This window comes from Artemia sp. Qi Xiang Cuo, chromosome 4, assembly GCF_049724085.1.
Source record: "Artemia sp. Qi Xiang Cuo chromosome 4, ASM4972408v1, whole genome shotgun sequence".
Taxonomy (NCBI): Eukaryota; Metazoa; Arthropoda; class Branchiopoda; order Anostraca; family Artemiidae; genus Artemia; species Artemia sp. Qi Xiang Cuo.
In genome coordinates, this window is record NC_142797.1 from 67,919,875 (window position 1) to 67,991,963 (window position 72,089).

A 72,089-nucleotide genomic window follows, 5' to 3' on the forward strand; every position below is an offset into this window, starting at 1 on the left:
GTTATGCTTTGGGGGTATATAAGAAAGATGTTGGCACAATGTATTATTTATTAATTTTTTCCTTTAGAGCAGGGCACTTCGTATCGAAGAAGTTGTCGTAGAGACTTCGAAAAGCGCTCATTTAATTGGAAATTGGAGTGGCTTGTGCCTTTCTTAATAGTCAAAAGTGATTGGAAGGTGAGTAACACCCCTTCCACGCCCCCTACTTCCCAAAACACATCCAATCAATATTTTGAGATAGCCGTTTTGTTCAGCGTAGTTGACTTCCAGATAGAAATTATGTTTTTGAGGACAGTCCCCCTTAGGGCAAGCCCTTAGGGCCAGGATTGTAAGTTATGCCGTGGGGGAATATAAGTCTTTTTTTATAGAAGGTGTTGTGGTAGAAACTTTAAATAAGGCTCATTCGATTGGAAATTCAAAGGGCTACTGCCCTTTTAAATAGTCGAAAGTGATTAAAGGGCAACTAACCCGCCTCTCACGCCCACCTATTCCCCAAACACATATAATCAAAACTTTGAGATAGCCATTTTTTTAAACGTAGTTTTAAGTTCTGTGAATTAGGTCTTTGAGGATGAACCCCCCCCCCCCCCCCACAGCCCTCAGGTCAAGGGTTGTCAAATATGCCCAGGGGGCATATAAGGTTTTTATAGAACGCGTTGTCGTAGAAACTTCAAAAAGGGCTCATTCGATTGGAATTTGAAATGGCTAGTGCCCTTTTTAATCGTCGAAAGTAATTGGAAAGCACTAAAACCCCTTCCACGCCCACCATTTCCCCAAGCACATCCAATAAAGATTTTTAGATAGCCATTTTGTTCCACGCAGTTCAAAGTTCAAGAAATTATACCTTTGAGCACGACAATCCCCCACAGTCGTCAGGACAAGGGTATTAAGGAGTTATGCCCTGGGGTTTTATAAGGTTTTTATTGAAATCTTTGTTGTAGAAACTTGAAAAAGGGCTCTTTCGATTGGAAATTCAAAGGGCTAGTGCCCTTTTTAATAGTTGAAAGTGATTTGAAGGCAACTAACCCCCGTCTCACGCCTATCTTTTATCCAAACACATCCGATCAATATTTTAGATGACCAAAATCAAATAATATTAACATTTTGATTAACAAATATCAGTATAAGTATATTAAACTCACAATGCTCATTCCATTTGTACTTTTTTCAGTTAAGTGCAAATTATGTTCTGGCCTTGGGAAGGCTTAGGGGTTTTGAGCCCTACTCATGTTAGTTTCTGTTCGTTTTGAGTTTGATTTGGTTATTTATTGTAATTTCTATTCATTTTAGGTTTCATTTAGTTATGGATTCTGATTTGTGGTAGTTTCACGCTTGGTAGATTATTTGATTTTATTTTTGCTCATTTTTGGTTTAATGGAGTTCTTTACTTTTCTTTGAAAAACTTATTTTGTGGGAAAAGTGTTTTTAAATAATCATTAGAAATGGCCGTGACATCATCAAATTGTACATAAATGTACAATTTGTCCTTACCCAATTTCATTGGGTAACCATTACAAAATAAAATGTTCTTTAAATAAAATATTTCTAAATACTGAAACTCCCGCGAACAAATTCTGAAAGCGAAATTACAATACCTCTTTTCACTGAAACAGGGTAACACGAGGGAATATTCAGATATCTATCGCTGTGTGTAGGTTTTCTGTACATTGAGAAAATCAAATTGAAATCTCTTTTAATTGATAAGATGTCATAAAAAGGTAGCTTGCTATTTTCTTCAAACTCCACTGTATTTATATTTTTATCAAACGATTTAAATATTTACGGAAAAGGTCTAATGATTCAAAACCGTGTTTCAAAATACAAACTACGTCATCGACAAATCTGCCCCAGAAACAAGGGGAAAGTATAAAACTACGCATAGCGGAGGTTTTAATAAAATCTCACTAAATAGGACTTCAGGCATGTTATTTTCACAAAAGTTTAGACTTTTTCGATTGTTTTTATTTTTTTTTTAATATTTTCATTGTTTTACCCGCAACACATCAAAAATATTTGGACTAAAATCTAAATTTTGTAAGTTTTAATTTATCAGAACGGATCTTAGACCTTTTTCCCTTGGTATCATTGAACATTTCAAATAAAACTTGGAGCTACATCTCAACTAATTATTTTTAAAAATATAACATCCAATGTGGCCGGTCGGTATGTGTAAACAAGAAACAAGCAGTTTAAATTTATCAGGAGTTTCTGTACCAATGTTGCGAACTAGGATGATGCCACAAATGTTTCTGGAACCACATTGCATAAATTTGATTCTTTAATTTTAAATTATTTTACTAGGGCTTGATCCTGCTTATCCCTCATTCAGTCTTGAGGGGACTGATCGGCGTCTTGATATCCGCGATGCCGATTTCGTGGATGTGATACATACAAATTCAGGAACCCTTTTTCAGGGAGGCCTTTCATTTCCTGATCCTATTGGTCACGTTGATTTCTACCCCAATGGTGGTCGTCAGCAACCTGGCTGTCTTGACGAAGCAGGCGACATCATTGACATGATTTGTGAGTTTGTTTGGTTGCCCTACTATATCCCCATTTAGAAATATCGTCAAGTCTATTGGAAGGTTGATTTTTGTGAATTCAGTGAAATTTAGGCTATGATATTAAGTTTCGAAAATTATTACTTCTTTCCATACACGGACAAACTCAAAAGTGTGACTAAAGGACTTAGAAACCCACCACCCCCAGCCCTCTTCAAGTGAATATCAATAGCCGACTATACAAATATGCCAAATATTACGTAAATATTTTGTATTTTGAAAATGAAGTGATAAGCTTTTATTTTCCAACAAAATTTGCGCTAAAAATTGGAATTTACATCCTTAAAAATATTAGTTGCGTAATTCTTTAATTATTTTTGCTTTATAAATTCCTATAAATATATGATATGTGACATTCTTATAATTCTTATAGCGAGTTCAAATAAAATCAAAGTAAATCGTCACATTACAGCAAAAGATTTAGAATAGTAAGCCACTAAGACAGGTATGACACATCCTAAGTATGACTATGGTTCTATACATATGTCTTCCCAGCCGTTATTTTTACCATTAGATATCTCCTGGACATCCACGTATTTGTAAGTCCATATCGATCCCTAAATGGAAAGTTAAGTGAAGGATACAAATATAGGTCAAACAGTTCACGGTAACTGACTGTTAATAAAGAAGGGCATGTGCGAATACTAATTAAAAGTCTGAAAAACTTAAATTTGATAAATTTAAATGTATCAAAATATGAAAAAGGGGTAAAACACCCCTTAAAAGAGCATTCTTTATGACAATATTCCTGTCGTAATCTGCATCTCCAAACACCTCATTGCGGTGATTTCAAACTTCAAGGCACAAACTAGAATTTTCGCATTTTTTTCGGGAAGTTTTATAATTGATTTTATGTGTTAGTTTCTTGCTTTGATTTTTTCGATTGGTGATCATATTGAAGCATTGGTTGTAATTCCTTTAAATGGAAAACAACAATTGTTAGCGTCCAATATTGGGTAATGAAATGGATCGTGCGGTACGAAAGTGCCGATATTTGCCATTTTGTGAGGTACATAAAATTCTTCTGAAGAAAAGTGCCAAATTGCAGTCAAGTGAAAACCCAGAGAGAGCCAATCAATTTTGAATTACGTAGAGGCTATATACGTAGCCTAAAACTCTCAGTTCTTCGTACAGCAAATTTTATAATTTGCAAAACATAAAGTTTTTCCGAAATTTTTTCCTTTTTACGGACAAAGTTTCCATCTTCTTGTTTCCAAAATTATTTCCGAATATGGTCCCTTTTTTTGACAAAATTTTCATCCTTCTTGTTTTCAAATTTTTTCCAAAGTTTATTCCTTTTTTAGGGAAAAAGTTTCCATCTTTAGCTTTCCAAAATTTTTTCCAAAGTTTGTTCTTTTTTTGCGGACAACGTTCACATCTTCTGGCAAAAGATCGTTCCATTCAATACCTTGATAAGATTTAACCTCAATCCTGACCTAATTTGGAATAATTCTGGACTAAGCATGTAATTTGAATGCAAAAAAAATATTTAAGGAACATCTCAAGTATAAAATGTTTAATTTACAAATTTTGTTTAATGAAAATATGGCTCATCAGCCTCCCACTTGCTAAAGTGGCTAAAAAATAACACACTAGAGCAATGAAGATTCAAAACTTTTACTTACCTATTAAGTCAAGACTAGCATGATTTTACTTTGCCATAAAGAAAGAACAGCTATAGATGAGAAAAACAACAACAAAGAACAAAGAAAATTTAGAAATCTGATTAATAAACATGAGCAAAATTTACGGTTTACGAGATAATATTAGGTAGTTAGGGAATTCCTAGGGATAATTATGGAGCATATTGAAAATTACAAGGATTTTAGGCTAGTTTTCATGTAAGTAATGACAGCATAATGCTTTTAAAAGGACAGCACCCCCCTTCAAATCCCAGTCCCGACATTTGTTTTAAATTTCTTCAAGACACAGGTGTTAATTATGTCATAGGGAATGTTTTTTAACAATTCAGGTGTATATTACGTAATTGGAGTCGAGGGTGACAAAATCTTGCGTGACTTGTTGGATTTTACGATTTGCTTCCGTATTATTTCTGCATCGGAAGGATAAACATCTATACCTTATTTAAAAAAATGAAGATGAAATATTCCAAGAAGACGTGTGTACAACGTAAAGTTTTAGTAGCAATAAATACTGACAAAGAGAAATATTTGAATTACGAAACGAGTGCTAATTGCGATCTTATTGGAAAGGTATGCGTGCGTTGTCATGACAGTAAGGAGTTAAATTTCTTTGGAGTACCGAGAAAATTGAAGTGCTATAGATGTGGATATGCAAGATTAACATCTTCAGAGAAGTTAGTCTTGAAAGAGAACGCAAACATAAAACTTTTAGTTGATGACGAAGGTCAAGTTCCTACTGATGGTAAAATGTTACCCGTTGATAGATCCTATTAACATCCTCCTACTATTACCATTCAGCAAAAAGTAAAAGGAAGACAAATTTACCCCCGTAACGTCATGCAACATATCTTGTTTAGATGCCGAAACTGTTGCCGATGTAAAAATAATATGGTATTAGGCAAAGAAACTGCAAGTAATATAAAATGGCAACTAGAAGAAAGTATCTGCATGGAAATTAAGCATAAATTGATGAAAAAACCCCATGCAAGCGTTACTAGCACCAACGATTGGTTTCCCACGATTACATGCATTGAACCATAAATCAATATATAAAAAAGGAGTAAGTTTGATACTAGTGGGATCTAGTTTTAGTCTATAATCGGTAGTGAGAGTGTCCTGATTAAAAATGACTGGATTTGGGAACCAAAAAATCATACGGAATCTAGTGACTTTGGAAAAATGTTTGATTCTAGATGCTGATCTTATAGAGTTATGTCTTCAAAGGAAAATACTTTCCCAAAGAATGATTGACGATATAATGAAAAATGATTTAACCGTCTATGGATTATTTTATGAAACTTTGACGTCGTGGCCCAGATGTATTTACTTAAGTTATTGATATACTAATTGAAACAAAACAAAATTATATTGTGGTTTCGCTTTTAACAGCTACCTAGACGGCAATTTTGCAAAGCAACAAGAAATAAATCGAATAAGTATTGTGACGTCACTCGATTACTCCTCCTAGAAGACATTAATTTTATTGATCACTAGTCAGTTTCATTTTGGAAGTGAGAATGTCAACATAAAATGTTTTACAAATGTCCATTATGTTTGCACACATTGAACGGCTGGTCATCCTGTGAGAATTAGATTATTATTTATGGCTATAACCAAAAATGTAGACTATGCAATGGATGTAGGTTGCACAAAGGTTACACAGCGTAAATTAAAGACTGCAATTCCTGTCTTGACGAGATTTTGACTCTCGTACAAGAGGTTTCCCATGCTCCAAATGTCACTACGTTAAATGTCATCAATGGGAAAATACTTACCCTGGCATGATTGCAAGAAACTCTAAACGCGATTTCAGTTTTATTTCTAAGATACTGGTATTGTTATGGGTTTAAATTATTTTGAGAAGGAGAACTTGGTCAACACTTCAACTGCTGAAATACTAAGAGAGTTTGTTTTTCACGACTTCACTGTGAAGATACCGGCTACTATGATTATAAGCTTACTGACTTTTTTTTGGCTGTTACTGACCGTAATTCTTCATATGAGAATTTTATGTGTGATATTACTTCAAATAAGCAAATTGAAACATCTGAAATTTATAATATCAATCAGGATACTATAATTGACTTTACAAAGAGATGTAATAAAAATGAAGTTACATTATATTGTAGCAAACTTAACCCTGACTTTGCATGCCAAGATGAATACAAGTTAAATCCTTATTAGCTGCCACTACTTATCATTAACAATGGTTACCTATACGCAGATGAAGGTATCTAAAGGAAAAAGAGTTTTGTACACACACGTTTTAATAATAAACAAATTCACAAACATTTTTAAAGCATTTCACTTTTAGGGCACAGAAATTTATATTAGGACAGAGTATTTTCAACTAGAAAGTCGTTCAATCAAGGATTGCCACTATGAACGCTGAGAAATTCACAGTGAGTATATCCACAATCTCGAAAAATAAAATATGATAGTGCATGAAACCACAACTTTTGGTTGATAAATCTTGTACTTGCTTCCGATTTTTAATAATTGATTTTCCAATTTGCTCAAGAAAGTTTTTAATGTGAGGCGCGACCAAAGCATAAGGTAGTTCAAGAGGGTCAAAAATTCAATATTCTTCGCTGTTTGAAATATTTATTACCAATGTTCCCACTTTACAGTTGATGGACTACTTTTAAGGCTATAAGGGTATTCTTAACGCTTTGAATATGATCAAGAAAATCTGAGGGCATGCAATTGGATTTTTATTTAGACAAGTAAGGATAAAAATTGAATACATTAATTAATTTATTTATGTTCATGGTGCCAAATCTATTTGAACACTGCCATCTAGGATAATTTCTCAATATATTTCAAATTGAGTTAAGAAGATTAATGCTACACTCTCCTCCAATGGCTCGGCAAATGTTCACTCTAAACGTACTTTTCCCGTTCGGACAATAGTTATATCTTGAGTACGGACAAATACAATATAATGATGCCATTAAACTTTGAAAATATTTCTTTGATAATATCATTTTCAAATTACTGTGGATCTTGATCTAGGGATTATATTGTCAATTCATATATTGTCCTGTAGGATTTATAAAAGGATAAATTGTAGAGTAGAAGTCCATTTAATTTATGCAGAGAATTTGTCCATGATCCAATGGTACTAGCACTTTTTACAAAAGCCAAAGCAAGTTGTGAAGGAATTTAAACATTGATAAATGACAAATCGGTGTAGGAACGTGTACTCGTAAAAATATGTCTTCGAGTCATGATTGTATAAGGAACGAGCAATTTGATATTACTTCAACTAGCTCTTAATTTCTCAATTGCCAAAGGAACAGAACTTATAACTTGTTGTTTTCGTAAGTTAAGTATTGTCGGGGTAAGAGAGATGGTTACATCGGGTACAGTGCCAACTACTTTGCGAAAAATAAAATTAGACGGTGCAAGTTGTAACTTTAGTTCAATCTTAGCATTGGGAGGCAACCATTGAGGTATATTAATATCTCATGATTTATCTTCCCAACCAAGTGTAAATCTTTAGTTGTCACATCTCTAACTATATTGGTAGTGTCAGTGTCTGCTTTATATTCATATCCAATAGCAAAACCTCTCAATAGCTTATAGAAAATTAGAGTCATCAATATAAATTGTATGTAACTTGCATAATTTGAAAGATTGTTGCTTGTGCTCACCAATGTTCCATGTATATAGACACTGATTTGTCTTGACGAATTGTGTAGCACACAATTTTCATCGGATAACCCCTCGGTTGCAATTTGTTTTTCATTGTTAGATTTTTCAGGATCACGAGCAAATCTATAATTTTGGAAGTCAAATCTATGAAATATTCTTCACTGGCATAAATTTGAAAACGTATTTTTTCAGAGAACGGTTGTTGTGGATAATTGCTCAGAGCAACCATGTCTTACACTTATGTCAACATTTTCTGCATTGAAAAGATTTAGAGATTAATTGATTGAAGGATGAGATTCTTTATGTGGTAGATATGCCATTTCTAGGAAAAGAAATCCTTTTTCGATATAACAATTTTAATTTTGGTGTCTTTTCTTCTTCGACAAGAGCAATGTTTTACGCGTCCGGCCTTAATTGAGACTGATGAGTGACGAGATGTTTCTCACCCTTTTTAAACCTTTTCTGCTTAGTCACGGTTTCAATCAATCAACGAAGGATTGGTTGCAGAACCTGAGATTTTATGAAACACTTTCTATAAAATCCTTCCCAGACCCTCAATCATGTAGTGTTGACGACGCAAAACCTACGGCAACCGGTGAAATAAACTTTTTAGCCAGGGGTAGTGCAGAGTGAAACAACCTAGCCAACCAATTGCCAAGACGTGAACTGGACTTTGACGAACAACCCCTTTAATATTCCATTCTATGGCCCAATTGTCGTGGTCCAGGAGTAGCAACATGCAATCAATATCAGGACAAACAAAAGTATTTTATATATTAGCCATCTCAATGAATGGTTTGAAAATGACAGGTAATCCTAGCAAAACCTTTTGTTATTGCTAGGGGATCGCCCAATTCACTCTATCTGTTAACTAACAGAGCTCCAAATACGAAATCTTGACTGGATTATATTGAAGGTACTTTATATTGCAATGGTGAATGTGTTCGTGACTGGTTTTTCGGTCAAGAATACGTAAACGTCAGACATTGGTATTACCGATTCTCAATGTATCGACAATGGATGCGTAAATACAAATGTTTGATGAGAGGCCGGGTGCTTTATCCACACAGATATCATGATCCTTGGCACTGAAATATTTTGCTTTAATATGTTCTCTTTAAAACCGAGAACCTCACGTCAGTCCTCATCGAGGAAAATTCTTTCAGTCTCAAATGGAGTTGGTAATTTAAATTACCCTCAATTCTGTTGAATAGTTGAATTTGAAGCCACCCTATTTTCGACTAACAATTTTTGTTTTTGATAACTCGACACAGCTCATGCATATGGATGTCTTTCTCGTAGGGTATAGTAGCAAAAGGAGAAATCATCTGAGTCAAAATTTGCCACAAAACCCTCGTCAGAGAAGTCAAAGGGTCTTACTTTAGTCTCATATGTACGATCCTTTCCCAGTATATAATATGTATATTTAATAGTACTAGCAACAAGAGTAACTTCATACCGTCCCTCGAGTTTGATGGCGGGGGAAAGTTTTCTCCAAAAATAACTTGAAACTTGTCATCTTTCGTATCATGGAGACGATAAGTTAGGCCTACCTGTTTAGTGTTTAAGACTTTTGACACTTTAGAAAGTTCAGTGGACCACAAGTAATTCCCCTTTTTAAAAATGCTGCTTGTTTGATTGATTCGAGCTGTATCACAAAACATTAAATTCCTTCTTCACAAACTTTTCATTGGAATATTGTTTAAGAAATATGTAAAGTTTATTGTTACTGTGATGAACTTCTAGAGGACTATGATTGGACAATGATTGATGAGGACGTTGATAATAAATCTACATGATTTTATCTAAGTCTTCAATAAAAGCAACAGTATTTTGTAATGTACAATATCTCGAGATTAAAAGTCGAAATGTTCATATCAACTTTTCAGCCAATGCCGCCTTTATTATGACTGTGACAGAGCCTTGTATTATATCGCATTTCAATAGAACCTTCTTTAAATGTGTATTAACAAATTCACTACTTCGATTTGTTTGAATTTTTCTATAAGAATCTTGTTCCAAGATAAATTCAACGGCTCTAGGAATTTCATCGCCTCTCTTTGAACGCAGTGTAACTGCATATGCATAGCGAATAAAAACATTGATTACAATTAAAATTAACTTATATGGGTTATTGCAGCGTCTTTGAATCCTGTGTCGAGTCAAAAGATCTGCTTGTAATATGCCTTTAGATTTTCGGGAAAAAGGGGAAAAAGGCTTAAGTTTTTCGATAATGATTACCTCGAACTTTATGATCTCGATGAACAGTGTAGCAGGGTTCATTCTGTCAATACTGTGTCGCCAACTTATTATCAACTCCAGTGACTCCGGCAAGTTTGGTTGGGAGCCTAAACTTCCTCCTTCACCAATATTATCATAAACTTGTTTCGAAATTTGAGCCATTTTTAACGTAAACGTGGTTTGAAGTGTGTGATACCTTGTTTCATACAAATAGTTGAAACACTGAGTTTAAGACGCTTTCTTTTGATAGCCTTCAAATTATCACCCCCACTTGGCTTGCCTTCAGAAAACGACACATCGTTTGATATTTCTCCAAATTCTCTTAATCGTTTTAAAACTTGCTTATTAACCAATAAGACCTTTTGGAAAGTTTGATGACACTAAAATGCGGAAGATGGCTATCAAATGATTCCAGTCTTTTACGATTTGTAACCATATCATATACCAAATGAATTAAGTTGTAACTGTTGCCGTCGATGAAAACTTCACTCATTTTGTCATCAATTTGTACATGTTCATTTTGAGCGAGATTAGTCAAGAGTATTTTACTTTACTCACGATACGATTGAGGCATTAGGTCTACAACACTTGATAAACTTCAGACAAATCTTCTTCTTCATTTTTTTGCAGTGGTGGTATTGGGGGTGATGAATTTTGAGGTTTACTGCTCAAACAAATTTACTTTGAGCAGTCACAAATCCTGTGATTTTTGGCAGTAATAATGAAAAGAAAACTACCTCTCACTTGAACAAGCTGTTTTCTTTTAAAATCTTTTCCTTTCTTTTTGCAAGCTAGTGCACGTAAAAGTGAACGATGTTGCTTTTTCCGTTGCTTAACTACTTCTGGCAGTTGCAAATTGCCTTGAATTAAATTTAAACAAAGCTCAGATACGAGGTTAATGAATTCATTGTCAATGCCGTGTTTGAGTATAATTTTCCTAGGTTACGATTTTAAATTACCTAGGACGGAAAATAAATGTCTGTTTTCATGTAGCTTCTTAACCGTTATGATGGCAATTAATGACCTTTTTACTATTCACGAGTATATATATATGGTAATTCCATTGTCAAAAATATCCTTGACTATGCGTAACTCTTCGGGCGTTTTTTCATTAAGATCCAATAGAATGTAAAAATAGGGCTTATTAGTAGCTTGATTGTATGCCAAGAGTAAAACTTTTTGTTCACCGGGATATATTTCCTTGTTGAAAGCTGTAAGAGGACTTGAATCGTCAACAACCGTATAGATGACATAGTAGGTACGATTCAATGCAAGTTTTCTCATGTATTTGATCTGATGAAAGAGATAAGGAGAACAACAGTCACAAATTTTTTTTCACGATGGAACCGGACCATGAATAAATGTAACATTTCCTCAGACCATTCTTCAATTGATTTTGCAAAATCATCAATAATCAACACCGAGTTTGTTTCAATAATATTAAGCACTTTAAGTCCTTGTATAAATTTTATGTCTGATCCAATAGTCTTAATTTTATCATGGGAGTCTTGCCGCACACTATAACAATAGTGCATATTTTCAGGATTTTCTAAGAATATGTGGTTACGATTTTGCGTTATTTTTCTTAAGACTGTTGTTTGGCAGGAAATCAATTGTCCCCAAAGAAACAATCTGATTGGTATTTGAAATTGATACATCTTACCCCTCTTGCTGTCAAAATACAGCTGACCGCACCTAACCTTAGTCTATTGAATTAATACTAAAAAAATAAAATACATTGTTTCTTTAATATATAAATAAATGCGCTATAACTTTACTTAGAACATATTTACAGAGATATATTTACATAGGCACTGGAGATTAAAAACACAAGGACAATTAAAATGCACTTACAGAAGAGTCCCTCCTGGAGGGTTGGACGCGACCGGATCCCCCCGAGTACTTGGTGGCCACTGTAGTGGCCGCAAGGTCCGGTGTCTGCTGCGGCGGCACGTGGCATTGAGGATAAATTCTTAGTATAACATTGATCATTTTTTTAAACATCGATTCCACTTTGTGCAAAAACTAAAATATATAAACATAAGAAAAATAAAAACATGAAAAGACACTACATATAAAAACACTACTAATAGAACACTAGAAAACGCCTAAAAAACCCGCTGCTAGTCTGGAGACTGATCCGGACCCTCCTCCCACCAACTATTGAGCTTTCTCCAAAACGAATGTAATCTACAAATACGTTTCGATCTGAAGTAAGGTAATGACCGCGTGGTAGTACTCTCATGCCGTCCACGAGTACATATACTTTATTCAATATGGCTCACATGGCTTTTTTCCACTCAAACTGTATCGTTTTTAAATTTTACAAATGTATCGCCATGAAACACTCTTGGAACAAAATTATTCTCTACAGTGTCCTATAAACACTCATATCGAAATTTTCCTTTACATATTATGAAGGCATCCCTTTGGAGAATTTTTTTATATCCTCCTTGTGCGTTTTCACACAGAACAACTTCGGACCTGCAAGCAAACCCTGGGATATAAAGTCGCTCCCTATCTCGGATATTAAGAATAACTGCTTATTTGGGGCTTGGCGCTTCACTAGCTTCGGGTAAATGGACTCATCCCAGAAGGTATAGCTCTATCAAGAGCTAATGTTCTTACAATTTTCCAAATCCTCTAATGAATTTTCAGTTTCAAATTTTAACAATAACGAATCTCTGTCACAATAATAAACTCAAACTTGTCCCTCCCCCGGTCACTGTAGCTTAGACATATTGTAAAAAAATTTCCAAAATGATTATTTTGGATATTTCCAGGATGGCACTGCCAAGGTAATGTTTAATTTAATACGAGGCCATTTTTTCTATGCTTAAGGACCAAATTAGAGTCTATGATCGTGAATGATTTAAAATTCGGATCTGCAATTATTCGGGAGAATTCTTTTGGGTCGGTTACAACGTCAAAACAACTCCTATTGAGTACACTCTCGCAAATATTACCGAAGGCTGAATTTAATATGAGTTTAATGTTTCTTTTTCAACCTTCGTCTTTGCCCCAGATTTTTTACTGACAAAGCTGTCAATAAATGTCTTCATATAATGCTTCTGATTGAACTGGAGGGCTCCGTGTATGTGTTTGGACTTGAAACTGTTGGTCAGCATCTACCGAAAAAGAACGTGATGTACAACCATATTCTGTTTCAGATGAAGGTCGGCAATAAGCTTTTGTTTTGAAGGTGTTCAGTACATACCACCATACTCTACTAAAGATAAATTATAGGGACTCAATGAATCCCTAGGCACCTTTCTGTTTATGCACGGGAAATCAAAGTCCTTTACCGGGTCATGAGGTTCCACTGATATTTCACCATTAATTTCAAAAAACCATCCTTGTGGTCTAATCTCCTCAACAGTGGAAATTTTTCGGAGATTTGGGGAAGAAGGATTGCTTAGCCATTTTTAATTCCCAGACCTCAAAGAGAAGTGAGACATAGCCGAAGGATAAAGGGAGTTAATATCCAGGAAAACAAAATTTGACTTTTTACCGGTGTGTTGTCCAGTTGGATCAGTTTTCAGGATACGAACTCCGTGGAAAACGTACCAACCCCGCATGGATCCGTGGGTGGATATTTTTCCTCATATTTAGCCTCGAGGCGGAGTTTCAGAACTCATACGTGTATCTGCAATTACACTTTAATAAATTATACAGTTCAGCATCTGGAAAGTGCTTTATAAGGAGGGGAGAACTATTAAAATCGTCACCTTTTTTTATTTGAATGAGTTGACATAAGGATTTGGGAACAAAATTATAGGAATGTTAGAAAAAGAATTTGTTTCAATTACGTATTATTACTTTTATGTATTTTCCATGTGAATTCTAAGAGCAGCAACTTCTCAGATGATTCAGGTATGATGCTATAAGAAAAAGGCTCATCTACCCATGTGCCAATCTACAACACCGTCTTTCTACAAACGTGCCAACGCTGGTAATTTGTACTTCAAATCATAGTTGGAATTGTTCACGTAAACCGTGGAAAGAATTGCAGTTTAAAATTTACATTACAATATTTTGTTGCAACCCTCAAAACGTACTACCTCCCGATAAAACAGGATCACTTAATTGGTCATGATTGCGGACTTACATACCTCCAACACCCTCAACAAATTTTTTATTAGACACCCAACAAAGATCTTTATTTTTAATTGCCAACTTTTCCCCGGTGATAGAGTCATTGGATATTTTACGTTGCGCAAACTTGCAATTGGCCTATTAGCAGTTTTAATAAGTAGAACCATAGCTGCACCTATGTAAACTTCCCCACACAATGTCTCAAATACCTCCACCCAATTGCATGGTATTACTCGAGTCTCTTTGAGCGTGACCAAAAGAGACTGCAATGGCTTCGTGTTCCTTAACACGACTCGATTTTAATGGATAGCACACATACTTGAGTTGGGCTCAATAAATTATGCCACCTTGTCGCTCTGCAAGAGCAAATTGGAAAAGTCCCAATGGACTAGTATCCATGACGCTTACAGACCGCAAGTGGTGTTTTAATCTTAATTCGGTACGGAATCTTGAAAGAAACATTGGACAATAATTACAGGTCTCATCCCGCTTTTAAACTTCTCTTAAAATCCCACTAATAGGTGGGATAGGAAAAAAAAATTCCAGTTGAATCATGTTTTTTGTCAGGCTTGTAGAGAAGCTATACCCAGTGTTTCACTGATTTAATGGATGGAGCCCATACTGAATATATCACCTTCTTTTTATCTTTAAGTTCCCCCTCTTCATACCTTTTATTGTAATGCAGCACCAAAACCCCAATCTTTAAATGCTCGTTGGCCCTTTCAAAAACATCTATCCCCTTAAATGTTACAGAATATTGCCCCTTTAAACAGTTAAAATCGAGTTTAGGAAATTCTTCCCCCTCCCCGCCTCCATTAACTGCCAAATTGTAAAAATATGTCTTACTAGCATCCGCTCTCGATGGTTTATGGCCTGCCAAGAGTACTGAATACTTGAAGCACTCTAAGCCTATATCGAAACGAAAGTGTTGTACACCACCACAACCCTTTAATTCTCCATTATATTTTAAACTACTCTCCCCATCTCACCTCTTGAAACTAATTACTTTTTAAATTGAGTTAAATTCACGTCTAGATTTTCTATAAATATTGCTACTGAACCGCTCCCATTTTCAATATGACTTAGATAAGATAAGACTTATTGCTGAAAAACGGCTATCACAAGCTCAAAAGGGCCGAATTTGCACTTTAGCGTTAAATAAAGCGAAAAAAGAACAACAAAAACAAACAATCAAAAACAACAGGAAATTATAAAAAGGTTAATGTCAAATACGTAAAAATGTTAAAAACAAAAAAATCATAAAATTAGAAGGTCAATGTCAAGTCAGCAAAAATGCCAAAAAAAGAAAACTCGTAAAATTAACAAGGGGATAAAGTAAAATTAAAACAAAAAAAAGTTAGTTGGTGACTAACAAACACAAAATATAAAACCTCCAAATTTGAAAAATGGGCATTAAAATTAATAACTATGAGGTAAAGAGTGAGTGAGGGGGGGGGGGCAGCGGAGATTCACTGGTTGAAAATGTCAACTATGTAAGGGATAAAACTTCTTCTATATCATTCAGTGCAAACTCTTATTGGGGCAAAAAGGGGGATTTTTGTTGACACAGAACGCGGGACGTGGGGTCCAAGGGGTGAATATTGACCAGGGAAAAGGGGAGCTGTTCGAGGGTAATGAAGGGCATTGTCAGCAACACGCAAGGTAATTTTTGCTCTCCTTTCCTTAGAGGTGACAAGATTAGCTCTCAAAAGAAGGGAAATATAAGGTACTTTACCCTCATTGAAGATAATTCTTAGGCAACTTTTTTGGACTGCCTCTATTCTGTCGGACAAATCAATGGAAATGCCAGGATGCCAAACAGGACAGGCGTACTCAAAGGCTGGGTGTACAAATGAAAGGAAAATCCTCAAACAGTGCGATTTAGGGCATTGAAATTTTTTAAGGAGTTTAAGTAGGGAAAATTTGGCATTTGCAAATTTTAAAATGTCATTAATATGACAATCCCATTTTAAGTCGCTTGAGATGGTAAAACCCAGTAATTTCATTGTGGTAACAGACATTTAAGGGGGGATTGTACAGGAGAAAGAAGGGGGAGTTTTAAGGAAATTAATAGTAAGAACAGTGGACTTAAAGGGTTGAATTTTATGTCATCGGTAAGAGCTTCGGCTGATAACGATTCCAAGATGTCCATTGGGTTGCTTTTTGAATTTTTGGAACATGTCTCTAAGACAGTTAAATCATCAACGAATTTCCATCTATCTGGAAAATAAACACCAAGGTTGTTTATCATTGTAAGAATTAAAATTGCACCTAAGAGGGTTCCTTGGGGCACACCATAATAAATTTGGAGGGGATCAGAATATACATTCAGGTATTTCACGACTTACGTTCGGTTGGATAGGAAAGACACAATTATTCTAATTAAATAAGGGTCAACTTGAAAGTCTAATTAGATAGCTTTTTTAATAGTATATTGTGGTTGATTAAATCAAAAGCTTTTTTCAAGTCAACAGCAATAACATTGAGCCAGGTATTGGGTTTTTCAAGTGTGTTACATATTGTGTCCAGAAGGTGAACAAGATAGTGGGTAGTAGATGTAGAGCGTAGGTTTCCGAATTGTCTTTGGTCAACATTTGGGATTATCTTTACTTTCAACCACTTAGCTAAAAAGCTTTCATATAACTTCTAAAAAACTGGAGTAACAGTAGTGGGACGGACACCATCAAAATCTTGATTGTTACGTTTCTTTTTTATGGGAGTAATAAAACCTAATTTCCAACAATTTGGGAATTTACCAGTAGAGGTAATTTCATTAAAAATTAAGGACAAAGACTCTGAGAGATTGTCGTCAAAGACTTTAATTAGTACAATCGGGATGTCTAATGGACATGTACTACACTTTTTAATGTTCTTAATTTTTGCTTCCACATCCGAGGGCGAAATAACGGGAAAATTGAGAGAGCACAAATCATAGGGAGTGTAAAAATAAAGGGGGCGGAGGTTCTGAACTATGGAAGAAAGAAACCTGTTCAGATCATTGGCTGTAACTGAAAGGTCTTCTTGGAAATGTAAATCTGTATTATTATGTGTTTTTCCACAAATTTTCTTTATTCTATTATACCATTGTTTGTTTGGCTTTGTAGAAAATAAATCCTGGACTTTGCATTTGTAATATGAAGAAACAGATTTGCGTATTTCTTTTTTTATATGTTTTCGCAGTGAGTTCGCTTTGAATGTTTTACCACTCTTTAGTAGATTCAATTGAATTCGAATTAGTTTTTTCAATTGGCTAGTAATATATGGTTTGTCATTAGAACATGTTTTTACTTTTTTCACAGGGAAGAAATTTATATGTTTTGTTTTAATTATATTTTGGAATTCAGAGACTTTAAAATTAATGTCATTTTTCCTTTGAGAGCCAGCCAGTTTTCATTGGTATTCCAAGATCCAAATGTGTAGCCAAGTGTGCATCATTGGAAATTAGGCAATAAGAGAACTCAGTAACAGAAAAAGTATGATTAAAGCTATTGAGAGGCTTCGTTAATAAACAAAAATGGTAACTTCCTCCTAACAGGGGCGAGGGGACAGGAGGGGCATAGACAGCCTGCATATTGGTGCAAATCAAATCAAGGGTTGAATTTCCTTTTATTGTTGGTATTTTTACTATTTGTTTTAAGTTTAGGGAACTACAAAGGGAATTTAACTTTAGATCTTTAGCATCATCTACTAAGAAAATACCGGCGTTCGGGAATTTGCATAGGACAAATTCGGCACTACTATGCAGTTGTTTGTAGAATCGCTGTCTTTGTGCAGCGCTTTGATTTGGGGAATAATAGAAGCAGCAAAACACAATCAAATTAAGGGGCGTGGTAAAACTTTGGGTCTTACACTTACCCAAATGATTTCATCGTAATTTGAAAGGTTGGGAGTATGAATTAATTTAGGGAAGAGATAATTATTTACAAATAATAGTATTCCACCTCACTTTTTACCTAGGGGGTGATCATAAGGACGAATTTTTATGAATAGGGAATATTTGTTAATTTTCAATAAATCAGGGTTCTGTGCTTGGACCTCAGTTACCGCAATTATATCAATTTTGTGTACTTGACACAGGGCCTCTAGCTCGATCAATTTGTCGAAATTCAGGCTTTCGGCGTTTGTAACAAGCAACTTTGAGTAATTAAAACGGTTAGTAAAGAGGGCAATTGTTTGGAGACAGTGGGGGGTAGGAGGAACGTGGATCTGTGAGATGAGAGGCATCTTTTTCGGGATGAAGGCTGGGATTCGTTTGAGAAGCAGGATTAAACTTCTGGTTGGGTTGAGCAAGGAGGGTTTGAGAGAAAGGGGCCACATCTTTTAAACCTGGGTCACTCTTGTCTGATAATATTTGGGAGGGAAATAAGACGGTGGTATTTTCAGGGGGTTCAACTTGGGAAGGGTTAACTGGAGTGTTAAGAGGGAAGGGATTTTGCTTGGAATATGGAGTTTTTTCTGGGGGGTAAAGGTGGAAGTTTTTTGAGTGAGCAGGGTGGATTTTGGATAAAAAAGGAAGAGTATGCGCTTATGAGCTAATTTTACTAATTGAATGAAGGGGGCTCCGTTTGTTGGTTGATTGAAATGTTGTAACTATTTTCATATTAAAAATTTACTGCGCCTGGCTATAGCACAATAATCCCTGTTTTTCAAATGTATTAACATGCATTTAGTTTCAAGACAAAGGCCACTTTGAAATTTATGGCAGGGTATGGAATGTGAAAGGGAGCAATAATTGTCGCTACAGTGACCAGTAGTTAAAAAAGACATACAAGGGTGAACAAAGGTAGAATCACTCTTTTTTGTACACTTGTTGACCAAGTGAAATCGGCAGACAATAGAATTCTTCTCTGATTTGGCTTCAGGAACCGATTTACTTATAATACTCAAGTTGTCACCAACCCCTGGATCTGGAATATTGGCTGAATTCACACCTAAATTGTCTCTGACCTCTTTATCTGGAATATTGATTGAGTTCTCATTTAAGTTGTCACTGACCTCTGTAACTAGGACACCAATTAAATTCCAATTTGAGTTGACACTTGCTTCATTAATGTTCATGTGTTGGGAGTTTTTGCTTCTGGATTGAATTGCAGTTGGTTTCAAATTAGCGATTTGTTGATTTGTATTCACAGACTTAGGCGTGTTCTTAATTATATTCCCCCTAAGATCAATGAAAGTAGAAATTTCGTTGGTAATGAACTTGAGTTTTTTTTCAGCACTAAGAGGGAGGGGAGGGAAGGGTCACATAGGGGGCTGGAATCACAATTGCCACGAGGAAAATTTTCAATCTGGCAGGAGGCATCATTAGAAGGCTCACAATTAGATTCAAAATCCATATGGGTACTGGCATCTTTAGTTTCTAGCAGAAAATCAGTCTGGCAACTGGCAGCACTGGTTAAAACTGGTAGAGGAGTAGTCTGACACTCGCTTTGGCTGCAATGAAAGATTTGCCATCCCTTTGGTAAGGCGGGGCAAGGGGGACGACCTGATATCATCTAAGATTTCTTTTAAGGAAGAATTTATTTCTGACAATCGGCGTCGTGGGGTATCACTAGCTTTTGTAGAATTTATTCCTGACAATCCGCGTCGTGGGGTATCATTATCTTTCGAAGAATTAGGGGTGGTATATTCTTGATTTTGGTGATGTTTTGATTCGAGGAACAATCCAAACATAACCAATTCTTATTCCACTTGGAACGTTCTATCCCCACACATTGCTCATGAATGGAAGATTTGCAAGTACTACATACCAGGCAATTGATTGTTGCCCTTAATCTACACTCAGGACACACTCTCTTAAAGTCCTTTGGTTGTCGTTTAGTCATTTGGTTGATTAGTATAAAGGTTTAAAAAAAAGTTCAATTCACCTGATGGCTGGTGACAAAATCCGGAAGTTAAGTCACAGTTAATCAACTTTGTCACTAAATCGGTTGTCCTTTAGTCATTTGGTTTATTAATATAAAGGGTTAAAAAGTTCATTTCGCCTGATGGCCGGTGACAAAATCCGGGAGTTAGGTCACAGTTAATCAACTTTGTCACTGAATTAACTGAGTTTAATGCGGAAGGCATAAACCAAATAGGTGTTAACAGGTTGAACTCTGGTTGAATACTGAAACTCTGGTTGACTTTCCAACCTATTAAAAACACTTCCCACCCAACCCAAAAAAACCTCAAAATTATTTAAGTCCAGGTTAAAGGTCTGCATTTTCGTTTGCAGGTAATGCGAGTAGACGTCAGCCACTTTTTCATAAAAAAAATTTTTGGGAGATAGATTCTTTAATACTGTCTAGCCTCCCGCCTCCCGAGTCTATTTTTCCCGAACTGCCAGATTCTCGCTGACATAGGAGTGTGCTATGTGTAATGAATCGGTATGGATATTGCCACTTGTAAAGGAGTTGAAAGGGTCTCTCAACTCAGCTCTTACTGCTCAAAGCTGAGTTTGCTAGATAAAAATCAGGTAAAACAGGGGTTGAGCCGACACCATTTTGTCCTGGTTCCCCATATCACTGTGAGGGATGCCCACTGCATTTTTAACACCCTCTTGACCTTTTTAGGAGGTAATTGTTCTAATAAAATTGTCTAAAAATTCTTCTTCAATGCAGATATCCGTCACGAAACTATCTACATTAAAGTTGGGGGAAAGTAAACTAATAGGACTCAACCAAGCACTATAATTCTCTCACCCTCACTTTTCATTGGAGTCGTATATGAATTGTCACGGAACTGGGGTTACGTCGAAAATATGTTCTCGATGTACGCCCCTGATATAGGTTGTAATGCCGGTATGTGAAGCTAGAAATACTGAAAGCTTATTTGCTCATTCAAACACTCTTGATTTCATCCTCTAAAAGAATTTATACTAGGCTGAAAGAAAAAATATTATACTTAAAAGTGAGCGTTCAGAGCTAGATGGACCAAACTGCGAACTAATGCTTTAATGACGATACATGGACCCCCAAGGTGACCCTTCTTATGTATTGAGACCACAATACTACCTAATGCTTTAATGACCATACATGGGCCTCTAAAGTGACCCTTCAGATGTATTGAGACGAAACTACAATATAATGCGTTAATGACCTTACTTGGGTCTCCAGAGTGACCTTTCGGATATATAGAGGCCACACCTAAAAGTTTAATGAACATACAAGTACCATCAAAGTGACCCTTCGGGTCCGTAGAACCGACACTACAAGCTATAAATTTAAGACCAGAAATTACCACATAAATATGGGCAATTTTACCCTTTACTTTTCAGGCATTATAATGTTCTAAAGAGGCTTGGAAACTTACTGAATGGGAAGTTGTGTCCATTGTCGGGGCTCCAAGGAAATCATCCAGCAGGTTGTTAATCCATGCTGGGACATCATCATACACGACCTGGAAAAAACAATAACAATTCTTACTCCTTGGAGGAATTATGATTTTAGCCGTGAAAAGACTATTAAGCTATGGATCCTCACATTCCCCCTTCTTAGAGGAAAGAGTAAACTCTTTTCAACACAAGATGTATTATTTCTGGAAGCACGAAGATCCTAGTTAACTCCTCTTTTATTAACCTGAAGAGAATGTCTTATTTTTAGCTGATTCCCTGGTGTCTTCCCTCAAAACTACTTACAGAAGACCCCCATTATTAACCCGAAATGAATTTGTTACTTTTTAAAGATGGACACTATTATCAATATTTTAACAGCCGGAGAAGTTCATCTTGCACAAAAATTTATTTTGTAGCGTTAATTCATAACAAAAAGCCCTTCAAAGCTAAAAAAGAATAGATTATTTGTAAGATAGGCAGTACCATTAAATCTCCCTCTCAGAGGTAGCCAAAACAACCCTTACTTCCTAGTGATTTCTCCCTTTGTTAGTCTGAACAAAAATTAGCTAGAAAAACCAGTAAGTTTTTTATCGTGCCAATAAATAAGCCTTATGAAAGAATATCAAAGAATTTAACATACGTGAGGGACAGCAGCTCCATCTTATCATTGCGCAGGTGGCAAAGCTCTCAAGGCCCCGCAGCTTGACTGTCATAGCGCTTGGGGGCCAAAGGGCACACTTCATGTCTGTTAGGGCGGATGTAGTGAACTTCTCCTACCGTTGCTCACTGAGCACAAATGGGCCAGTAGTCTTGTCATGGGGGTTGGGCGTTGAAGCCCCCATATCACATACCCTCGCCCTCTTTTGGGGAGGAAGGTCAGAATTTCCTTAAAAAGAAATAAAATCTTGTTTTTTTCTTGAAGTAAAAAAATATACCTTTTGGAAATTAGATTTCATAAAAAAGTCATATATAGTTAATCTTATTACTAAACTCATTGCTACCTAACCCACCTTCACGGTGGGGGGCCCCCAAGAAAAATTCCGTGATGATACGGGAAAATGGATGGCCAATGATGCGCAACTCCTTTGCACTAAGAAGAATTTTAAGTCACTTAGCCTTATTAAGGGGGGGGAGGGGTATCTGACAGAAAATTTTGAATTAGAGAATATCACAGACCGCAATATATTTCATTTTCTTTTTATTCTTTCTATAATATAGCTAGAAATTTTTTATACAAGATTGTTTAAATGTGATATCTAAACCCCCTCCCCCCACCTTTCCATATCATAGTAAAGAACGTAAAGAACGATGTAAACACAATGTATGTTTTTTGTTTTTTTGGGGTCTTAGACCAGGGCAATTCGTATCGAAGGAGTTGTCGTAGAAACTTCGATAAGGGCTTATTCCATTGAAAATTGGAATGGCTAGTGCTCCTTTTAATAGTCGAAAGTGATTGAAAGGAAGCTAACACCCCTTCCACGCCCACCATTTTTCCAAACACGTCCAATCAAAATTTTAAGATAGCCATTTTGTTCAGCGTAGTTGATTTCCAGATAGAAATTATGTTTTTGAGGAGGACACTCCCCCACAGCCCTCAGGGCAAGGGTTGTAAGTTATGCCCTGGGGTATATAACGTTTTTATAGTAATCTTTGTCGTAGAAACTTCTAAAAGGGCTCATTCGATTGGAAATTCAAAGGGCTAGGGCCCTTTTTAATAGTCCAAAGTGATTGGAGGGCAACTAACCCCCTCTCACACCCAACTTTTGCCCAAACACATAAAAGCAAAATTTTGAGATAGCTCTCTTGTTCAACGTAGTTGAAAATTCTGGAAATTAGGTAATTGAGGATGACACCCCCCGTCCCCTACAGTCTTCGGGGCAAGGGTTGTAAGTTATGCCCTGCGGTCATATAAGGTTTCTTATAGAAAGTGTTGTCGTAGAAACTTCAAAAAGGAAATTGAAATGAAATTGAAATTTGATGGAAATTGAAATGGCTATTGCCCTTTTAATTAGTCGAAAGTGTTTGAAAGTCAACTAACACCCCTTCCACGTCCACCATTTATCCAAACACATCCAATCAAAATTTTGAGATAGCCATTTCGTTCAAAGTAGTTGAAAGGTCTGGAAATTATATCTTTCAGCATGACACTTCCCCCACAGCCCTCAGGGTAAGGGTTGTAAGTTATGCCCTGGCGGCATAGAAGGCTTTTATTGAAATCTTTGTCGTAGAAATGAGATGGCTATTTTCTTCATCGTAGTTGAAAGGTCCGGAAATTATGTCTTTGAGGATGACAACCCACTCAGAGCCCTCAGGGCAAGGGTTGTAAGTTATGCCATGGGGATATATAAGGTTTTTATAGAAAGTGCTGTTGTAGAAACTTCAAAAAGGGCTCATTCGATTGGATATTGAAAGAGCTAATGCCCTTTTTACATATCGGAAGTGATTGGTGGGTAACTAATCCCCCTCTCACGCCCACAATTTCCCCAAGCACATCCAATCAATATTTTGAGATAGCAATTTTCTTTAATGGAGTTGAAAGTAGTGGAAACTATGTCTTTGAGGATGACACCCCCCAGCCCTCAGGGCAAGGGCTGTAAGTTATGCTCTGGGGGCATATAAGGTTTATATTGAAAGCGTTATCGTAGAAACTTCAAAAGGGCTCATTCAATTGGAAATTGAAAAGGCTAGTGCCTTTTTTAATAGTTAAAGTGATTGGACAGCAACTAAAGCCCCTCTCACGCCCACCATTTCCCTAAACACGTGCAATCAAAGTTTTGAGATAGCTATTTTGATTAACGTAGTTGAAAGTTCTGGAAATTAGGTTTTGGAGGATGAAAACCCCCTCACAGCCCTCAGGGCAAGGGTTGTAACTTTTGCCTTGGGGGCATATAAGATACTTGTAGAAAGCGTTGTCGTAGAAATTCAAAAAGGGCTCATTTGGTTGGAAATTGAAAGGGCTTGTGACCTTTTTAATTGTCAAAAGTGATTGGAAGGCTTGATATTTTTATAGTAAAGATCGATGTGGGTACAATATATTATTATTTTTTTTATTTTTTTTAGACCAGGGCATTTTGTATCGATGGAGTTGTCGTAGGAAATTAAAAAAGGGCTCTTTCGATTGAAAATAGAAAGTGCTAATGCCCTTTTACTAATCGAAAGTGATTGGAGCGCAACTGATCCCCCTCCCACTCCCACCCTCCCATTTGCCAATTATAAATAAAAACTAAATGTTGCCTAAAGATTAAATCAAAATGCACTGTGTTAATGCTAATTCCCAAGTAGGAGGGACCCAATAGATACAGGGGGCACCACTGCTGCCATCCATAATTGATTCGAACGGGACAGGGTAAGTGACACCTTTTTCAAGGTCAATCAGGGGAGCTTTCTAAGCTTATTGACTCCGAGACGAGATTTGCACATGTACACTGAATATTAACGGTACAATGTTATTGATTTACGATGAGGGACAGATTTCTGAGGAATTGATTAAATAATCGACAGGGAATTCTATATTGATCCACGAAGGGGACTAGATTTCTGGGAAATTAATTATATAATCGACGGAGAAATTATCAATTCTAACGGAACAGGATCATGTGTCTCTTTCTAGGTCATTCAGGGGGTGTTTCTAAGTGTATTGATCCACTAAGGGGACAGGATTTCTGAGAAATTGATTGCATAATCGACTGGGACAAGATCAGATTAGGTTTCTGGAAAATTGATTGCATAATCGACTGGGACAAGAGGGGACAGGATTTCTGGAAAATTGATTACATAATCGCCGGGGACAAGAGGGGAAAGGATTTCTGGGAAATTGATTACATAATTGACTGGGACAAGTCAGATTAGATTTCTGGGAAATTGATTGCATAATCGACTGGGACAAGAGGGGACAGGATTTATAGGAAATTGAGTACATAATCGATGGGGAATTCTAACATGACAGGAACTAGGTTATGAGTGTTGGTCAAGTCGTTTGTTGTCTCTTGGATGTATACATAAGTTCAACAGCATTGCTGGATGTAGACATAACTTCAACAACAACTTGGATGTAGACATAAGTCCAACAACAATTTCTGGATGTTTCTTGAATGTAGACATAAGTCCAACAACAATTGCTGGATGTTTCTTGGAGGTAGACATAAGTTCAACAAAAATTGCTGGATTATTGATTCCAACGGGACAGGATCATGTGTTTTTTTCTAGGCCAAGCAGGGGAGTCAGAAATATTAACGGGACAGGATCACGTGTCTCCCTAGCATACACAAACACACAAACACACACACAAGTGCAAATACACTCACAAAAAGACAAACCCACATACACACACATACAAAACCCATACATGCACACAAAAAACACATGAAAACAAAAAATATACTCACACACACAATCAAAAACACACAAAAAACTCACAAACACACAAACAAACAAACAAACAAACACACAACAAAATACATAAACAAAAAACAAACATGAACACAAAAGACACACACAAACAAAAAACAAAAATGAACACAAAACACACACACAAACAAAAACAAACAAAAACACCAAAACACACACACAAACAAACACAAAAAAAACAAAAACACTTAAACACACACAAACATAAAAAACACAAACACACTCAAACGTACAAAAAAACACACACACACGCACACACACACGCACAAAAAACACAAACACAGAAACACACAAAAAACACACACACACTCAAACATAAGAACACATACACAAACTCAAACACACATAAACACACAAACACACACAAATAAACAAACACACACACAAACACACACACACACACACACACACACAAACACTCACACACACACACACCCACATTCACACACACACACACACACTCACACACACACACACACACACATGCACAAACAAAAAAAACACACACACAAAAACACACTTACACAGAAATTCACACACAGAAACAAAAACACACACATATACACACACATACTAACACACACAAAGACAAAAAAAAACACATAAACAAAAAACACACTTGAACAAAAAACACACACTCGAACAAATACAAACATGAAACACTCAAACACACACACACAGGCAAACAAAAATAACACAAACAGACAAACTCACATGAAAACCCAAGAACACAAAACACATGAACAAAAAAAAACATACACATACACAAAAACGTAAATACAGACATGCACTCACACGCACACACACTCAAACAAAACACACAACACACATAAAACAAAAACACACAAAAAAACCACAAACACACACACACGCACACACTCGATATGTATTGAGTAAGGATACCAGCAGAGACTTCTGTACATGAATAGTTCAGTTTGATTAGATCACTCCATAGAGTGCTATCAGTCCACAGCCAAGTTTTATATAAAAGATAAAAAAAAAAAAATCATTCTTCTAATCTTTATTCTTTCGATAAATCAATATTTATAACTGTTTTTATGTATAAAATCTCGGGTTCAATTACTTGAATCTTGTCATCTTCCTTTACCAATATATCTAGCAGAGGGGGCATGTCCTCAAATAAATCTTCTCGTATTCTTATATTCATCGAAGAGGGCAGACTATCAACCAACCGCTCATCATCCTCTATGCAAAGTCGGCCCGAAGGTACCCGCCATACCAAATCCTCCGATGTATACGACAGACCATCTTCCGTATAATCAACTTCTAGCACATCATCTGTACCACCAATGTTTGTATTGCAAAGAAGAAACTCCTCACTTTCAGTGAGTTTCCACTCAAGCCATACTTCATCTTCTCCATTATATGCACTTTGGTCGACATATGCATCAAATAAGGATTCCCCCTCTTGAATATATTTAGGGGTGTTCTATAAATGTAATAAGCAGGATTACTTAATATTTTTCATTATATCCATAATTTTCATGTCTAAAATTCATCAATTAGCTGGATATGTTTTTTACATACGGGACGAGATTTAATGTCATTGATAAAATCCTGTATGGAAGTTTAATGTCTTTAGTAAAACCTGGAAAAAACCTTTCCGAGAACAAAGCTTTTTCAAAGAAAAGTAAGGGGATAAGGTTGAACCCTGGAAAGAGCAGAAGTAAAGATATGTCAAAATTAAAACTAACACCAATTACTATGGATATATAAATGACAGCTAAAGCCATCAGAAGTTTTAATTCGTTATAAAATTCATTATTTCATGTTTCATCTCCTTAACATTTCCTGAAAGTTTCAAATTAATATACCCAATCATACAGGAGTTTGGATTTCATTACGGAGTTCTGAAAGCAAAAGTTAAATCTTTAGTGAGAAATAAAAAATAAAATTTAAACTTATATTAATTACATCAGCAGCTTGCGGGACATTGACTTGATTGGAATGGACAATAGCTGTTGCCCTTGAAGGGCCGGCGACTTCACTTGAGATATTCACTACTATATTTATATATATCTTTATTTCAATATGCACTGAAGTAAAAAGCATCAAATACCAAATAATATATGGAAACAACGGTATACATGTTTCAATAATTAAATTAAAATATGTTATTTTAGAAGTACAGAACATATTGCAAGCTATAGGACTTTTTTATTTACACATGAACTTCAAAGCCCCCCTCAATGAAACAGTTATATCAAATCTGATAACATATTAAAATGACTTTGAGAAAACAAAAACAAACTAATATCCCATCGGAAATTAATAAAATCATGCCATTGTATGACTTGTTTTTCAGAAATAAAGTTGCATCTATTGTTCACGACGGATAATTAACATATTAAAGGACATTGAGAAAAAATTATCATTTATGCGTGAGAGGACCCCCATCCCCCACCCAACACAACCTACATTCTGAGAATATTAGCGGATTCTGAATAAAAATCGAAACACATATACCACACTTCACAGTGTCAAAACTAAGTTTCTGCTATCCATTACACTTAAAATAAATATAAAAAAGCTACCAAAGGCGGGCTTTTTCTTAAAATGAGTGCGTCGTTCTATTATTAAAGACAAAGCTTCAAGCTCTTATCAGCAAAAATGTGGCTTAGCTTACAACTCTTAAAAAAATCGGTAAAATCGGTAGGGCCCTTCAAGGGCAACAGTTATTGTCCATTCCAATCAAGTCAATGTCCCGCAAGCTGCTGATGTAATTAATATAAGTTTAAATTTTATTTTTTATTTCTCACTAAGGATTAACTTTTACTTTCAGAACTCCGCAATGAAATCCAAACTCCTGTATAATTGGGTATATTAATTTGAAACTTTCAGGAAATGTTAAGGAGATGAAACATGAAATAATGAATTTTATAAAGTATAGTGGCTTTTACAATAAAATAATATGACCATACATTTCGCTGGTTCAATAAAATGTAATCTCATAGTTTGATTGTGAAAAATAGTTAATTGAAGCTATGTTTAAATTCTTCATTAATATAAAATCGAAGACATGTATATTATAGTGTAAATGCATATTTCAAAGAAATAATAGCCTTATTAATAAGCTTTTTTGACCGTAAGCTCTAGTTTTTGTAAGAAAATTATGGAAAATACATTTCACTGGCTCAAATGTGAATCTTTGGTTAGAAAAAGTTCAGCTTTGGATCGAAAAATAAGCTATTTCCGTAAAATCTGAACTAATAAAGGTTTTTGACCGTAAACTCTAGTTGTTTTTTTTTTAATTATGGAAAATACATTTCTATGGCTCAAATGTGACACTTTGGTTATAAAAAAGTCTAGCTTTGGATCGAAAAATAAACTGTTTATGAAAAATCTTAACTAATAAAGGTTTTTGACCGTAAAATATATTTCATAGTAAGAAAATGTCGGGTAACATATTTTGTAGAGTGAAATTTCAATATTGGGCCAGAAGAAAGTCCAGCAACGAATTGAAACATAAGCTGTTTCCGTAAAATCTGAACGAATTTCTGTTTTTTAGCATAAACATTAGTTTTTTTGTAAGAAAATTATAGAAAATACATTTCTCTGGGTCAAATGTGAAACTGGAAATTATGGAAAATACATTTCCCTGGCTCAATTGGGACTCTTTTATTAGAAAAAGTTCTGCTTTTATTTGAAAAATAAACCATTTATGCTAAATCTGACCAAATATTGGTTTTTTGACAATATAAAACAGTTTTTTGTAAGAAAAGAATGGGAAATATTATTCCCATACTCATATGGCAATTTGTGGTTAGAGAAAGGCCCAGCTTTCAATTGAAAAATAAGCTATTTCCGTTAAACCTGATATACGAAATGCTTCAAAGCGCAAAAACTTGTTTTTTGTAAACAAACTATAGATAAAACATTTCTCAGGCATAATTGTTACAACTCAGTTAGAAAAAGTCCACATTGGCATCGTAATATAAACTATTTCCGATAAATCTGAATCTCTGATGGTTTTTCAGCACCGTATCATTTATTTTGTCAGAAAATGACGTAATATACAATTCTCATGCTGAAATTTTAAACTTTGGTTGGAAAGAATTCCAGTTTTGGAACGAAAAAAAACTATTTCCGTAAAATCTGAACTAATAAGGGTTTTTTGATTGTAAACTCTATTTTTTTGTAAGAAAATTATAGAAAATACATTTTTCTGGGTCAAGTGAGAAACTTTGATTAGAAAAAAGTCCAGCTTTGGATCGTAAAATAAGCCATGCACCCTTTTACATCGTTTTAGAGGGGGGTGACCCCAATTTTATTTGTGGTATTTACTGTTTCTTCTAATTTGACATGATAACGAATTAAAACTTCTGATGGCTTTAGCTGTCGTTTATATATCCATAGTAATTGGTGTTAGTTTTAATTTTGACATATCTTTACTTCTGCTCTTTCCAGGGTTCAACCTCATCCCCTTACTTTTCTAAGAAAAAGCTTTGTTCTCAGAAAGGTTTTTTCCAGGTTTTACTAAAGACATTAAATTTCATACAGGATTTTATCAATGACATTAAATCTCGGCCCGTATGTAAAAAAACATATCCAGCTAATTGATGAATTTTAGACATGAAAATTATGGATATAATGAAAAATATTAAGTAATCCTGTTTATTACATTTATAGAACACCCCTGAATATATTCAAGAGGGGGAATCCTTATGTGATGCATATGTCGACCATAGTGCATATAATGGAAGATATGAAGTATGGCTCGAGTGGAAACTCACAGAGAGTGAGGAGTTTCTTCTTTGCAACACACACATTGGTGGTACAGATGATGTGCTAGAAGTTGATTATGCGGAAGATGGTCTGTCGTATACATCGGAGGATTTGGTACGGCGGGTACCTTCGGGCTGACTTTGCATAGAGGATGATGAGCGGTTGGTTGATAGTCTGCCCTCTTCGATGAATATAAGAATACGAGAAGATTTATTTGAGGATTTGCCCCCTCTGCTAGATATATTGGTAAAGGAAGATGACAAGGTTCAAGTAATTGAACCCGAGATTTTATACATAAAAACAGTTATAAATATTGATTTATCAAAAGAATAAAGATTAGAAGAATGATTTATTTGTTTATCTTTTATATAAAACTTGGCTGTGGACTGATAGCACTCTATGGAGTGATCTAATCAAACTGAACTATTCATGTACAGAAGTCTCTGCTGGTATCCTTACTCAATACTTATCGAGTGTGTGCGTGTGTGTGTGTTTGTGGTTTTTTTGTGTGTTTTTGTTTTATGTGTGTTGTGTGTTTTGTTTGAGTGTGTGTGCATGTCTGTATTTACGTTTTTGTGTATGTGTATGTTTTTTTTGTTCATGTGTTTTGTGTTCTTGGGTTTTCATGTGAGTTTGTCTTTTTGTCTTTTTTTTTTTTGTTTGCCTGTGTGTGTGTTTGAGTGTTTCGTGTTTCTATTTGTTCGAGTGTGTGTTTTTTTGTTCAAGTGTGTTTTTTGTTTATGTGTTTTTTTTGTCTTTGTGTGTGTTAGTATGTGTGTGTATATGTGTGTGTTTTTGTTTTTGTGTCTGTGTGTGAATGTCTGTGTAAGTGTGTTTTTGTGTGTGTGTGTTTTTTGTGTGTGTGCATGTGTATGTGTGTGTGTGTGAGTGTGTGTGTGTGTGTGTGTGTGTGCATGTTTGTGTGTGTGTGTGTGTGTGTTTATGTGTGTGTGTTTTTTTGTGTGTTTCTTAATGTGTGTGTGTTTGTGTGCTTATGTGTGTATGAGTTTGTGTATGTGTTCTTATGTTTGAGTGTGTATTTGTTTTTGTTTGTGTCTTTTGTTGTTTTTGTTTGTTTGTTTGTATTTGTGTGTATGTGTGTGTTTGTACGTTTGAGTGTGTTTTTTTTTTTTGTTTGTTGTTTTTGGTTTGTTTTTGTTTGTTTTTATTTTTTTTTTTTTTTTTGTGTTTGTGTGTGTGTTTTTGTGTGTGTGTGTCTTTTGTGTTCATGTTTGTTTTTTGTTTATGTTTATGTTTTTTGTGTTTGTGTGTTTGTTTGTTTGTTTGTTCGTGTGTTTGTGAGTTTTTTGTGTGTTTTTGATTGTGTGTGTGAGTATATTTTTTGTTTTCATGTGTGTTTTGTGTGCATGTATGGGTTTTGTATGTGTGTGTATGTGGGTTTGTCTTTTTGTGAGTGTATTTGCACTTGTGTGTGTGTGTGTGTTTGTGTATGCTAGGGAGACACGTGATCCTGTCCCGTTAATATTTCTGACTCCCCTGCTTGGCCTAGAAAAAAACACATGATCCTGTCCCGTTGGAATCGATAATCCAGCAATTTTTGTTGAACTTATGCTCTACCTCCAAGAAACATCCAGCAATTGTTGTTGGACTTATGTCTACATTCAAGAAACATCCAGAAATTGTTGTTGGACTTATGTCTACATCCAAGTTGTTGTTGAAGTTATGTCTACATCCAGCAATGCTTTTGAACTTATGTCTATATCCGAGAAACAACAAACAAATTGACCAACACTCATAACCTAATTCCTGTCATGTTAGAATTCCCCGTCGATTATGTACTCAATTTCCTAAGAATCCTGTCCCCTCTTGTCCCAGTCAATTACAAGATTTGCCAGATTATTATAATGCACCTAAAAATAAATATTTATTTGTTCATGATATTCCACCTTTAAATAATCAATTTAAACGACTGTCATTTTGGAATTGTAGAGGATTAAATAGCAGCTTAAATTTTTTGCATGATTTTCTTAAAGGGTCGTCAACAGATGTGTTAGGAATTTGTGAAACATTTTTTGATAAACATAATACATTTGAACATTATGAAAATTATAGTTTTTTTCATGCTAGTCGAAAAAAGAATAAGAGAGGAGGAGTTGGTATTTTTATGCGAGATGTTTTTGCATCTTCTTTACGTAATGAATTTATGGTTTGGAATGTTGAGATGCTATTTGAGAGTTGTGTAGTAGAGGTGAATGATGGAAGAAATACTTTTTTGGTAATTGTAGTATATCGGCCACCATCGTCTAGTATTCAAGAGTTTTTAAGTCAATATGAGTCGTTGTTAGATGCCCTCACCCAGCAACACCATCCATTTTATGTAATGGGGGATTTTAATATTGATTTAATGTGACATAATGTTTTGACATCGAATAAGGGATTAGAGTTTTTGAATATTTAATTTTTACATGGTTTGTCATCTGCTTGTTTACTACCATCAAGAATCTGTGATAACCATGCAACTCTTATTGATAACATTTTTACTTCTGAAAAGGGCCTTAATACCAATATTATTTTGAATGACACATGTGATCATTGTTTTGTTGTTTCTGACTTCTCTGGATCAGGAGTGGAACGTTAAAAGAGACCAGATAAAAGTTATAAAAGGATAATTCACCAAAAAAAGATAGATGAGATGAAAGTAAAAATAGGAGATATAGATTGGAATGATGTCCTAAATGTTGAAGACCCGAATCAGTCAATTGTTTTATTTTATAGTAAATTTAACCAAATTTTCGACCAAGTATGTTCTATGGTATTAAGAAAGAGTAAGGATTTGCCTCGTAAACCATGGGTTACTGAAAGCCTGTTAAAGAGTATAAAAGAAAAAAATAGATTGTATAAGGTGAAGATGCAGTACCCAAATGAAATTAATATTGAAAATTTTAAAAAATATAAAAATTGGTTAACTCTTGTTCTCAGAGAAGCGGAAGCAAAATATTATCAAAATGAATTTCGCAAATGTGATTCACCTCGGGAAACATGGAAATTAATAAATGAAAAAATTAATAATGTTAAAACAAGAAATATTCCATCTCACATTACAAGTCATGAAGGAGTCAAGATAACTGATGAGATAGGGATGGCAGAAGCATTTGTTGACCATTTTAGAAAAGTCGGACATGATCTGGTGGATCAAGCTTCTGCTAGAACTCATAATCATAGAAAATATTTACCAAATAAAGTAGATAATACTATATTTATTTGCCCTATCTGGTTCTTGGAATACCAGAAAGCAGTTACTAGTTTGAAAAATGAATTTTGGGCAGGATGTGATGGCATATCGACTTCTCTGTTTAAAGAAGTAGCTGGTGGACTTTTTCAGCCGCTTTTATATGTTTCTAATTCTTGTATAAAAAAAGTATATTTCCCAGTTTGTCTTAAAGTAGCTAAAATTTTACCTTTGTTTAAAAAAGGTAATAAAGATAACCCAAACAATTATAGGCCTATTACTATTTTATCAACTGTTTCTAAAGTTTTTGAAAAGATAATAAAAAATAGATTTATTTCATTTCTGGAAAAGAATAAGTTTTTTTCTCCTAATCAGTTTTGTTTTTTGAGTGGTAGATCAACAGAGCAAGCAGAAGCTGCTTTACATAATTTCTTATCAGAGGCTATGGATGATTGTTATTTGGCGGCAAGTATATTTTTTGACATAAAAAAAGCTTCAGATACAATAGATCATTCAATTCTTTTTGATAAGCTGGAAAATATAGGAATCCTTGGAATAGCTCTGGATTTAATGAGATCATATTTATCTGAAAGAAGTTTTAAAGTCCAAGTTTGTGAAGAATCATCTCATATTTTCCCTTTAGAAAATATAAGGGTACCGCAGGGATCTGTATTGGGGCCGATACTTTTTTCGATTTATGTAAATGATCTTCCAAATTGCATGCCTTCAGGTGATGAGTTACCAATATTGTTTTCGGATGATACAGCAATTAGTTTGAGGGCGGGCAACGAGGAGGACCAACGATTGTCCTTGGAGACTGTTGCTTTGAATGTAAATTCTTGGTTTCATGATAACCGATTAATACCTAATTTAGAGAAGTCGGAATTTAACGTTTTTGGGAGAAGTTCGAGGTCAGTGAAGCGTGTGTCATTTCAAATTATTAATATTGGAGCTTCCTCCTTAAAAAGAGTGGATTTATTTAGATATTTAGGTATTTATATTGATTAAACTCTGTCGTTTAAGACGCATATTAGTAAACTTAAAGCAACAGTGTCCAGGAATCTCAGTTGTTTGCATAGATTAAAGTTTCTGTTTCCATACCAAATCATTAGAACTTTGTATTTTTCATGAATTGATTGCTATTTCCAGTATTGTTCGACTGTTTGGATGCTGACTGTCCCTTCACATTTACAAGGACTTCAAATTGTTCAAAATAAATCAATAAGAATTCTGGACCATTTTTTAGCACACCCTAGGAAGACAGAGGAATTATCTGAAATTAAAACATCTTTTCTATTTCTTGATATTCTGGATTTACAACAAATTTTGCACCTTAATTTGGGCATATGGCTTTTGAAAATCCAACATAAAGATCATTTTTTCAATAGTATGAAACTTTTGGTTGAAAATAAAAATAGCCATTTATCAAGAGCTACGATTAAGTTTCTTTTCCCGTTTGTTAAAATTGAGAGATCCAGACTAAGTTTAAGATATCAACTTCCTCATATTGCGAATAAATATAAGTTATTTGAATTAGTAAGTGAATCACCATCACTATACACATGTAAAAAGAAATTGAAAAAGATGGTCCTTTCAGCCTACAGTAGTGGGGATTGATTGTATTATGATTTATTTATAAATTGTTAAATAAATCCCATCCCTATGTCCGTGACTCGATAGTTAAGTTATGTATGTTTTTTTTGTTTTTTTTCTCATTTCTTCTTTAAATTTATTTTAAATCTTGTTATGTTCTTATCAAATTTTCTTTTCTTTTAAAGCTATGTTAGCGGGAAGCGTAATTTTTTTCCCCTATTGTTTGATAAAGGAGACATTACGAGATTCCTCTCTTCTCCTTTGTACAAAATTTATGTATATGTTTTTGTTAAATAAAGTCAAGTCAAGTCTCATTTAATTGATAAATTAAACGAAAACTTTCCAAGTTTGAAGTTTGATTGTAATTCTACTCCAAAGAAGGAGCGCTAGCGTAGCTGAGAGTTCAACTGAGACAGACGCGCGCAATCGCCTCGATTGACCAAAACAACACCAGTATTTTAAAGTAATTGTAATATACGGTGGTTAAGCTCATGATGAAACGCTGAGAGCTCAACGGAAAGGGAAATTGGAAGGGTAGTTGAACTCTCAGCTACGCTAGCGCTCCTTCTTTGGAGTAGAATTACAATCAAACTTCAAACTTGGTAAGTTTTTGTTTAATTTATCAATTCTACTCCAAGATGAGCGCCTTAGCTCCGCCTTCGAGTTCAACTGAGATTTTAAAGTTCAGCACGAGCTAAACCAACACTAATGATCAATAATAGCCCTATTCATAAAAAGAGGCTGTTGTACACAATTTCATTTATAGTAAGATATTTCAAATATAACAAAATACAGTGAGTAAATTCAAAATACAGATAGCTGCTGACCACTTTCAAATGTTTATTATAGAACCTTGCAAACGTTTGGGCATTTTTCCAGTCTACATATTTTGCGATTTGGTCCACGTCAACTCCTCTTGCTTTAAGGTGGGATTTTCAGGCAGACCGTGTGCTATGAGCACCATACACACTGATATCTATACCTTCAAGAAATAAAACTTCTTTCGTTCATCTAGGAATAAACGACTTGGACGCAGCAGTATAAGGCTTACGATATGTAAGAAAAAGTGCGTCGTTTCTATTCGGATTTGAGGTCATTCTAATATACCTAGCTAGGTACGTCACAAGACACAGCGACGACTCTTGAAACGGCCGAAATTTAACTACTGATTTGTGGCTGCCTGGTTTCGCTGTTTTTAACAACACATTGATTTGAAAATCAAAACTTCCATCATCATTATGTATCATAATACTAAGTGATAAACTGGCCAAAAACTAAACTCTTTCACAAGCTGATAGAATCAATAAAACTGCAAATTTTTGTGTTAGTGTCTTTAATTGAAGATTTTCGGTATCCCAAAATGGCAGTCTAAAGAGATGGAATACACATTTTACATCCCAAATACTAGAAATTTTGGGTCGACTAGGCCTTCTATTAAAGACACCTCTCGTGAACTTCTTGGTGATGTGATTACTGCCTAACTGAAGGCTTGGTAAAATTGCCGATAAAGCACTCCTCGGAGTATTAATTCAACACCTGTATTCTGTATTCTGTATGTAACACTGTATTCAACACCTGAGTGAAAAAGTTCCGTAAGAAATTTCAAAATCTCCGGTAGAGTTGCCTCCAAGGCCTGGATTGTATTTCTTCCACAAAAGTCGATCCATTTTTCAATGTAAACCCTGTACTGGCGCTTACTCGAATCCTGCCATCCATCCATGATAATATCGACTGTGGAAGGAGAATATCCATGGTGGTGAAGCCTTTGCCGGAGACGACACAAGCCGCTAGGCGTAACGTCTTGGACTATTGATGGTGAAAGGTCGGTTTCTCTGGGAGAGACAAAGTAAAATATCATTTGGTAGAAATATGGAACTTCCTATTAAAAGATTTAATAGTAAGGGATACCAAACTTGTGTGGTCCAATTTGGAAAGATCAAAATACCAGTGGCCTGATCTTTTTCCCCCTTCTGAAGTGTCATCAGAAGTAAACTAAATTGGGGGAATGCATAAAAGAAATAAGGCTTCCAAGTCATTGCAAATTCATCTACGAAAAAACAGTCTGGATCTGGTATCCAAGAAACAAATGGTTTAACCTGAAAATTTAATCTAGTATCTACCAAATCAATATCTATCGACTGACTAACCAAAAAGTTCGAAATAATAGATATTTCAGAATCCAATTTCCATTCTTTTTCATTATCAAATTTTTGTGATGCTTTATCTGCAATATTAGCAACTCCAGGCACATGTTCTGCAGATATCCAGCCTTTTCCCTGCAATACTAGCTGCCAGACCTTATTTGCGAAATAATCACAAAACTCAGATTTTGATCCTCCCATTTTATTTATATGAACTACTGTGGTTATATTGTCATAACATGCATGCCTTTAATATCCTGAGCAAAACATTTTAATCCCAGATAAACAGCGTTCGTTTCTAAAACATTGATATCAAATCTTTTCTCTTCTGACGACCATTCACCTGTGGCCGTTTTCATGGAATATTCATCCACGAGTACCCAACTTAGTTTCGATGCATCACTACAAAATTATTATTCAATTGATCTAGGCTCAGTTGCTTTAGAAGCATGATTGGTAATATCCAACCACCATAGGAAGTTCCAAATATACATCGGATGTTAAAATTAGCCTTGCCGCAAAATCACCCCTTGCGTACTTTAGTGCTTGAGTTTTCAACGATTCGGCTTTCCGGTAATATAAAGGCCGTAATTCCACTGCTGGGAATGTTGAAACAAGAGCGCCTAGAGTTTCGGCCAATTCTTGAATCGTAGTCAGTTCTTGACTAAGAATTTTCGAAACCAAATCTATAACCTTTTTAATTTTTCTTTCCGGCAGGGAAATACGTATTGATCATGAGTCTAACATAAAACCCAGAAATTCTCTTTGTTGGCTTAGAATAAGAACGGACTTTCCCGGGCGAATAAAAAACCCCAGGTGTGACAGTAATTTCGCTGTTTCATAGACATTGTTTTGACATTCTAAATATGACCTTCCCAGGAGGAGAGAATCATCTAAATACACCACTGACAAATACCCTTTTCTTCGAAGCAGGGAGAAAACAGGTTTCATAAGTTTCGTAAGAACCCTTGGAGCAGATGATAAGCCATTTGGCATTGAAGTGAACGCGTACCAACGTCTACTTCAAAACAAAGCCACATTTGATCATCAAAGTCAACAGGGCATGAATAATAAAAATTGACTAGGTCAATAGAGGCCATATAACAATTTTTTGTCATTAAAAGAACCGCAGAATGTACACTTTCGATTTTAAAATGGTAATATTTAATTTCTTCGTTTAATTTTTTAAGACTCAGAATAAACCGAGTAGACACATCTGTCTTTGGGACCGTAAAAACGGGAGAAATACAAGGTATTTCCTTTATTCTGAACTCGGGTACTTTAGCATTGACACCTTTATGCAATAAAATATCAACTTTTTTCTTATAGCTTTTATTTCTTCGAACGTAAAACTTTTGTTTTTGTTTTCAAAGCGTTTATTGGTGTTTTCTCAAATTCAATCTTATAGCCCGAGGCTAAAATATTCAAATCACTGGTTATTGACTACCATTTTGAGACGTACTTACTGATTCTCCTCGCTTCAAATTTATCAGCCAAATGTTGTGACTGTCTATTGAAATTCACAACAAAATCATAAAAATCAAGGGCGGGGTATGTTAAATAGTACCAGCTACTTGCGATCCTTTTTCTGGAATTTTTTGAATTTGGACCTCTCTTGACGGTCCTGGTCCTGCCTTCTGCGATAATTTGGACTTCTGGGCTCGTTCTGCCATCGGCGATAAAGGTAGGCCCCCCTTACAGGTTTTTGGTCTTCCAAATGATTTTCTCAAATCCGCAACGGATTTGGCTTTAGACGTTGTTTTGGCAACAACTTTGCCAAAAAAACCTCCGTGACTTCGACTTCTGGAGCGAGCGCATAAGGCTGATGCTACAGTGGGATCTGGGCTCATTTCAAATTTCATCGCATGACGTCTTTTTAGACTTATATCATAATTGGTTAGACCAAGCAGGTGAACTGCATCTGTTATGTTTTTGACAACCTTTTCTTTGATATGCTCATTTTCAAGCTCAAGAATCGCATTTGCTGCCTCTAAAACACAAAATGTTGAGTGAACAATTGTCCGCTGCACTTGAAGTGCCTTCGCATCCCTCTGTCTAGCCTGTGATGAGAGAGTAGCCCAAATTTCACTATTCACCTTTGGAAAAACAATTTTTTTCAGGATTCGCAGGCCTAGGGTGGCGCTCAAATAAATCTCTTAGTTTCCTTATTTCCAAAGGCTCAGAAAAAGATCTATTTGCAACTTTGGCAAGTTTCTAATGGATCTTCGGCCCTCTTTGTTATCAGAGCGTTCTTCAGAAATCTTTTTGAATAGAGCGTCATTTGACGTGTTTTCTTTTAATCTTTCACCTTTGTGCTTTTCGGGGAAGCCTTCCGCTTTGTGTCACGCATTTTTATGGGGCTGCGAGAGCAAGATTTTTCGTTCCTAGAACTAATTTCAGGGCTCTGAGAGCCATATCGAACACAAGTTTAAAATTCTGGGCTCCTAGAGCCATTTGTTTGATCACTATCACTCTCACTTGAGAGTATTCTGCGACGCGAGTGAGCTTTATATTGCCCTTCACGCCTCTCACGATCATAATTCTCATTAACTAAATTGTCCAATAATTCAATCAGTATCTCACTTTCACTCATTATTTAATTTGGTCTCAATCAAAGCGAAGACTAACATCAACTTGTGTTGTTTTGGTCAATCGAGGCAATTGCACGTGTCTGTCTCAGTTGAACTTGAAGGCTGAGCTAAAGCGCCCCTCTTGGAGTAAAATGCCTAAATAAGTTGCATTTATGTAACTGTTTAGGGAGTACTCTCCAGACGAAAGCAGCTGGTATAAAAGCGAGTCTTTCTGTCCGATTATGTTTTATACCTGACCTATGGCAATTGCTTGTGATCTGTCTTGTCGGCTAATACATTTATTTAGAAGACAACGGGATGGTCCTCTTCTATGTAATTATCGCAATGGCGGCTTTTCGGTAAAAAGTAAGTCACTACATGATGGAAGCTATGATTAACGGTTTAACCAAGTTTATTGTTTTATGGTTTTTTACCAAGCTGCTAGAATACGCTTGAAAGCACTTTTCATAGGAGACGTTATGTCTGCGAGAAAATAAGAATAATTTATCACTCTGAGAACCGACTAATAGCAGGAGCGGGGAGGGGGGTTAGGTGTTTATCTAATATAGGGAGTTATGTTAGCTCAGATTTGGGTATGCTCATCTCTTGGGGGGGGGGGTATACAGAAAGAAAAGCTCACCAGCATATAAGAAGAGGTCCAATCCTTTTCCAAATTTCTATAGGAATCCATTTTTAGAAAGATTGTCACTTTCTGAATCATATGTAAGACTGATGGGAAGTTCGTTCTAATACCTGTTTTATAGGCCCCAGGAAGAAATGAAAATACTCGGTTCCCCGTTAGAATAATAGTGGATCAGGTGACGCTTCTGATTTCCTGGAAATAACGGAATACCAACAAGCCTTTGTTCCATGAAATTAATATATGTCTATAAAGGTTCTGGTCATAGAAAATGGTGGGGAATTTCGTTGTTTACTGACACTAAATGGCGTTAAAAGCATGAAAATATTGGGATGATGTAAGGACCATGACTTTACTTGACGGAGGGCCTTGAAGGTTTTTTAAGGTATCAAAGAAACTATTTCATTACAGCCAAAGAAATCCTGGAGTAAATAAGCCCTGGCCCTCGCGGGTTTTTAATCACTCTCCATTATGAAACAAGCAAATCCTATGACGTAACAACAAAAAGTAAACAATCCCCTGGTCCTCGTATTTTTTTATAATTAACGCATGTATCTCTTAGAAAACATTCGCTATGACGTAACATGCACCTGTGTCTTGAACAAGTTTAAAAAAGTGTCAGGACTCGGATTCAAGGGGGGTTCTGGCCCTTTCAAAGTATTTTGCTGTGACTACTCGTGTAAATTTATATCTGTCTATTACATTTTCTTTTACTAATTTTATTTTCTTTATTGGAACGGTCGGATTTTTTTTGCAATAGATACCTCGTTATAAACTTACCTACAACAAGGAAGGATTTAAGGGTGTAGGGATATTTCTAAAGAAAAATATCTTACCAACAAATAATCCCCTAAAACTATAGCCGTAACTACCTTAACATCCTTTTAAAATTTCTGGCCGTCCTTAAAAAATCTTAAGGGTTCACCTTTTTGAGGCACTGTTTTCTTTTTCTAAAAATTATAATTCAGAGTTATTTAGCGTAAATGCCATAGCGTAAATGCGCAAATGCCATTGTTAGTTGATGCCAGAGCTTCCCTTTTACTTAGATTACACCAAACATGAGAATAAAAAGAAACGGAACTTAAATAAAGAAAATACTTTTCACAAATGAAATGAAGAGCAACGATAAAAGTTAAAAAGAACAAAGACTGTCCGTATAATAGCGGATGGAACTTCTACCTCATCAGCCTCCCACTTGCTACAGTTGCTTTCTTTTATTGCTTCAAGTGTGACTACAAAGTCTATAGGTTACAAAGTTTAAAAAGAGAATAAGTTATCGAGCTACTTTGAGAATATATTTTTATTGTTTCAAGTGTGAATACAAAGTATATAGGATACAATTTCTAAATACAGAATAAGTTATTGAGCTACTTTGAGAATATAAAGGCTTACTGATTATCACTAGAGACAACGCTCTAACTTAACTTACGGTAAAGAGCAATATGAATCCCATGTCTAATTTTTATTACTTTATTTCTGCGCAATCACTTTGTAGGAAAGGCTAGTTGTAAAAACCTCGGAGAGGGTCATTCAACTGAAAGTTAGAAATTATGTTGTTCTTTTAAGGGTCAACTTGACTGGGTAGCATCCAGCTCCCCGTCCATACCCTTTTACGCTACTCAGCCCTTTTATCCCTCTCATGGCTTGGGACCAAAATTTCTGGGTTACCATTTTGTTTGGAACTGTTAAAACGTAACAACAGATATGACTTCAGGCATAACCTTACCCCCCCCCTCCACAGTCCCTGGGGCAAGGGGTATAAATTTTGAAAATTGTCTGTTGTTTACATGTAGGTTTTAATGTGGAAAGGCGGGGGGGGGGGTATGTTTTAACTTGTCCGATCACTTCGGAAATGAATGGATCTTTTCATGGGTGAAGAGAAATATATATTTTGTTGGCAAGGTAGGGTTTTAGAGGCCCTAAGAATGTCCCAAAAAATATTTTGTCCCAAATAAGTCTGAAGCTTTCTGCTGTACTACCTTGGCCTAAGAAGAGCCAAATTACTAATAAATTATTTACTTTTGACCCAAAGAGAGACCCTTAAAGTTTTGAACCTATCGCACACCGAACCTCAAATAAGTCCTCTTTTCCCTATAAGTTTTTGTTAACTCTTTGCCTGTGTCTTCTCAACATATCTGAGCTTCCTCTATTTTCATGCCCCGTTTTCAAAGTTTTATTTGCTTTTAGGAGGCCAGAAAATTTATATATACTAAACAAATTGCACTGAAATGAAATATGTGAGCTAATGGCTCCAGTGTATGTGACTTTCCAACTAAAATTTCAAAGCCGATTTCCCACCTGGAATTATGAGGGTAGATAGGAGGATATAGTTCTTTCCTTTTTTAAGGAAATTTTTTTTGTTAGTTAGTTATAATCATTTTTTCCATTTTATTAAAATTAGGATAGTGGATGCGTAAATGATACGTTCGGAAAATGATAAATTTTAGCAAATCACAGACGACACCTATAACTTTAAAAAAGTTAAAAGAGGTGGTTAAGATACTTTCATTTATGGTCATTTTTATTCGTTTTAAATTTTTCCTGGTGATCGATTTTAATTTCGAATCCTTTTAAGTTTTATTTATTTGTTCATGGTTTTGCTTGGTAATATTGAGTTTGGGTTGATTATTTATTTAATTTCTGTTCATTTTTTGCTTCATCGCTTCTTTCGTAGTAATTTCTACTTGTTTTAGGCTTGACTTATAATGTGACTATTTCTGTTTGTTTTAGGTTGACCATAACTCTTTAGTCTTGTTCGAAACACTCTTATTTGTAAAACGCACTATAAAAGTAATAAATATTTTTAAAAAATGGAAATTAAATCTGAAACAAACTTTTTTCAAAAGATAGTAAAGAGTGATACCAAAATGAGAAACTAGCAAAAGATTATCTTGTGTAGAAAGGGAGATACCACCACGTTCGTTGCCCACTTTTTAAGCTAAAGTGCACGTATTTCTCCCTTGTTTCAAGAACGAATTCTTTCATACAAGAAAACTGTTGAAGAAAGTTTTGAAGTTAATAAATTTTATATGAAGTTTAAATACAAAGTAGTTTTTGACAAGGCGTCATGAGTTTTATTTCTTCTTTGCTTTAAACAGTAGAATATCCATTCCAATTGCTTAGAAAGGCAAATAAAACACTTTCAGCTTCATGTCAATAGTGGACCCTTGGTATACGACTTTTTGGCATATGGGTGTGTACAAAGACAGCGTGTACCCAAAAAATTATTTACTCCTGAATTTAGAAAAAAAGAAATATCAGTGCGGTGAAAGTAAATTCTAGCGTCTCATCGTTAACTGATCACCATGTTTATCCTGTGTTAATGCTATAACTTTTTCGAGAAAGAACTCATATTACAAATACACATCAAAATGCACGGTTCAAAACATCAATCCCTTCTTCTTTTATGTATATAAAATATCGGAATAGAGCCTATGTTCTTTCTCAAGTCTCGTTAATACCTATATTTATATACGCTTTTTTCTTTTACGAATGTGATATTTTATTTTTCGAGTATGTACTTATTTGAAGATAGTTGGGAAAGGGTTGTTAGAGTAGAAAAATTATACGTATTTTGAGAGGAATTGGTGCAGCGAGGAGTTTAGTGAGAAATTTGAACAGAGAAAAGTTGGAGGAAAAAGTGCTAGTAACAGGGCTAGTCTCCATACTTGGCTTTTGCCAAGTATGGTCCATCGTCAATTTTGAAAATAGTTTACCCCCCCCCCCCTCTTGAAGTTTTAAAATTGTTTATGCATTGCACGTTTTTGAATTTCAAATATAAAGACAAAAATTGCCTAGGCTACAAATCTCTAAATTTATTTTACTGCCATTGTTTTGCCTTTTTTCCTTTTATTTATGCCTAAATTTCCCAAATTCACTATCTCTTCAAGATGGGTGTTCTCATGGTCGTGCACCAACGTATTACGTCGAATCTATCACCTCAAATGCATTCCGAGCAATGCAGTGTAACTCTTATGAAGAATATCTTGCTGGAAATTGCGACATGAATGTTGAAGAACAAATGGGATATGGAGTGTCTACAGGGTAAGATAGATAGTTTTTGAACCGCTTGGACATCAATAACATCAATTTCTTTATTTTGTAGTTTTATGAATTTTAAAGCCATTGTAGTAACCACAACTAATGACGCTATAAAGAGAACACAAGATCTATCCCAGGTATTATATATTTTTTTTTAAGCAATTAAACAAACTCACAGGATTCGTTTTCAGGAGGAAAACATACTAAGGCAAAAATTTAAAAAAATGACTTAAGGTATTAGGTTAAAGTTTTCTAGGAATGCTGAAGATGATGATGGAGGAGCCAAAAAGCACTATATACAAAATATTGCTACAACTACTACCACTGCTACTACCACTACTACTACCACTACTACCACTACTACTACTACTACTACTACTACTGCTACTTTCACTACTACAACTACTGCTGTAAGGTTAAATTTATGAAGGTTAAAGTTTCACAGGAATTTGAGGGGGATGTTGAACTAAATCAAAACACACTCTGTTCAAGCAGATTGTAAAAAGGGCGTATCAACAATATCTCATTAACTGAATACGGTATTAAGTTGAAAATTTAATGGCAAGTTGAGAGGGATGTTGAACTAACCAAAAGACATTATGTGTAAGCTACCACTATTACAACTGATACTAATACTACTATTACAACTAACACTACTACTACTACCACTAATAATACCACAACTTCCACTACTAATGCTACTACTTCAACTTCTACAACTTCTACAACTGAGACCGCGACATCTTGCGACTGAAACCATAGCTACTTTTGATTCTGAATACATGTGACCACAGCCCCTTGCCGCTCTGGCTTCTTGCAAACCAGATTGTAACTTCTTGTAGCTCCAATTGCAAGTACTTACAGCAAAGCCTTTGGCTTTTTACAAATGTAACTGTTTGCTTCAGGGACTGTGACTGCAAGTAGTATCCCCTCAATGACTTTAAGCAGAGCACTACCCCGGTGTACTACTGGTGTTAAGAATCCCTCATATCCCCTCTATGAATACTAACAGAGCCCTTTTGCAGCTGGAGCCAAACGAAATTACCAGCCCCTCACATATGGTCTGTCGATCATCTGGTCTTACCGTTGAGATTTCAGTATCCGAGAACAAGCATTTAATTGCCAAATATATTGTCGTAATACTGCATGAGCCTTATGTCGTAAAATCCGTATCTCAATGTTCTAATTGTTCTCTCCTAATCATCTGGCGAGCATCATTTGATAATTTCGGCCATGAGTGTCGTTGCAAAAAAGAACACTGGTCCAACTTATTTATCAATAGTTCAAGTGACCTTGAAATGCCAAGATGTCCAATAAAAGTAGTTTTGATATGGATTCTAATATAATTTGGAAGAGGTTCATTATCATTGTATTTTTTGTGTCGTATGCTTAGTGGTTGGGGGCTATTTTTCCTACAGTTTTGGTTGATCAAACAAATTTACAATCTCTTTATTTACCGAAACGTGTGTGTTTGTATATCATATATCATCATCAGTTTTAAAAACATCCCTACCTACTAACAATTCTTGAATTTTCGAATTCAATCCATGGATTAGTTTGAACCTGGACCTTTAGGGGAGGGTAAAGAGCAATATCAAAACTAAAAAGAGCATTTTTAGAATTGTATGTGTTTTATATGATATATCATCATTAATTTTAAAAACACCCCTCCCTACTTGCCATTCTGGAACTTTTAAATTAAATCCATGGATTATTTTTGAACCCAAATCTTCCGGGAATGGTAAAGAGCAATATGAATTCTAAAAAGAGCATAAACATTAAACACCTGCGGCCTACTTACGGGCTTAGCCTTTGAGACGAATCTAATTTATTCTTGATTCTGAGCATGTATTTTACCTTTGAATTTGATTTTTTAAACTTGGAATTTTTTGAACTCCGAATTTCTTTCAACTTAGAAATTTTTTTTGAACTTAGAAGTTTGAACGTAAAATTATTTCTTTAAAGTCTCAAAAAGACACTATGTGTACTTGTAACAAACAATTCGGTCATCTCAAATTTTTTTTTCTAGGCTGATGCAAATCCTGAAAAACTGAGGTTTGGGAAGGTGGGAGAAGCACTGGTATAGCAGTGCCCCGGTGGGGAAATGTCGACGATCGAGTTAATTATACTTTCCTGCCCATGAATGCTGCAATTCAATCTACTACCGTGCCCGACGAAGTAACAATTGAAAAAAGTCCTACAATCGTTTTGGGGGAGGATGATATACAACCTTCTGATCACGGGGATTGCGATTTCATGAACACTCTTGAACATGATTGAGAGTATACCGATCTCTCGGGATTTGACCAGCTTTTCCTTTAAAAATATAAGATTAAATTGAATTTACCTTCTCTCTCTCCCACTTATGTCTATGTTTTTGTTTTCAACAAAAGCTGTAATTTATTATGCATCAGTTTTTTAGAACGATATGAATAAAAGTAATATTCTGTCATTAAATATAACTGTGATTAGACTCTCCCATAAAAACTAAATCCATTTATTCCATTTTGAAGGTTAATCATCTTGTACCTTCCCCTGCCCATCAGGACGGCAATATCTCTTCAACAACTATCTTAATTCACCAGGCCATTCATCAGAGGATGAAGGTACTTCTTTTATTGCCCCAAGAGTTTAAGTTTAACATGCAAGAGCTATATCATTAGATAGAAATTATTGACAATGGTGTTTCTGAGGGCATAGTTGACAAGGAAAGTGCTATTATTGTTTTGAGTCCTATATGAAGACGTGCAGATCTTGAAAATCCCGTAACGCCTTGTATTGCCAGAGTTTTATTTATTTAACTCTTGCTTGCACAATATATATATGTTTATAATGCTGAGTGTGGGGATCCGTACAAATGAGTTATCGTAGGTAGCATCATAGCGGATACACTAGACATAGTCCAATCCTACTTGGACAAGATTCAAGCCCTTCTTGAACGAAAGGTTCTGGATTGGGTAGGGAGGGATGACATTAAAGCATCAATCGCACAAATAATTAATTATTTAAACAGAAACTCAGGCGAGATGTATTCGAACTATGTGTAAACTGAAATGCAAACACTTCACCAAGACTTCCACATTTTTGAGGGTGTATTTATGGGTTGATTGGATAGTATCGTAACAAAATTGGATAAGTATAGTGAGAGAGGTGGTGGGTCGGTGGTTTTATTTAGTTACGATTTAGATTTTAATGTGGGTAAATTAAAAAAAATATTTTAAGAGTTGTGAGGGGGAAAAGGATTTTTTTAAATATAATGCAGATTTGAAGGGGTTTAAGGCATAAAACAAATTCGTTTCGGTATAGGGATTGAGTTTTATAAACACGCATTCTTCGTGGCAGCTCACAAACCCCTGCAAAAGGATGTTAGTAAGACACATCTGGATGATTTGGCAGTTAATAGGCCTAGGGAGGGGAAGCATTTCCTAAAGTATATTTTTATTGTTTAAACGGTCAATATTCAGTAAAACTTAGAGAAATAAACAGTTTTGAACGGTTAATGAACATTTCAATATTGGTGTAACGTTTCAGAATATGATATAGAACTTGAGAAGGATGAGCGCAAAGATAAAAAAAAGGGGTATTATAATCAGTGATGGCTCTGTCTATTAAATCGCTGTTACATTGGGTACGGCTTCTTTGTGAGTCTACCAGTGACCCCGATTCAATTGGAAATTATTTTTTCCAGTAACAGATATTAGTCGGGATTTGCGGGAAAAGGATGGGAGGGGGACATGCTACTATTGTCCAATGTGTCTTTCTAGTTTCCATACCAAATTAAAGTTAAAACATCATTTGAGGCACTGCAAGTCTCATGGGTATCAATCTGTGGAAATGTCTAGTGGGGACAAGGCCATCCTGCGATTCAAGAAGTTTCAAAAATCATTTCTACAGAGTGATAAGGTGGCCTTAGTATACAAAACAAAACTCATAGAAGTGTATAGTCCATCAAATTTAAATCGTGTTAATGAACATGAACCCATTGCAGTCTCTTATGCACATGCACAAAGAGGCTTGCGTAATACCAAGCAATTGGTAGAGGTTTTTGAGACACTGGATGGTGAGGCATGTATGGGCACAGCCATGACAGCACTGAATAAAACAGCAAATAAGTTAATTTCATGGCTGTGCAATACAGCCTATCCAGTGACCCCCTCACCAGAGTATGAATTGGCCCCTAAAGATAGAGAAATGTGTTGGGTTTGTAAGGGTAAATCTGTTTAGGGTAGTTTGGGAGGGATGTCAGTCGGTGACCATGATCATTTTGGCAATCTAATTATATCGGGGGGTAATAACTTTCGTGGACTGTCCCATAAATCATGTAATTCAGACACTAAACAGCAATATTTTCTACCTATTTGTATGCAAAATTCCAGCCACTATTCAAAATTCATGTTACCAGCGTTGTCACCTTTGCGAAGATATGAAATTGTAGATGGCGAATGGGTAGTTGGATCTTTGTTATATAATATCATACCCAAATCATCTGAAAAGCTGATACTTCAGGAATTCCTATGAAAAACAATTTATAATGGTAATGCGAGCTTGAATAAAATCCATTTTTAGATTCAAATAGTTTCCTCCCCATATCCCTAAGACAATTAATTCAAGTGCAGAAAAGCGTTGAGTTTTTGTAGTTTTCTATCCTTAAACAGCGCTTTCTAGATGATGAAATTTATAAGTTATTAACGTGTAAGGGCATATACCGGTTCGAGTACAACAACTCCAACTCGAAGATACGTGAGAATAAATTGCAGTCCATCGAGTTGTTTTATGATTCACTTTATGATCGTCGATGTACCACTGCAGACAATTAATATGCTAGGAGGGTTAGGGCTAAAGGAGGGTGTAAAAATGGGGAGGATATTGTAAAATGTACCTGGCAAGTGATGTATTGACGCTGCTGGATATTGTGTCTTAAAACGCAGATAAAATCTATGAGGAATTGTGGTTGGAATCGGGGTTTTATCTTTCTCCTCATCTGGCAATGGATTTAATTCTTAAATCAGTAAAAAAAATGGGCTTTATCACTGACTTGGAGGATTATCTATTTGAAAAGGGATCTATAATAGGGGAGGAGTATGTTTTCCACTGAGATTGTTTCCATGAAACTGACCCGACTATAAAACGCACCGGTGAAAAGTCGGATCCAGTTTTTCTGGATATGAACTCCCTATATCCGTCGGAAAAGTCTTACTACTCTTTGCGATCTGTTAATTACAAATGGTTTAACAATCTTTATGCTCCAAATTCCCCCCGATATTCCACTGCCTAGAATGATGGACCGCAAGGATTGTTTTTTAAATTGATGGTGAAATACCAGTGGAGCTTCATGACTCGGTAAAGTGTTTTGCCAATCCAAGGAGTTGCTGATCCAAAATTAATATCTTTCACCATCAAAGACTTCAATATGGTCTTTTTAAATAGGAAAAAAAACGTTGTTTTAAATTAAAAATATTGCTGCTGGTAGATCAATTTAGAAATTTCAAAAAACTCTTGTTGGAATTCTATTATAATGTTTGTAGGCACCAATCGCAGAGGGAGGGACAAGTTCAAGTTTATTGCGGTGATATTGACTCACTTTTGCTAAAAGTTAAAACTGACAACTTATTGGTTGATTTGGAAAATGGTAGAAATATTTGCTCTTGAATGGACTTTAACAACCGGGATGAGCCCATTTACCCACATGCAGTGAAGCATCTGGCCCCAAATTAATTATAATTTTAAAATCTAAGCGAGGAGCGACTTGATTTCCAATGGTTTGCTTGCAGGTCCGAAAGTGTACTCTGTGCAAAACCAAAAAGGTCTACAAGGAGGTGTCTACACACTATGTGAAAGAGAATTTCAATATCATTATTTATGGAAACTATATGGAAATTAATTTCATTCCGAGAGCATAAAGTCTTCTGATCCAGACTTTAAAATTTAAACACTACACACTTAAGGTGGAAAACATTCCATCACAGCCGTCTATGATAAAGTCTTAGTATGTGCGAGTTGGGCGAAGGTGCTACCCCATGGTCATTACCTCATCTCGAACCAAGAAGTATGTGTACAATATACAAAATGTTTCGGTCAGGAGAAAATTCAATAGATGTCGCGTGGGATGGATCCATTAAAACAATCTTCATTATTTTTATCCTTTGGTGGGAGGAAGGTCCATTCCCCATCCCAGCGATAATTTTATTTTCCTCACAAGGTAGAGTTGTTTTATTTTTATATGTCAGTTCTTTTTGTTTATAAACTTGAATAAAAATACTTTCTAATTATGCATTATTGGCATGCCACCACTGTTAGTCAAGGGCTTCCCCAGTGCACCCTTATGAGGGAGACCCCTTTCTATGTTTTATAGTAGCCTTTTTTCATTAACAACGAATCTATAAGTAAAAGTTCAAATAGGGGTAAAAGTCCTTTTAATAGACAGTGATAAATTTCACTAAAATACTAGATATTTTGGTCACATATGTAGTGACCGTCATCAGCAGTAACACTAAACTAAAAAAAATCAGAAAAATAATTTATATACAGACTAAAATAAATTATACATTGTTTAATAATCTTATTGTTTCCAGAACAAACACGGAAGTGAGTCTCTTTGACCTTCTTGGATCCAGTTTTTTGGCATTAAATGAAATAACATTTGGACAGAGGTTAATCACATTGAGTGAATTTAACTTTACTCTCTCTGATTTTAATAAATTATCGTCTTGCAGGTAGGTATTATATTCAGTGTGGGCTCCATCTATTGAATCGGTGAAACGTTGTGTATGGCTTCTTTACGAGCCTGCCAGTGAACCCGATTCAATTTGACTTTTCCAATAACAGATATTAGAAACCGCAATCCTGGCTTTTTTCCACAATTAGCCGCATTTTTTCCACAATAATAATATTGCGGGAGAAGGATGGCAAGGAGACATGCTACTGTTGTCTAATGTGTCTTTCTTGATTTCATACCGAATTAAAAGTAAAATATAATTTGAGGCACTTTTAGCGTCAAGGGTATTAATCTGCGGATATGTTTAGTGGTGAAAAAGCCATCTTACGATTCAACAACTTTCAGAATTCACTCCTACAGAGTGACAAGGTGGCCTTAGACTTTGAGGCCAAACTCATAGATATGTAATATCCATCAAATTTAAATCGTGTTAAAGAACATTAAACCATTTTAGTCTCTTATGTAAAGGCACAAAAATACGTGTAATGCCATGCAATATTTAGAGTGTTTTAAGACATCGGGTGAGGAGGATTATATGGGTGCAGCAATGATAGCACTTATTAAAACATCCAATAAGTCAGTTTCACGTCTGTGCAATGCAGCCTATCCAATAACCCTATCACCAGAGGATAAGTTGGCCAGTAAAGATAATTATGTGCTGTGTTTGTAAGGGAAAATTAGTTGAGGATATTGGGAAGGGATGTCAGTCCTCGACCATGATTATTTGAACAACCGAATTATAATTAGGGTTTAGTAAATTTCGTAGACTAGTCCATATATCATGTAATTTAAACATTACACAGCAATATTTCCTACCTGTTTGTATGCACAATTCCAGCTACGATTTGAAATTTATACTACCAGCATTGGCACGTTTACAGAGAGATGAAGCTGTAAATGACCTATGGGTAGATGGATCTTTTTCATTTAATATCATATCCAAATCATCTGAGAAGCTACTACTCTTAGGATTACCATAAAAGCAATTGATAGTGCTAATACCTGCTTGAATAAAATCCGTTTCTTAGACTCCTATGGACTCAAATACAAATTAACTCATGTTAATTTCTGCTCGTTTTGAGTTTGACTCTGTTATTTATTGTAATTTCTGTTCGTTTAGGGTTTCATTTATTTATCGATGCTGATTTGTGGTAATTTCATGCTTGGTTGACTATTTGATTTTATGTTAGCTCATTTTTGCTTAAATAGAGTTCTTTACTTTTCTTTATGTGGAAAAAGTTTATTTTAATTTGTTTCTGTTCCTTTTATATTGACATAGTCTTTTCAGGGAAAAAGAAAATAATTCTTGAAATATTTTCGTTTTCTTAAGACTTTATAGTTTGGCCTGCTATTTGTATGCTGGAGAAAAATTTTCAGCAGTTTTTAAAAACATACACTCTTTTAAAAAGATGGACACAAATAGTAGTTTTTAATTTAGTTTCATACTTCCTCTAGTTGACCTGAAATAGAAAACTTGATACCATTCGCAAAAAAAATCTGTTTACTTTCTTTGATAGCTTGGATACACTTACGAAATTTGGATTTGGTTAAATTTTACGAGCAGAAGTAGCCCCAAAAATTTGAACATAAAACCCTCATTTCTTCTTAGAATACTGCTGAGATGCCTTAATGGGAATTAACATTAACACAGTGCATTTTGATTTAATCTTAAGGCAACAATTAGTTTATAAACATAATGGGTAAAGGGGAAGGTGGGCGTGGGAGGGGAAATATTTGTCCTCCAATTACTTTCGACTATTAAAAGGGTATTATTCCTTTCTGTTTTCAATCGAATGTGCCCTTTTCGAGGTTTTAAGACAACTCCTTCGATACAAAGTGCCCTGGTTTAGACAAAAAAAGAAAAATAATATTACTAATAGTACCCACATCGATCTTTAATATAAAAACGTCAAGCCTTCCAATCACTCTCGACTATTAAAAAGGGCACTAGCCCTTTCAATTTTCAATCAAATGAACCGTTTTTGAAGTTCCTATCACAACGCTTTCTATAAAAACCTTATATGCCCCAAGAGCGTAATTTACAACCCTGGCCCTGAGGGCTCTGAGGGGATTGTCATCCTCGAAGATCTAATTTCCGAAACTTTCAACTACGGTGAACAAAAGGCTATATTAAAATTTTGGTTGGATGTGTTTGGGGAAATGGTGTGCGTGATAGGGACAGTAGTTGTTCTCCCATCACTTTCAACTATTAGAAAAGGCACTAGCCCTTTCAATTTCCAATCGAATGGGCCCTTTTGAATTTTCTACGAAAAAGCTTCCAATAAAAATTGTATATGCCCCCAGGGCATAACTTACAACCCTTGCCCTGAGGGCTGGGGGCTGTCATCCTCAAAGACCAAATTTCCAGAACTTTCAACTACTTTGAAGAAAATTGCTATCTCAAAATTTTGATTGGATGTGTTTGTGGAAATGGTGGGCGTCAGAGGGGGGTTAGTTGCCCTCAAATCCCTTCCGACTATTTAAAAGGGCACTATACCTTTCAATTTCCAATCGAATGAGCCCTTTTTTAAGGTTATAAGACAACGCTTTGTATAAAAACCTTATATGCCACAAGGCATAACTTACAACCCTTTTCCTGAGGGCTGTGAGAGGGTTGTCATCCTCAAACACATAATTTACAGACCTTTCGCCTACGTTGAACAAACGGTTATCTCAAAATTTTGATTGGATGTGTTTGGGGAAATGGTGGGCGTAAGAGGGGGGTTATTTACCATCCAATCACTTTCGACTATTAAAAAGGGCACTAGGTGGGCTTTGCGGCGTAGGGGGCCTAGATGACCTCCAATCACTTTCGACTAATAAAAAGAGCACTAGCAATTTGAATTTACTATCGAATGAGCCCTTTTTGAAGTTTCTTCGAAAAAGCTTTCTATAAAAACCTTATATGCCCCCAGGGCATAAATTACAACCCTTGACCCAAGGGCTGTGGGGGAGTATCCTCCTCAAGAACATATTTTCTATCTGGAAATCAACTACGCTGAACAAAATGACTATCTCAAAAATTTTGATTTGCGGTGTTTGGGGAAATGGTGGGCGTGGAAGGGATGGTAGTTGCCTTCCAATCACTTTCGACTATTAAAAAGTGCACAGGCCACTCCAATTTCAATCAAATTATCCCTTTTCTAAGTTTCTATGACAACTTCTTCGATACAAAGTGCCCTGGTCTAAGACCAAGAACCAAAAATAAATACTACATTGTACCCACACCATTCTTTATTTAGGCGGTGCTCTTGCGCTGCCTATGATATATATGTTTTATTAATAAACAAATTTACAACCACTGTTAAACACTTTATTCTTAGGACACTGAAATCAATATTTTACAGGTAGGAAAGGGTATTTTCCAATGTGAAGTCACTTATTCGAGGATTGTCTACGTAAATCTTGAAAAATTCATTGTAAATATACCCACGAAATCGAAAAAGTATTTATGGTAATGCATGAAAACAACAGCTTTTGGTTGATAAATCTTGTACTCGCTTTCGATTTATAATAATAGATTTCCCACTTCCATCAAGGAAGTTTTTGACGCAAGACATGTAGACTTTTTTGTAGATAAATTTTGAATCCGGTATATGGAAAATATACTTTCAATATGGAATTATAGGGAGGGGGAATTAATAGAATTTTTGGAACATCTTAGTTGTTTGGAGGGTTATTTAAAATTTACTGTTGAATTAAAAGAGGATGGAAAGCTTCCTTTTCTTTCTGTCCTTCTTTTCAAAAATGGAAACAGTCTGGATTTTTAAATTCACACAAAACCCACTAATAATAATATATTTTCGTCGTTTACCTCCGGTCACGCTTGCCAAGTAAAAATTGATTTAACTGACCAGATCTTTAGTTTTTGCTCTTCGAAACTTTTGGTGAGGAGCTGTCTTTTCTAAGAAAAATACTAATAAGTAACATGTATCCAAAGTGGTTAATTAACCAGACTTTTTCAAAAAGGAGAAATAATTTTCCAGGGATTTCTAAGGAAGTATTTGAGACAACTCACGAGAAGGTTGTTTTCTCTCCTTACCATATGCACCCGGGATAAGTGAAAAACTTAAAAGAATTTACAGAGTAATGATCTAAAGGTAGCTTCAGAGAATAGTAATACTTTGGGTAGTTTTCTAAATTCTGGGAAGGACCTAGCTTCATTTGGGCAACAAAGTAGTGTCTATTAGATCCCATGTACTTTTGGAAGCTCATATGTGGGACATACTAACCAGAATTAGGAAATGAAAATACTACAGACTAAAGACTATATTTAATTGGCTTTAAAGAAAAATTCTAAGCCTGAAAACTTATCTTGAGTCCTTTCGGAACATATCTTTAATTTTTAAGACCAATTTATTTTGTACAACAATGTTTGTTTGATTTTTAGGGACCGGGATTAAAGCAAAACTTTCACGAAACTCTTCAAATTAAGAAAATTTTGATCTAGAATATGGATTTAAATAGAGAAACGGGTGATTTTAGTTTGAAATCTATTTACGATAATTTATTAAAATCAGATAGAGTAAAGTTCAATTCACCTGATGCGATTAACCTCTGTCCAAGTGTTATTTCATTCAATAGTAACAAACCGGATCCAAGAAGTTCAAAGAGACTTGCTTCCGTCTTTGCTTTGGAAAGAATAATATTATTAAACAATATGTAATTTATTCTAGTTTGTATATAAATTATTGTTTTTGAGTGTTTTAGTTTAGTATTACTACTGATGACGATCACTGCATATGTGACCGAAATACTAGTAATTTTTCTATATTACTTACCCCTTTTTATCTTTGCGCTCACCCTCTTCAAATTACGTTTAATATTAATAATAATAATAATTTATTTATAACCCACGTCATAACAAGTTATGACACTTGTGGAGTAAAACAAAAAAAAGACAAAAGAGAACATGAAATATAACACACTACAAATAAAAACACTACAAATAAAAACACTACAAAAAAAAACAAAAAAAAACACTACAATTAAATTAACCGAATAGACTGACAAAAGGATGATGATGCGATAAACGATAGAAAGCTGATTCCAACAACCTTCCATGCTGCCCGGCCATTTTTGCAGTAATATAAGGAACATCAAACTTACGAATTTTCTTACCATTACTATGCCAGGGAGGACATAAAATAAAAATTTATAATTTCAGAAATTACAAGACCAGATCTGCTTAACATCATTTTTCTTTAGAAGGGATAAAGACCAGAAAGATAAAGGAAAGAATTATCACAGAATGTAGCATATAGCCTACACAGTGCACGTCTATTATACTTCCCTAGATTGGGAACAATCTTAGAATAGCCCATTTGAATTTTCTTCCGAACATCATGAATAGTGCACTGCTGTAGGCTAGAAATTGAATTAGTAAAAGTAATACCCAATCACCAAAAGACAATAGCAGAGGGTATAGAAAAACTGCCACAAATTGAGCATTAGAGGAAGTCGCACATTAAAAACTAAAAACTCACATTTCTCAACATTAAGAGAAAAAACAATTTTAGAAAATAAACGTGAAATTTTTGAGACCATAAACGAGTGACCTTGCTTATTTTTACACAAAAGTAGAAGAGCATCAGCATAGGCAAGTTAAGAAACGTTAGAGAGTCCAATGATATAATTTGATCTAATTTCATCTAATATACCAGAAATGCAAATTTTGAATACATTTGGTGACAAAACCCCTCCTTTTTTGACAGCCCGACGTACGCGGACAACCGGATGTCCAGATTTATTAATTTGGAGGAAAAAATTCCCATACCAAAAACAAAGAATAATAACCGACAGATTTACACCATTACTAAAAAAGAAAAAGCTTGTCTATGGACTACACTGTCAAAAGCTTCAGAATGGTTCAAAGTACATATATATAAAGTGCGACCCCTCAGCCAAGCAGTTCTCAAGGGTGAAAGAAAGAACACGGTTTGCATGTTGACAACCAATACCAGATTGAAACCCGAATTGATCTGATCCGAGATTTATATTCTCATTTAAATGAGGAAGTATAATAAATTCAACGATTTTACTCAAGTTACACGCAGTGGCTATAGGGCAATAATATGAACAATGAGAAGGAAATTTTCTTCGTTTTAATATTGAGGCGACAGTCCCACAAAGAAAGCTATCCGGAACCAACGAAGATGTTAAACACATTTGGAAAAACAGCTGCAAATGAAATAAAAGAACAACACACTTTTGAATTTATATTATGTACACTAATACCATTAATAAAAATGGACTAAGATTTCAGTTTCTTTAATGCATTTTCAACAGCAGTTACCGATACCAGAATAATATGACCTTGATGAAGCAAAGGCGGAAGAATTTAAGAAAGTAACCGGGAATAATGTGACTGCCCGAAAAAATTAATTTTGGAAGAAATTGACGAACAGTAAACATATCCAGCTGAACTAGAAATCGAATCACTATTATAAGGATCAAATTTATCCAGCTTCTCAGAATTAATCAATTTAGACCAATCCTTTTTAAATGCTGGAAGTTCCATACCCTTATAACGAATGGATTTAAGGTGCTTTTTATAATCATACTTTGTTTTCTGCTTTATATCCACAACAGACCCCGACGTAGGTCTACCACAATAAACCCAAATTCAAAACCAAAGCATAAGTCTTTAATTCAGGATCGGCAGCCCAAATAGATTTTCGCGTCTTAATACCAATACGCTCTTCGGGAACCGCAATCCTTTCAGCTTCTTTCAAAAATCTAATTATATCACCACAATATCTATCAAGATTACGCTTACTATCCTTTACTTGAAAGTTGAGTAGATGGTAATGCACACGAATACAACTAAGCAATGTAGATAAAAACAATACATATAAAGAAATATCGGCTCTTTTCCAATTACGGCGTATAAACCATTTAGAACGTCCAATAGGGGCACCATTGCAAAGGCTATATTTAAATTTAGCAGTAAATGAAAGAGATAGATGGTCAAAATAATCAGTCTGAATATCAACATGAACAATCAAGCATTATAGCTGTGACGAACTGAGTATATGATCAATATTAGAAACACTACCAGAATGATGGATGCAAGAGTGTGATAAATCTTTCTTCAGAATCACATAAAGGGGCATGCACTATAATATTTCTCAGGATCAATAACTTTATTCATCCAAATTTGTGTTAAAGTCACCAAGAACTATAATATCAAGTTTATATTCCTTGACACAATTCGTAGCGGAATTTAAAGACTTGCATGCAATAGCAAATCTATTTATTGAATCCACTGTATTGCTTTTATATGGAAGATAAACATTAGTGGACACAGTACTATTTACTCTCAGAGCAAGAATGTGTTTATCCGAATAAAACAGGGACGGGTTCGAACGATCAATACTTTTTTTTAAATACAGCCCAGACCGCCAGAAGGGCGACCACGCGTGGAAACTGCATCAGAAGTAAAAACCGAATGAATAGAGCTCCGATGAAGGAAACTTCTGCTAGAGGCAGTTAACAAAGTTTCTTGCAGTCAGACAACGTCAAAGTTCTCGTAAAGATCGTCAATACAAGCACCTTTGTCTTTTGTGCCATTGATATTGTGCGTTATGTTTGAAATTTGTAAAGTCATTTAGAGGCTTGTGTACTTGCAAGGCCACAGAGAACGGATCATGATATGCTAAAAGACACGTGTTCACCATTGCAATTAGCGCATTTTGGTGTGGCATTGCATGGATTTTTCTTCATACTAAAATGAGGCCCGGCACAACGAGCACATTTGAGTGCAGGACTGGGACAAGAAGACAGGAAGTGGTGGGGCGATCGGCACTTAAATTAACACTTTTTAATTTCCTTAAACTCACTCAGTCTGAAGAATTCACAACCAATTCGTACGTAGTCTTTGAAATAAGAATCTTTAGCAAAAGAATCCTCAAAATCAGGCTTAACTGCTTTCGAAGAGTCCAGCCTTTTGGCTGCAACAATACTGCTACAATTTGTGAAAGACTGAATCGGATAATCCTCTGTAACACCTTTTATAATGGCCAAATATTTCTTAGAAATTTCTTTGGTCGGCGTTCCGGCGAGAATGATGGGAACAGATGCCCGGAAGTCTTCAACAACATATTTATCAATATTTAAATACTACTTATCGTGAGCAGGGTTTATACTGGAAACAGGTCCATGGCCACTGATTTTATCAATAGTGTCTTTCCTTTTAGTTGGATCCGATAAATGAGACGGAACTTGTGAGACGACAATAGTGGTTGACTGCCGATTAGAGCCTGCAAGTTCTGGTAACTGAGGGTAATTGAGGCTATAATTGTCCAACTTTGCTGACACAATTACACTGGAACTTCAGTTGGAAGTTAAATAACAAAATTTGGCATAGTGATGCTAGTTTCATCGCACTTCTTCAAAAAAGAGAGCATGTCCTTAATATTACTGGTTGCAGACTTTGCGCCACTGCGGCAAGGGGGAATTTCATCAGGCGCAAGTTTCCACCATAGATCACCTTAGCTTCAACTACTTTTAGTGAAGCAGCAAATCCACTCCATATTCAATAATTTCCTTCTCAGAAATTGAATTCAGCCAATTACTTTGGACGAAATTTAACACAGGCGAATAGATAAGTTCAAAGCCATTCAGATCCTCCGATTGTTCCCTAATACTTGGTATCTTTTCAAGGCACCTATTTTCAACCACCACAATCTTAAATGGTTCAATTTATAAATATAGGTTAATGTTATATATCTTTACAATCCCAAGCCAATTGTTGCGAAATAATAGAAGGTCACTGAATTAATTATGAAACACAGGTCAGTATTAAAAGTCTCTTAGTATCCCAAGCCAATTATTGTGAAATGTTAAAGTAATTCCCTTAAAAAGAACCTCACTGATTTAGTTGTTCTCACATTAATCTCTGAATTAAGAGAGAAACAGTAAAAGCAATCTTTAAATGTGCGTTAGCCTGCTCAAAAATATTTATCTATTTAAGTGTTTTTGGATGTTAACCGTTTAAGCAATTAAAATCTACTTTAGGAAATTCAACCCCTTCCCTAGGGCCATAGACTGCCAAATCATCCAAATGTGTCTTACTAACTTACTTTTGCAGGGGTTTGTGAGCTGCCACGAGGAATGCATATTTAAAGCAGTGAAACCCTGCATAGAAAAGAATGTGTTTTACGTCATACACCCCTTTAGATCTAAGTTATATTTTGAAAAATCCTACTTCCCCTTCCCATCACTTAAAATAAAATTCTTTTTAAATTTACCCACATTAAAATCTAAATTTTCAATAAATATACCATCGAACTACTACCCCTTTCACTTTAATTATCCAATTTTTGTTACACTACTATCCACCCAATCCAGAAATAAACGCTCAAAATTTTGTAAGTCCGGGTAAAGTGTTTGCAATTTAGTTTGCAGATAATGTGAATACACCTCACCCAAATTGTCATTTAAATAAGTAATTTTAGTGCGATGGATGCTTTAATGCCATCCCTCCCACCCCACTCCGGAATCTGTCATTCAAGAAGGGCTTGAGTCTTCCCAAATTAGAATTGGATTATGTCTACTGGATCCGTCATGATACTACTTGCCATAAGTAAATTGTACGAATCCCCAAACTGTGCCCTATAAACATTTGCCTTTTGCATGGCAGAGTTGGATAAATAAACCTCAGGCAAAACACGGGCGTTACAGAATTTTAAAGCTCTGTCGCAGTTGCACAGGACTCAAAACACTAATAAAACTGTCGGTGTCAACTATGCCCTCAGGAACATCATTGTCAACAATTTCTATCAAAAGATTCAGGTCAGGCGTGTTAAACTTGAAGTCTTTTGGGGAAATAGAAGAATTACCTTCATCCTCTGATGAATGGGCCGGTGTGTCAAGATGGTTGTTGAAGATATATTGCAGTCCTGAGGGGCCAGGGATGGTACTCGATGATTCCCCTTGAAACTAAAATGAATAGATTGAGTTCTTCAGGAGAGTCTCATCACAGTTATTTTTTTTCGAAATGTTATTTTTATTCCTAATATTTCAAAAACCATATTTATGATAAATTAGAGATACTATTATTAACACACATAAGTGGGAGAGAGATAAGATAAATTCAATTTTTTCTTTCGTTTTCAACAGAAGGGCTGGTCAATCCCCAAAGGCTTGGTTTACTCTCAATCAAGTTTAAGAATGTGTCCATGAGATTGCAATCCACGTGACCAGGAGGTTGTATATCATCACCCCCCCCCCACACACACACACACACAATGGTTGTAGGACTCATTGTTATTGAAACTTTGTCGGACACTGTGGTGGATGAAATTGTAGCATTCACGGGCGAGAAAGTAAAATTAAATTGATCAGCGTCATTTCTCCACCGGAACATTGCTATGCGGATGTTTCTCCCACCTGAGAAAGTCCTTGGTCTCTTCAGCGGAGTTGCATGGAGTTGCAGCGGAGTTGCAATAAAAATAAAATATAATATAACCAAATTGTTTGTTACACGTACACATAGTGTTTTTTTTTACTTTAAAAAAATAGTTCAAGTTTCTATGTTGAAAATAATTCTACGTTAAAAAATTCTAAGTTCAAAAACAATTTCTAAGTTAAAAAAAAGTATTCTAAGTTCAAAAAAATTATAATTTCAATAATTTCTATGCTCAATAAAAACAAAGTTAAAAAAAAGTTGAAGTTAAAAAAATAAGCAAAAAATTCTAACTTAAAAAATCATAAGTTGAAAAAATAAGTTAAGAAAAATTTTAAGTTTCAAAACATTTCAGTTCTAAAGAAAATCCTAAGTTAAAAAAATTCTAAGGTTAAAAAATAAATAAAATGCTTAGAATAAATAATAAATAAGATTCGCCTCAAAGGCTAAGCCCCTTAAACCAGCCGAAGGCAGTGTTTATGCTCTTTTTAATTTTGATATTGCTCTTTACCGTCCAGACTAAAAAATAATCCATGGACTGAATTCAAAAGTTTAAGAATGGCTAGTAGGGAAAGGTGTTTTTAAAACTAATGATGCTATATAATGTAGAAACACATACAATTCGATAAATGGTCTTCTTATATATGATATTGCTCTTTACCTCCCCCTTAAGGTCCAGGTTCAAAAATAATCTATGGATTGAATTTAAAGGTTAAAAAATGTCTAGTAGGGAGGGCTGTTTTTAGAATTGGTGATGGTATATGATATACAAACACTTACATTTCGGTAACTAAAGGGACTGTAAATGTGTTTGATCACCCAAAACTGTATAAAAACAGTCCCCTTACACGAAGCATAGACAAATCAAATACTATAAAAATATTAAAATCCATATAAAAACTTATTTTATTGGACATCTTGTCACTACTTGAGCAACTACCTGCTATCTGGGGTACTACTAGAGCAACTACCTGCTAGTGCTACAGCTCGCGACTGCAACAATTGCGATTACTATAGCAACTACTTGTGACTGCGACTGCTTGTGGCTGCGACTACTTGCAACTACGACTCTATCTATTTGCGACTGCGACTGCGACCACTTGTGGATGTGACTGCGAAACGAATAGATGCGACTGTGATTGCAACTACCTCTGATTGTGACTACTTACGACTGTAAAGAGATGCAACTGCGCCTACTTACAGCTGCAATTGAAGCTACTTGTATCTTTAACTACTTAGGCCTCCGTTTAGTTGTTTTCGCGACGCTTGTGACTGCAAATACTTACGACTGTGATTGTCACTACTTGTGAGTGTGACTACTTTTAACTGTGACTACCTAAGAATGCAACTACTTTTTACTGGGTTTGTGACAACTTGTGACCACGAGTGATATAACTTGAGACCTTGATTGCTTGTGGCTGTTAAAGCATACGGTTGACAATCTTCTAGTAATAGAGCGATTGCAGCTTTGGCTTTGACTGCTAATAGTACTACTACTGGAACTGCAACTATTAAAACAACCACTACTTCTGCTACTACTGCTATTGAACTAAATCAAAAGAGTTTAAGCATACCCAAGTTGCCAAAATGACATACAGATGAAATGTCTCAGTTATAGAATTGGATATTAAGTTGAAACTTCCAAGGCAAGTTAAGGGGATATAAAATTTAATGAAAAAGCACTACTTGTATCCAGACTGAAAAAAAAAACTCGTGAACTATCCTAGGAACAGCAAATGGTATTACTTTGGAACCTTCACGGCATGATGTGTGTAATTTTCAATTAAATTAAAAGACAATATGTTTATCTAAAGTTTTCAATGGGCAAGAATGCAATATATGAGAACCGGTTAAGTTTAAACTTCCAGAATATGTTGAGAGGAATCATAGGCAGCGCAATAGCGCGAAGCTTGTTACCGCGCAGCTTGTGACTGCAAATACTTACGACCGTGATTGTAACTACTTGTGAGTGCAACTACTTTTAACTGTGAGTTCCTAAGAATGCAACTACTTTTTACTGGGATTGTGACCACTTGTGATCACGAGTGATATAACTTGAGACCTTGATTGCTTGTGACTGTTAAAGGTTACGGTTGACACTCTTCTAGTACTAGAGCGATTACAGCTTTGGCTGTGACTGCTAATAGTACTACTACTGGAACTGCAACTACTAAAACAACCACTACTACTACTACTAGTGCTATTCAACTAAATCAAAAGACTTTAAGCACACCCAGGTTGCCAAAATGAAATACAGATGAAATGTCTCAGTTATAGAATAGGCTATTAAGTTGAAACTTCCAAGGCAAGATAAGGGGATATAAAATTGAATGAACAAACACTACTTGTATCCAGACTGAAAAAAAAATCGTGAACTATCCTAGGAACAGCTAAAGGTATTACTTTGGAATCTTCACGGCCTGCTGTGTAGAATTTTCAATTAAACCAAAAGACAGTACGTGCATCCAAAGTTGTCAATGGGCAAGCATGCAATATATGAGAACCGATTGAGTTTAAACTTCCAGAATATGTTGAGAAGAATCATAGGCAACGCAAGATCGCTGCATAAGTAAAGAACGATGTTGGCACAATGTATTTTTTTTCTCTAGACCAGGGCACATCGTATCGAAGGAGTTGTCGTAGAAACTTAAAAAAGGGCTCATTCAACTGGAAATTCGAATGGAGGGTCTTTTTTAACAGTAGAAAGTGATTGGAAGGCAACTAACAACCCTTCTACGCCCATCATTTCCCCAAACTCATCAAATCAAAATTTTGAGATAGCCTTTTTGTTCAACGTAGTTGATTTCCAAATAAAAATTGTGTTTTTGTGCAGGATACTCCCCCATAGCCCCCAGGGCAAGGGTTGTAAGTTATAGGCTACCCTGGGGGCATAAAAGGTTTACGTGTCTTCAAAGTTGTCAATGGGCAAGCCTACAATATATGAGAACTGGTTAAGTTGAAACTTCTAGAATATGTTGAGAGGAATCATAGGCAGCGCAATATTGCTGCCTAAGTAAAGAACGATATTGGCACAATGTATTTGTTTTTTCTCTAGACCAGGGCACTTCGTATCGAAGGAGTTGTCGTAGAAACTTCAAAAAGGGCTCATTCGATTTTAAATTCAATGGGCTGATGCACTTTTTAATAGTTTCCCCAAACATGTCCAATCAAGTTTTTGGATAGCCATTTTGTTCAACGCAGTTGAAAGTTCTCGAGATTATATCTTTGAGCACGACACTTCCCCCACAGTCTTCAGGGCAAGGGTTTGGATAGCCATTTTGTTCAGCGCAGTTTAAATTTCTCGAAATTATATCTTTGAGCAGGACACTCCCCCCACAGTCTCCAGGATAAGGTATGTCATGGGGGCATATAACTTTTTTATTGAAAACTTTTTCGTAGAAACTTGAAAAAGGGCTCATTCGACTGGAAATTCAAAGGGCTGGTGCCGATTTTAATAGTCGAAAGTGACTGAAGGGCAACTAACATCCCTCTCATGCCTATCTTTTCCTCAAACACATCCAATTAAAATTTTTAGATAGCCATTTTGTTCGACGTAGTTGAAAGTTTTGGAAATTATTTCTGTAATGATGACACCCCCTCCCCACAGCCCTCAGGGCAAGGGTTTTAAGTTATGCCATGGAGGCATATAAGGTTCTTATAAAAAGCGTTGTTATTGAACCTTCAAAAAGGGCTCATTCGATTGGATATTGAAATAGCTACTCCCCTTTTTAATAGTTGAAAATGATTGGACGGCAACTAACCCCCTCTCACGCCCGCTATTTCCCCAAACACATACAACTAAAATTTTGAGACAGCCATTTTTTTCAACTTAGTTGAAAGTTCTGGAAATTATGTCTTTGAGGATGACAACCACCTAACAGCCCTTAGGGCAAGGCTTGTTAGTTATGCCCCGGAGGCATATATGGTTTTTATAGAAAGCGGTGTTGTAGAAACTCCAAAAAGGCAATTGAAAAGGCAATCGATTGGCAATTGAAAGGGCTAGTAATCTATTTAATAGTCGAAAAGATTGAAGAGCAATTAACCCCCCTCTTACGCCCATCATTTCCCCAAACACATCCAATCAAAATTTTGAGGTATCCATTTTGTTCAACGTAGTTGAAAGGTCTGGAAATTAGGTCTTTGAGGATGAGAGCCCCCTCAGAACTTTCAGGGCAAGGGCTGTAATTTGTGCCTTTGGGGCATATATAATTTGTGCCTTTGGGGCATATAGAAATTTTTGTCGTAGAAACTTCAAAAAGGGCTCATTTGTTTGGAAATGGAAAGGCTAATACCCTTTTTAATTGTCGAAAGTGACAGGAAGGCTTGGCATTTTTATATTAAAGATCGATATGGGTACAATGTATTTTTTTCTTCCGTTTTTTTTATTAGTGCCCTTTTTAATAGTCAAAAGCGAATGGAGAGCAACTAACCCCCTCTAACACCCATCATTTCGCCAAACACATTCAATCAAAGTTTAGAGATAGCTATTTTGTTCAAAGTAGTTGAAAATTCTGGAAAGTACGTATTTGAGGATGACAACCAGATTTTTCGAGAAAAAATATAAATGTTTTTACTTTTATAACTTTAATAAATCAAATAGCAATAATATTTTGATTATTAAATATCAGTATATATATATATATATATATATATATATATATATATATATATATATATATATATATATATATATATATATATATATATATATATATATATATATATATATATATATATATATATATATATATATATATATTAAGCTGACAATGCACATTCATTTGTATTTTTTCAGTAAAGTGCAAATTATGTTCTGGCCCTGGGAAGGCATAGGGGTTTTGAGCCCTACTCATAATAATTTCTGCTCGTTTTGAATTTGGCTCGGTCATTTATTGTAATTTCTGCTCGTTTTGTGTTTCATTTATTTATCGATGCTGATTTGTGGTAGTTTCACGCTTGGTAGACTATTATTTTACAACAGATTATTTTATTTTATTTTTTGCTCACTTTTGGTTTAATGGAGTTCTTCAATTTTCTTTGAAAAACTTATTTTGTGGAAAAAGGTTTTTTTTTAAATTAGTTTCTGTTCATTTTATATTCACATAGTCTTTTCAGGGAAAAAGACAATAATAATTCAAATCTTTTCGTATTTTAAAGACTTTATAGTTTGGCCTGCTATTTGTATGCTGGAGAAAAATTTTAGGCAATTTTTTAACAACATACACCCTCTTAAAAATCTGGACACAAATAGTAGTGTATAATTTATTTTCATACCTCCTCTAGTTGACCCGAAATAGAAAACTTGATACCATTCGCAAAAACATTCTGTTTACTTTCTTTGATTGGATAGCTTGGATACACTTACGCTATTTTGATTTGGTTAAATTTTAAGAGCAGAAATGGCTCCGAAAGTTTGAACAACATAATACCATCGGTCGTTCTTGAGATACTGCTGAGATGCCTTATTGGGAATTAGCATTAACATAGTGCAATTTTATTTAATCTTAAGGCAACATATAGTTTTTAAACATAATGAGCAAAAGGGAGGGTGGGCGTGGGATAGGAACTAGTTGCCCTCCAATCCCTTTCGACTATTAAAAAGGGCATTAACACTTTCTATTTTCAATCGAATAAGCCCTTTTCAAAGTTCCTACGACAAGTCTTTCGATACGAAGTGCCCTGGTCTAAAAAAAAAGTAAAAAAATAATAATACATTGTACCCACATCGATCTTTACTAATAAAATGTCAAGCCTTCCAATCATTTTCAATTATTAAAAAGGGCACTAACCCTTTCAATTTCCAATAAAATGAGCCCTTTTTGAGTTTCTAAAACAACACTTTCTTTAAACACCTTATATGCCCCCAGGGTAAAAATTACAACCCTTGCCCTGAGGGCTGTGATGGGGTTGTCATCCTCAAAGACCTAATTTCCCGAGCTTTAAACTACGTTAAACTAAACGGCTATCCCAAAATTTTGATTGGATATTTTTGGGGAAATGGTGGGAGTGAGAGGGGCGTTAGTTGCTCTCATTCACTTTCAACTATTAAAAAAGGTACTAGCCCTTTCAATTTCCAATCGAATGATCCCTTTTGAAGTTTCTATGACAACACTTTCAATAAAAACCTTATATACCCCCAGGGCATAACTTACAACCCTTGCCCTGAGAGCTGGGGGAGGGGGTTGTCATTCTAAAAGACCTAAATTCCAGAACTTTCAGCTACTTTGAAGAAAATTGTTATCTCAAAATTTTGCTTGGATTTGTTTGGGGAATTGGTGGTCGTGAGTTGCCCTCCAATCACTTCCGAATAATAAAAATAGCACTAGTCCTTTCAATTTCCAACCGAATGAGCCATTTTTGTAGTTTCTATGACAACGCTTTCTATAAAAACCTTATATGCCCCATGGCATAACTTACAACCCTTGCCCTGAGGGCTGTGAGGGGGTTGTCATCCTCAAAGTAATAATTTTCGGACCTTTCAACTACGTTGAACAAAATGGTTACCTCACAATTTTGATTGGATGTGTTTAGGGTAAAGGTGGGCGTGAGAAGGGGCTTACTTGCCTACCAATTACTTTCGACTATTAAAAAGGGCACTAGACGTTTCAATTTCCAATCGAATGATTCCTTTTTGAATTTTCTACGACAACGCTTTCTATAAAAAAAAACTTATGTGCCTCCAGGGCATACCTTGCCCTGAGGGAAGTGGGGGGAGTGCCATCCTCAAAAACATACTTTTTGGACTTTTTAACTACGTCGAACAAAATGGATATCTCAAAATTGTGATTGGATGCGTTTGGGGAAACGGTGGGTGTGAGAGGGGTGTTAGTTATCCTCCAATTATTTTCAACTATTAAAAAGGGCACAAGCCCTTCTAAGTTCCAATCAAATGAGCCCATTTTGAAGTTTCTAAAACATCACTATCTATAAAAAAGTTATATGTTCCCAGGGCATAACTTACAGCCCTCGCCCCGAGGGCTCTGAGGGGGTTATCATCCTCAAAGACCTAATTTCTAAAATCTTTAACTACGTTGAACAAAATGGCTGTCTAAAAATTTTGATTGGATTTGTTTAGGGATAAGGTTGTCATGACAGGGAGGTTAGCTGCCTTCAAATCACTTTCGAACATTAAAAAGGGCACTAGCCCTTTGAATTTTCAATGGAATGAGCCCTTTTTCAAGTTTCTACGATTCTACGACAAAGCTTCCAATAAAAACATTGCCCCCAACACAACTTACAACCCATACCCTGAGGGATGTGGGGGGAGTGTCATCCTCAAAGATATTATTTCCGGACCTTTCAACTACTTTCAACTACTAGGGCACTAGCCATTTCAATTTCAATTCAGATGAGCCCTTTGTTAAGTTTCTACGACAACGCTTTCTATAAAAACCTTATATGCCCCCTGGGCATAACTTACAACCCTTGACCTAAGGGCTGTGTGGGGGGGGGGGGGTTGTCATCCACAAAATCCTAATTTCAAGAACTTTCAACTACGTTGAACAAAATGACTATCTCAAAATTTTATTGGATGTATTTGGGGAAAAGGTGGGCGGGAGGGGGAAGTTAGTTGCCCACCAATCACTTTCGACTATTAAAAAGGGCACTAGCCGTTTCCATTTCCAATCGAATGATTCCTTTTTGAATTTTCTACGACAACGCTGTCTATAAAAAAAAACTTATGTGCCCCCAGTTCATAACTTACAGCCCTTGCCCTGAGGGCTGTGGAGGAAGCGTCATCCTCAATAACATAATTTCCGGACTTTTTAACTATGGCGAACAAAATGGCTATCACAAAATTTTGATTGGATGTGTTTGGGGAAATGGTGGGTATCAGAGGGGTCCAATCACTTTCGACTATTAAAAACGGCACAAACCCTTCTAATTTCCAATTCAATGAGCCCTTTTTTAAGTTTCTACAACATCACTATCTATAAAAACCTTATATGCTCCCAGGGCATAACTTACAGCCCTTGCCCCGAGGGCTCTGAGGGGGTTATCATCCTCAAACCCCTAATTTCGGAAACCTTTAACAAAGTTAAACAAAATGGCTATCTAGTAATTTTGTTTGTATGTTTTTGGCCAAAAAGTGGGCGTAAGAGGGGGGTTAGTGGTCCTTAAATCCCTTTCGTATATTAAAAACGGCACTAGATCTTTGAATTTTCAATCGAATGAGCCCTTTTTCAAGTTTCTACGACAATGCTTTCAATAAAAAACCTTATATGCCCCCAGGGCATAGTTTACAACCTTACCCTAAGGGCTGTGGGGGGACTGTCATCCTCAAACATATAATTTCTGGACCTTTCAACTACTTCGAACAAAATGACTATCTTAAAATTTTGATTGGATGTGTTTGGATAAATGGTGGACGTGGAAGAGGTGTTAGTTGCCTTCCAATCACTTTCGACTATTCAAAAGGGCACTAGCCATTTGAATTTCCAATCGATTCAGCCCTTTTTGAAGTATTTACGACAACGCTTTCTATAAAAAACTTTTTCAAAATTTTGATTGGATGTGTTTGGGAAAAAGGTAGGCGTGGAAGGGGTGTTAGTTGCCTTCCAATCACTTTCGACTATTAAAACGGGCACAGACCACTCCAATTTCTAATCGAATGAGCCCTTTTCGAAGTTTCTACGACAAAAACTTCGATACAAAGTGCACTGGGCTAAAGAAAAAAAATACATTCTGCCAACATCGTTCTTTACTTAGGCAGCGCCATATCGCTGCCTAGTATTGACGCAAAAAGCAAAACTTTAGCGCAAAAAATGAGGGGCAGAGAAGGCGGCAGCCCCCTTGTATCCGGAATAGTGTCTGTTCATTTGAAATGCTAATGTCACTCTTTACTCTCATTTGAATTTTTTTTTATTTAACTTGTTTCATTTGAAAAAGCATACCCAGGGTTATTCTAAATATTATGAGCTTTACCTTCCCTCTATTACGGCTCTTTAATTTAAAATTTAGGTTTAGCACAGCAATAAATCGAAATAAAAGCTCATTGAGTGTATTCGCTTCTCCAAATAAAGTATAATTATTAAATATTCGTACAGTTACTTAAGAAAAATTAACTTTTACATAACGCAAGTTAGCTTATGTCAATAAAACCTGATCTAGCTTAGATTAGTCTAACTTATGTCAATTAAACTTAATCTAATTAAATAAAACACAAGTAACTGTTTATGCAGAGGGGCCTCCCCCTCTAAATAAATATATTTACATTTTGGTACAAACACCAAGTGTAAACCATTTATCAGCCAGTCCGTGGTAAAGAACTGTAAGTATAGAGCAACTCGGTTCAATAGTAACCGAAACTTTAAAGAAAGGAATTTAAATATCAATGGATACATCAAAATTATTGAATTATTATGTTGATTTCAAGTATATAATATTCATTAAGTTTAGTGTTACTCATCAAATCTACGAGCCTGAAAAATTTGACCCATTTTCGGGATGGGGGGTAAATACCCTCTAAAATTTTAGGAATCTTGATGAAAACCACAGCATCAGATTCAGCGTACTAGAGAACCCTACTGCAGATGTTTTAAGTTCCCATCTCAAAAATGTGGAAGAGGGCTCATTCAAACGGATATTAGAAGCTCTAGTATCCCTTTTTAAGTGACCAAAAAGATTAGGGGGCAGCAAGCTCCCTTCTCATGCCCTTTTTCCCCCCAAAGGTGTCCGATCAAAATTTTTTAGATACTCATTTTGTTCAATATAGTTGAAAAGTCTAATAAATATGCCTAGAGACCCCTAGAGCTCCTGGGGAAAGGGCTGGAAGCTAAGCAATTTACCCATTGTTTACGCATAATATTTGTTATTGGGAACTCTAATATAATTTTGAAAAAACTACTTCTACTTATAGAAAACATAGATTTGATAATAATATTTTGCGAACTAAAAATTTTGTAAGGGAATTTATGGATCTTTAAAATGAAAATCTGTATAAATAAGTTTGACAAATTTTCTTTTACATTTAACAACAATCACTTGGTAACTACAATTTTGTTATTACAAATTCTGAAAGAAATTCTTTTGCATATCAAAACATTCACAGGTATCCGATCAAAAAAAAAAAAAAATCAGTTGAAGTAGTCAACAGCCCTTTTTTTCACATTGGTGAGATTCGGAG

General features: G+C 35.5%; 1 protein-coding gene across 1 annotated transcript; it reads left to right on the plus strand.

The window, feature by feature from the left end:
* Positions 1-1,442: 1,442 nt before the first annotated feature.
* On the plus strand, positions 1,443-52,535 carry LOC148953355 (lipase member I-like). Its single transcript, XM_089087937.1, has 5 exons — positions 1,443-1,464; positions 2,302-2,523; positions 44,690-44,843; positions 51,413-51,553; positions 52,394-52,535. The coding sequence occupies exons 1-5, from the start codon at positions 1,443-1,445 to the stop codon at positions 52,533-52,535; spliced, it is 681 nt and encodes a 226-aa protein (XP_088944063.1).
* The last annotated feature ends 19,554 nt before the right edge of the window (positions 52,536-72,089 follow it).

Excerpts from the sequence above, each read along its gene's own strand:
- LOC148953355 (XM_089087937.1), top strand. The coding sequence starts at position 1,443 with ATGGCCGTGACATCATCAAATT. Across the intron at positions 2,524-44,689 it reads CGACATCATTGACATGATTT|ATGGGTGTTCTCATGGTCGT; the intron begins GTGAGTTTGTTT and ends TATCTCTTCAAG. Across the intron at positions 51,554-52,393 it reads AATAAATTATCGTCTTGCAG|CTACGATTTGAAATTTATAC; the intron begins GTAGGTATTATA and ends GCACAATTCCAG.